Source organism: Phodopus roborovskii, unplaced genomic scaffold (genome assembly GCF_943737965.1).
Source record: "Phodopus roborovskii unplaced genomic scaffold, PHOROB, whole genome shotgun sequence".
Lineage (NCBI taxonomy): Eukaryota > Metazoa > Chordata > Mammalia > Rodentia > Cricetidae > Phodopus > Phodopus roborovskii.
Genome location: NW_026126517.1, coordinates 33,549,666 through 33,619,525, shown reverse-complemented (window position 1 = coordinate 33,619,525; position 69,860 = coordinate 33,549,666). Strand labels below are relative to the sequence as shown.

Genomic DNA, 69,860 nt, shown 5'->3' with positions numbered 1-69,860 from the left:
CTGTTGAACCAGGCTGGCCTTGAACTCAGAAATCCGCCTGCCTCTGCCTCCCAAGTGCTGGGATTAAAGGTAGATGCCACCACTGCCCAGTCCGACATAATATTTTTATTATTTGGGAATTTACATAATGCACCCCATCATACTCACTTCCCAGTCCTCCTAGCTCTGTCCTCCCCAACTTTGTGACCTCCCCTGCCCCTGCCAAAAAGACAAAAACAAAAACAAGAAGTCCTATTAGTGTTACCTATATACTCAATGGAGCATGGTCAAATTCCCAGTGGCCAGCCCCTTAAAGAAAACTGAGTCCTTTCCCACCCCCACCAGAAGCCAAAAACTGGAGATCTACACTTCAGCATCCTTATCACAAGTTTTTGGTTTTGTTTTTTTTTTTTTGTTTTTGTTTTTGTTTTGTTTTTTTTTTTTTTTTTTTTCAAGACAGGATTTCTCTGTGGTTTTGGAGGCTGCCTGCAACTAGCTCTTGTAGATCAGGCTGTTCTTGAACTCATAGAGATCTGCCTGCCTCTGCCTCTCGAGTACTGGGATTAAAAGGCATGTGCATCCACCACCACCTGGCCCTTATCACAAGTTTTAAGAGTTCTCTTTGATGGCTTTCTGTCTATGCTGTTACTTTTTGAGGATGGGGTGGGAGTAGGGGTTGTCACAGAAGCCTTCTATGTCCCTCTTTCTCAAATGTGAGTCTGCAGTCATGGATACCACTGCAAACGTAGCTTCCTTGCCCTTTACAGTCGGTGGTAGCATGTATAGTTTCTTCTTCCTCCCTCCCTCCCTCCCTCCCTCCCTCCCTCCCTCCCTCCCTCCCTCCCTCCCTCCCTCTCTCCCTCCCTCCCTTCTCTGTGTAACAGCTTTGTCTGTGCTGGAACTCACTGAGATCTGCCTGCCCCTGTCTACCCAGTGCTGAGATTACAGGAGTACACCACCAGTGTCTGACTTCTACATGGTTTCTAGTAACTATGGACATCCACATGTTCTCCCGTTCTCAGCATATGCCACAGACCTCAGTATGGTCTCTGGTGTCAGTAAAGATTATGGCCATCTACATACCCTCTACTATAGCATGGGCCAAGAACATCAACATGACCTTCAATGGCAACACAACTCACAGGCATCAATTCATTTACATTTTATTTATTCTTTTTCTTCTCCTTTTTCTTTACTTCCTTTCTTCATTTTTTTATTTCTTTTCTTTTCTTTCTTTCTTTTTTTTATTTTTGTGAGACCCTGTCTAATGTAGCCCAGGTTGTCCTGGGACTAGCTACAACTATGTAGACTAGGCTATGCTTGAACTCAGAGATCTGCCTGTCTCTGCCTCTTGAATGCTGGGATTAAGGACATGAGCCACTACACTAGGCTTTAATTTTATTTTTTGAGTCAAGGTCTTTCTCTGCAGCCCAAGCTGGTAGGGAGTTCACTATGTAGCACAGGCTAGACTCCAACACATGATAATCATGCTTCAGTGCCTCAAGTGCTAGGATTATAGACTAGCACCATCATACCCAACTTTGTTTTATTAAATTCTAATTTTTTTTTACCAGAAATGGAAAACTAGTTATATATTCAGTGTGCTGTCAGAGGGCAGCTGGTTGGAGAGTAACTACAGTATTACCTGTGGCTAGTGTTGTGTAGCACAGGCTGTTTTGGGTCTCCCGTTTCCCTTGCTTTGGCTTTCTAAATATGGGGGCATTAGCCCTGCACTGGTGGCGCATGCCTGTAATTCCAGTGTTCGGGAGGCAGAGGCAGGCGATCTCTGTGATTTCAAGGATAGCCTGGTCTACAAAGAAAGTTCCAGGACAGCCTCCAAAGCTACAGAGAAACCCTGTCTCAAAAAAACAAAACAAAACAAAACAAAACAAAAAAAAAACCACCAAAAACACAAACAAACAAACAAAAAAAAAAACCTTGTCTCAAAACAAACAAAAAAGAAACCCTGTCTCCAAAAAACAAAACAAAAAAGGTATGAATTAAAGATATGAATCATAAGGCCCAACTTGTAAGGTTATTTTCTCTGATTATCTTTATTTTATTGATACAAGGTCACATATAGCTCAGGCAAGCCTCACACTAACTATGCAGCCAAAAATGACTAAATTTTTTTGCTTTTACTTCCCAAAGTGTTAGATTACTGGTGAAAAGCTATTTGCCTAGGTATGAAGCGGCGTTCATGGCAGCTGGGTTTGTCAGCTCATTCACTGCTGTACCTCGTGTCTAACACAGTGCCTTGCTCAGAGCAAATGACTCTGGACATCTGCAGGGAAATCAGCTGTCCTGTTCTTAATACAGTGCATGTGTAGGCTGTGGTTTTCATGTTCCTTGCAGTACCGGTGACTCTGCACATGCATGTTCACTGAAGCGTGTGGCGATCCTGTGAGTGTGTGTTCATGGGCTTGTGTGTGCTGCCATCATCGCAGCTGGTGGCTGAGAACATGCCTCCTTCCTGACATCATCTCCCATACCTCCAAGCCTCAGTGACTCACATGGGTGTATTTCCCTCTTTCTTAGTCAAGCATGAGGAGGGAGGGAGGTATGTGTGCCCAGAGAGCTCTTTCCTGTCCTGTCCTATCATTCTTTGGTTATCTGCTAGCCTAACCCTGAAGAACTGAAGCTTTCTCTTCTCCAGCCTTGAAGCCCAGTGTAGCTGGGCCAGCCAGCATCTGCTGAGTGGGATTTAGGGTATTTGTAGGAAGGATGGCCATGTCCCATCCTGCTGGCTCTTAACATGGATGGGACAACAGCATTGACTTGAAGGTGGGGGGAATTGAGAGCAGAGCTCTGCCCTGGGGACTCAGCCTCACCCAGCCACACCAATTCTGTACATTCCCCCCCCCCCCAAGAACAGTGATTACTCGTTACATAGTGGAACTTTCTCTGTAGACCAGACTGGCCTCGAAGTCAGAGATCCTCCTGCCTCTGCCTCCCAAGTGCTGGGGCTAGAGGCATGTGCCACCATGCCCAGCTTCGGTTTTGCATCTTAAAGGTTGTTTTTTTTTGTTTTTTTTGTTTTTGTTTTTGTTTTTACCCCCTGAGAGTTTGACAGCAGCCAAGATCCAATCCATCACAGATGTCTTCCAGAGTCTACACCCTGTCAGACCAGGGAGTACTCACAGATTTTTCAGTTTGGTCCCCAAAGTGCCTATTAAGATTCAGCCTCGGGTCCAGAGAAGAGGAGAACTTACACAGCAACTTGTTGGCAGAGCTGGGCAGAGCTTAAATGCTTGAAACCTTTCCATCTGCCAACCGTATGTCTCTCAGCATGGGCTTCCCAGCACATGGAAAAGCAGCAGCAAAATACAAAGGGCCAGAGGTCTGACATGTGGGTCAGGGCACGCACTTCTGGGATCAAGGATAACTCCAGAGGTGGTGGGAGCCAGCAGGAACCCTCTGTCATGGATACTGATAGAGACAGGAAATATGACTGAAGTGAACACATGGGACTCTAGGCAGAAAGCTGGCACCAAGGTACCCTAGGCCTGGCTCCATGATCTCTGGGCCCAGTTATCACATCCTGAGTTAGAACAGGTGAGTGGGCTTGTACAAATTCTTCAAGTAGAAGTCACTGTCTCCTCCCTCCCTCTTTATATTTATGGATTTATTTCCCCTAACACAGAGGTAATCTTAGAAAAAAAAATAATATGGCTTTTATTCATGTGTGTGTGGTCACAGAACAACTTGTAGGAGTCCATTCTCTCCTTCCACTATGTGGGTCCCAGGGATCAAACTGAGAGGTGTTGGTGTGTGGGTGGGTGGGTGGCTCTGTGTGTGTGTGTGTGTGTGTGTGTGTGTGTGTGTGTGTGTGTTAGAGAGAGAGTGTGTGTGTGTGTATGTTTGTGTGTGACCACCTCAGGTTGTCTGGCTTGGTGGCAAGCACTTTTACCAGTGGAGCCATCTTGCTCTCTGGGTAATCTTGAACAAAGGAACAGAAGCTCCCTGAGGGTGTCAGAACTTCTTGGGGTATCTTAGCTTTGCCATGCCCACAGGCAGAGCCAAGAGCAGTCCTTCCAGTCTGAGTCTTGCCTTCTAAGAGTACCCCACTTTCTCTGACAGGTATCATAAGGGTTCTGGGGATTCTTTTACCGTGCTTGGGTTCTTGAAGGTGTCTGTCTGGAGTGTCCCTTGTCAGTCAAATTTGTCCAGGTGTCTCTTTATCAGGAAGCCAACTGCTAAGAAATGTGATCCTGACAGTGTTTACAGACTCAAAGAAACCCAGATCTGCCAGTGACTCACTGTTTGGGTGTGGGCAGGATGAATGCAAGGCCCTCTGGGTAGGAGAGGTAAGGGCACCTTGCATCTGCTCTTCATCTGAGGTTGGTTTGGGTGGACCCTTCAGAATGGTCAGCCTTGCTGGAACAGGGGTTCATGGAACCTTGGGGTTCTGCAGGAGTGCTGTCAGAACAGGGGAGGAGTTTGAGGGGGGTCCTGGCTCACATTTGCTGCCTGCAGCTCTTGACCTTTGTCTCAATATGGTGAGCTCCCATGAAAGATGTATATACATGCTTTTCCCATAGAGTCCAGACAAGATAGACAGTGGGTAGGAAGGAGCCATGGTGAGTACAGGGGTGGGAATGAGGCGCAAATTCTTTCGAGAAATTCAGACTGGTGTTCTCCCTTCCTAGGTGCTGGCAGAACTCTGGTAGCAAAGCTGTAGTTGGAGCCCTATCAATACCCCTGTGGCTGGGGGACTCAAAAGAACCAAAGTCACACTCAAAATGGGAGCTCCGGGCATCTTGGAGCCAAAGGTCTCTTGGCTTGAGGGTATCTCAGTGGAAAGGCAAGTGCTTATCCTAGCAATAGCTATTTACTGCAAACCATTAGGTACCTAGAACTGAGTATACCAGTGACTGAGCTAGGCTGGACTCTACCTTGATGGGATGGACAAAACTAAACAATATTTACTATAAGCTGAGAGGAGTTGGGCCTCTGCCCAGGCCAGACACTTAGCAATCTGGAGGAGAGAGGAATGGGGAGGGCCAAGTCTCCGACTGTACCAGGGTGTGCTTGCACCCGGACAGCACACAGGGTGGGATTCACACAGCCTGGCATTCCCGCCCTCTCAGGGCAGAAAGGACAGTGAAACAGCCTCAGTTCCACTGTTGGGCTTTTGTTGTTGTTCGTGTTGGAGATGGTATCTCACTGGGTAGCCAGGCTGGCCTGGAATTTGAGGCCCTCCTTCCTTGGTCATCTAAGTGCCGGAATTACAGCATGCACTGTGTATGGATGGAGAACTCTGGATGGCCTATCCCCTCCTCCCTGATAAGTTTTATCCTCCACCTCTGATGGCAACTGCTGTTCTTCCAGGAAGAGGCCTTTTCACGTGAGTACAGACTGGTGACTTTGGCCAGACATCTCTGTCCTTTTCATTGACAGGTGGGACTAACCTGGCTATAGAAGGAAGTGTGTTGGTGGCTGCTGCACTAATCGGGTCTGGCCTTTGGGAGACAAGGGTAGGAGTGGACTGTTTCCTGCAGGCTCTCCATCAGATCAGACCTGGCTGCCAGCCAGCAATCTCTACTCAACTTCCTTCTCTTGATCTTGGTTAGAGTGCCCTGTAGTTAGCACACCTTTCTGAACCCTACCATAAGGTAGGGCATGTAGGAGAATTTATAAATGTGCAAGGAAGGATAGATGGCAACATGAAGTGAAAGTCAAAAGAACTCTTGGACAGGTTTGCATGGTCTGACCGGCTCCAGCCCAGTTACTAGCCGTGTGACTGTGACTTGCCTTGTTCTGCCCCTCAGTGTAACTAATTAGCTTCAGGTTCAGAAGAGACCCTCAATGCACCATAAACCCTACTGTGCTGTGTGAACTCCAATTGCTGCTAGCCTTGTTAAAACAGAATCTCACTCAGCCATCTGGGGCAAGGCTTGGGAATCCTTGTTTCCTTTTTGCAGCATTAGATATTGAACCTAGAACTTTATACACCTGCTTAGGTTAGTGTGATCTTATTGAATTGCGGCCCAGTTGAGATACTGTCTCTATATAGCCCAGGCTGGCCTCAGACTGCAACTTGGTATGTAGCAGAGTCTGTTTGGCCTTAATCTTCTGATCCTCCTGACTCTACCTTCCAAGTGCTGAGATGACAGGCATGTGGCCACCATGCCTTGCTTACCTGTCCTTTATTTCTAGCAAGTTCACAAGTAATGCTGCTAGCCTATAGAGCACTTTGAGCAGCAAACACAGCTTGTTTCATTTGAGCCACAGGACCCAGAGCCTGCATCACATGAGCCCTTTTCTGACAACATCAGAAAGGTATCTTGGGGTGAGCTTCAGTATTTGGCTGACAGTGCTCAGGTTTAGGGACAGAAGAACTCCAGCCCCATCCACACTTCTGTTTACGTAGAAAAGCCCTTTCTGGATTACTGCTCGATTTAGCCAAGGGTTGCTTCACATCTGAAATGGAAAGGAACATAGTTCAACCCACTCATTATCTTGGTGGCCACAGGAGGCCCTCTGAGGAGGTGACGCCCTTTATGAGGACAAGAGCAGCCATCAGTTAAAGACTGTGATTCATGACACTGAAGATGGAAACATGCTCAGTTCCTGTGGCTGCCTGCTATTTCTTCAGTGGAAATGCCCAGAAGTCTGTCAGGAGAGAAGGGAGCCCACTAGCCCTCCTATTCCGGACTTCTCCAAGTGGCCAGCTCCACTGGCTTGAGGCACACATAGTTTGTTAGTTACTTATTGGAATGTCTGGGTTGCTTCAGGAAGGGCTAAGTGGATTCATATTTGCATCTACCACAGCAATTTTAGCTCATTGTGCCAAGACCTGAGTAATCTTAGGGGTAACTGCAAAGTGCATAGGATAGAGCATGTACTGTGAGGGGACCCAGGGCAAGACAGACATAAGGTCAGTCTGACCTACTTGCCAGGACTCCTCCTGTGTTGTAGACAGGAAAGCGACCCAACCAGAGAATCAGGAGGTCTGCCCTGGGACCATCCCTCCTTTAAGATTTGGAGCCTCTGGGAAGTGAAGAAGATGCCAGCTGCTCTAGCAGTTTCTATTGGTCAGAGGAGGTTAAGTGGAAGTTAGACAAAGAACTTATCTGGCTTCTTATTGGAAGGTGAGTGTTCCAACTCAGTGAGCTGTACAACTGTCAGAGCAAGCACACTTAAAGGGCCAGCTTTAGAGGGCTCCATTCTTCACACTCTAAGAGGCTATAGAGCAGGGTTTCCAAGCTGGGGACCTAGAGATCTGGGCCCCTGTGGCAAACTCTTTCTACATCCATGAGCTCTTTTCAATGATGTTGGCATAGGTCCTTTAATGGCAGGATGTCCTGGCCCCCTTTGCTCCTAGGCATTTGAGGGGACCACAGGCAAAGGGTACATGCTTCCAAAACTTGTGTGCATCCTTCATGGGTTGTGCATTATGTAAATGTGTACTAATCTCTGTGTTGTGATTCCAAATGAGCAAATCCATATTCAAATATATAACCACATGTGTTTGCTTACAAAAAGAGGGTTCAGTTTTCAACGTCTTAAAACATGGTTTGCAGGTCAGTTCCTATCTATCTCCAAAGCCTTTGAGGAACAAACTCCTTAAGGAATGGAAATGATGGTGTAGCTGTTTTTTGTTTTGTTTTTCCTCTCCCTTAGTTTTAGTAAAGATTGAACTTGGGGCCTTATGCTAGACAAGATTTGGTTTGTTTGTAAGATTAAAAAGAAAAATTTGAAGTGTATGGGTGTTTTGCCTGCATGTGTGTTTGTGTGTCATGTTGTATGCCTGGTGTCCAAGAAGCCAGGAATGTGTGCCGGGTCCCCCAGAACTGGAGTTAATTAGTTGTGAGCCACCATGTTGGTGCTGAGAATCAAAACCTGGCCCCTTAGAAGAGCATCTAGTGCTCTTCTTAGCTGAGAAAGCTCTCCAGCCTTGCATTCTTCCACTGAGCTATATCCCAGCCTTGCTGAGTTATTTAGTAGAGGGATGGGACCCGCCACACACTTTAAGTTTTAGGAGTATATTAAAAAAGGTCAAATGTGTTGTGTCATTCCCCATCCACCCCACCCCACCCCCCACCCCCGCCTTCCAGTTGTGTTAGGTCCTCAGCCCAGTTGCACTGTGAAAGAATCTCTCAGGTCCTAGCAGGGCTGCAGGCACAATGCCTGGGCATCAGCTCACCCCTAGTGCAGGCTGGGAGCAGCAGAGCTGTGTCAGCCTGCGCCAGTGCCTGGGGGGCAGGGCGGGGCAGGGCAGGGCAGGCTGTGTGAATAGAGGGTGTTGTAAGTCCTGTAGGGGAAATCGGAGATGAGGGCAGATCCTGCCTGGCAGGTCTGTCACCTACATCTCTGCTTACACTGGTTACTCTGGGTGGAGACTGGACCCAGATATCAAGGCCCTGAGGATCCAGCTTTAACTTCCTGGGAGTGGCAAGGCAGACTTTTGTTGTATGGGGACACCCTTGGTTTGTTCTTCCTAACCTGGGGTTCAGAGACATGAAGTTCATAAAAGGAAATAGTGTTGGGAGCGTAAGATGTAGAGTCTTTCTGGGAGCCAGAGTTAACAGCAAGGCTGCAGGTCCTGGCCCTCTTCCAGGGGCCAGTGTTTTCTGGAGGAGGTGCTTCTCTGTGAGGCCTCTCTTATCTACCAATACTATGCTGTGTAATTCTCTCATACCACCCCCCACCATCATTCTGTTCCTTGTCCCTCCTGTTCCTTTGGAGCCCCTTATGTCAGTGATACACTTGGATCCCAAGTTTCCTGCCTGAAGCCTGTGAGGGTAGAGGCTCTTGGGGGGTGGGGCAGAGGTTAAAATAGGCATCATGCCATGAAACAAGGTAGTCTCGGGGCAGGATGGTAAAGGAGAAGATGCTACTTTCCTGTCCTTGTTCCTGGCTCAAATGTGATAGATGTTGGGACACATCCAGAGATCATCCTGGCCCCAAAGGCTGGTTACAGCTCTTTACCTCTAACCTGCCTGCTCTTGGGCCCCCCACGAAATCCTAATTTTCCCTGGACCTCTTGCTCTCTCTGTCAGATCGGCCTCAGATTTTTTTTTGTGGCCAAGAGTGGCTTTGAACTCATTCTCCTACTTCCACCTCCCAAATGCTGGGTTGACCGGCATGTGACGTGACACCAATTCAGCTTTGGGTTTCTTTTCTAATGACTTCAATCCATTCCCAGAAACATATAATCTGCTGGGCCAGAATTTGTTTTCATTGCCCCTTATCGCCCTGCATCATCCTCTTTTAGAAAGGACTGGAGTATTCTGCCCACCTTGTAATCACATTATGACCTTTCTTTTGGAGACTTGGAATTTTCAGACTCATTGCTAGCTGAATAGTATGCTCTAGGGCCAAGCACTGCCCACACAGCTCTCTTGTGACTGCATTGCTTCTTCTTGGTCCTTCTGGCGAAGGAGGGAGATAGTGAAAGGTTCCACATGGAAGTTGGCACGTGTCAGGCAGTGGTGGCACAAGCCTTTAGTCCCAGCACTTGGCAGCCAGAGGCAGATGGATCTCTGTGAGTTCGAGGCCAGCCTGATCTACAGAGTGAGTTCCAGGACAGCCAGGGCTACACAGAGAAACTCTGTCAAAGGAAAAAATAGAAAGTCTGCATGCCAAATCCTCCCTTTATGCTCCGTGTCCCAAGCTTTGGCATTCCCAGCCCCCCCCCCCCATTTCCCTCACTTTTGCTGTTACAACAAGGGGAGAGGAGGGGAAGGACAGGGCTGTGGAGGCCAAGACCAAGGCTAAGAAGTCTAGGGCTGGGAGAATTTATTTTTATTTTTTCCCTGAAGTTCCCTTAGAGTGAGGGCTTTGGTCCCATCTGCACAAACAGCCCACCTGCCTGTCTGTACAGGTAAGAATAGAGGACTTTGGGAAGGCCCCAGGAGCAGGCATCCAAGAGCTTGCCCAAATCTGGCCATCCCCACCCCCATGAAGCCAGGTCACATGGCCTTCCCCAGGGGAGTGAGGCTGCTATGGATAAGAGCCCAGTGCACAGTCAAACACAAACAATGCGCAGCTGTCTGGAGCCTCGGAAGCACCATTTATCTAGGCTCCATGGAGTTGAGTGCCCCAGCTTGCCTGCTTCCTTGTCTTGAGGGTAGCATGGCCACCAGTGTGGCCCTCCACATCCTCAGTCTAAGCATCACTTCAGTGTTTTACCACAGGGCTCTGTGTGTAAAATGGCTCCAGACCTTCTCCATCCCATGTACTCCAAGGCTCCATCAGGCCTGGCTAGTCCAGCACCATGTGAAATAGCCTCCTTGCTTTAAATTAACCAGCCCCAGAGCAACCCACCCACTTTGTACCTTGAATATATTAATCTATTGACTAACATTCCTCCCCATTCAGCTTCAGGAAAACACCAGAGAAGGAGAATTTGTTCTTCAGAGACAACAAATGGCCAGAGCTGGGGTGGAAAACCCAGGTGCTCTCTTCTCCTGATCATCTAGGCAGCCTGGGTCAGGTATGACTTCTGTAAGGTCACAGACCAAGGACCCAGAGTTGTGACCTATCTAGGGTGTTACCCTGTTTTCCACAGTGAGCCGACTTTTAGCTGCCTCTCAACTTGCCCCCTGCAGTTCTCCAGGTCTAAGTGAGCTGAGTAACGTTCCAGCTTTTGACTCTACTCACTCCACTCCAGAGTCTCCAGACTGTCTCCCAGCTCCCTCCACCCCTGGCCCTGGAGATTCTCAGGCCAGACCGGGGTGCTGAAGCAATGGGCCTGGAGAGTGGGCAGCATCTGGGCACAGGCCAGGTCTCACACCCAGTACTGACCATTCCTGAGGGCAGGATTGGGTGTCCGGCAAAACTGCAGTAGCTCTGGGTCGGGTTGGCCTCCTGGTGGGGACCCCTGGCCAGGCACAGTTGTGAGTGGAATGGCTTGGCCTGGCTCTACCTTTCGAAAGGTCTCTGTGTCACCTGCTAGGCCATTGCGGGGTTTGGCGGTCAACACCTGGACGTCATGCTTGCCTGTCTTGTTGCGTTTGCGGAGGTAGAAGAGCAGAGGCAAGATGAGAGCCAGGAGCAGGAGGACCAGGCACACGGGAATGATGACGCTGAACATGTTGGCCTCTAGGAAGCCCAGGAAACCGCTCCTAGCCACAGTGGGCATGGGGCTGGATGCTGCTGGGCCTGGCTGGCCAGTGGGGGTGTTTCTTCCTGGTTTCTCTGTTTCTGTCCGAGCAGCCTCGGGAACACTGAGCAGAGCCACACTGTAGGACTTGGTGGCATGGTAAGGTTCGGTGGCAAAGTCCAACAAGGCCACTGCAGGTGGGACACCCCTTGCCCACAGCTCCAAAGTAAGACTGTCACCCGCTGGGCCAGTGGACCTACCCTCTGGCCTGCCCACCTCTAGGCCTAGCCTTCCCTCTTCCAGGTCCTGCTGAGTGAAATGTTCCACAAGCCGGTTGCTCCTAGGTTCTGTGCGGGCTTGGGGCACACGGACCACACGGCCATATCGGGGCCCTGCCAGGAGCCGGAAGTGGGGCATACTGCCTGTGCGGTTGGCCAGCTCACTGGCATCTAGCACAGTGGGGTCTAGGCGCAGGGTGGTACCCTGAGGCCATGGCCCACCTGCCCACACATGCAACAGAGCCTGCACTGTGACATTCACAGTAGCTGATGCATTCACACCCCTGGCCAGAGCCAGGACTTTGAAGTGATCCTGAGAGGAGGAGAAGTTGGTGAAGGCAAAAACCACTTCCCCCTGATCTACCTGCATCTGGCTGAAGGCAGAGGCAGGCTGCCCAGCCACTAGTAGCTGCCCATACAGGGGCCCCTGAGTGAGGCGGTAGGCTACATCAGGCTCCTCACGATCTGAAATTACCTGGAGCTGCTGCCGGCTCAGTGAGGATCGTCCTAAAGCTTGGGGCACCTCCAGGGGTGCTCGCAGCTGCACCTCAATGGTGGATGGCAAGACATCCACAGCCAGGGACATGGGTATTGGGGGGCTGGCCCCATCAGACATGCTCAACTGGAAGATGCCGGCCACACTGCTTCCGTTAGCTACGAAGGCCAGCCGCCCTGCATCCACATCAGCCTGTGTGAAGTGGGTCACAGGCCCAGTGTTGTCCCCAGCCAGGCTCAGGAAGCCATTGTGGGGTGCCCGCTGTACTTCATACTCAATCTCTCCTGGAGCCGAGTCAGGGTCTACTACACTCAGCTGGGCTCGAGAGACAGAGGCTCGTGAGCCCCTGGTGACACGGAGTGGAATGGAGGCCTGTGGCTGAGGAGGCCGCTCATTCACATCCCGCACAGTGACGGCAAAGGCCTCAGAGGTCTGGGGTCCTGCCACAGAAGCCCCTGTTGGCCCCTGGAGGTGGGCACGGAAGCGGAAGCTATCCTGCTGCGTGCCCCCACCACCATGGGCATACACAAGCTGTCCTGCAGCTAGCTCAGATTGCAGGAAGTGGGGCCTTCTGGCATGGAGTGGCTCCTCGGACACCAGCAGCTGGCCCCGGGTGGGAAACTGTGTGATCTGGAAGAGCACATCGTGCTGAGTGCGCTGCGACGCTGGAACACTGGCTAGGAGATTGGAGGCATCAAGGGAAGCCACGGTGATCTTGGCCCGCTGGCCCTCAGGGACCCAGAGACCTGGGGGGGGGGAGACATAGGCTATGAAGGTCCAGTCCACTGGAGAAAGAGCCATGAACCCTCAGAAAGGAGACCCTGGGGTAAGTCTGTGCCCCTCTTTTAGACCAGCAACACTAGGATTGGGCTCATGGCCCTGGGACAAGGACTGTGCCTTCCTCTGATGTCAAATGTTTCCCACACACCATCCCCATAACTTCCTAGGTCCTGGGACTAAGATAGAAGGCTGCTAGGCAGGCCTCTAGCCCTCCATTTGAAGCATTTCTCTGCATCCTCATCCTACCATCCCATCATGCCATTCACCTTTGTTTCTCCAGAGGCGGCTAGGGCGCTGGGGACAGGCAGCATCAAAAGACACAACCACAGCAAGGGTGGCAGCCACATCTCTGGCAGGTGGCGAGGACAGTAGGAGACCGATGGTGTCATGGGCTTCCCAGAAGGGCTCAGGAGGCATCCCATGCTCATACAGAATATTCCCAGCATTCACCTGGGGGAGAAATTATGGTTGGGTGTACCTGGAAACTTCCATCAGGCTGGCAGGACACTGGCACTCCAATCTCCCCAATATCCCAGTGTCCAGTCTTACTCTGAGCGCTCCTGGTTGAACCTGGGTCTCTCTGTGTAGCCTGCTCTCTACCTCACTGGTTCCAGGGGACACCATTAAGCAACTATGTGGCAGGGAATTGCTGGGCTCTGGAGCCAGAAGCCTAAGTTTCAGCCCTAGTTCTACTGGGGAAATCGATCACTTGTCCATCTTCCTTGCTTCCCACAAACACTACTTCTAGTCTCTCCTTATTTCAGCTTTCCCCAAACAGATCTTTTCTTTTTCTATGTAACCAAGTTACTTTTTTTCTTTCATCTTAAAGAAAACTACACTTGACTTTACTTTTTTGCCCCTCGAGAGAGGGTTTCATGTATTCTAGTCTGCCCTGGAACTTGTTAAGGTGCCAGTTTTACGTGGTGGCTGATGAGCTGATGACTGAACCCGGGGCTACATGCATTCTAGGCGTGCACTCTTCCATCTGAGCCACATCCCACCTCAGCTGACATTTTCTACTGGCATTTGCTGCCTCCCCCTTTCATTACTTTTTTTGTTTGTTTGTTTGTTTTTGTTTTTTTTCGAGACAAGGTTTCTCTGTTTAGCCCTGGTTGTCCTGGAATTCTCTCTGTAGGTTGGCCTTGAAGTCACAGAAATTCACCTGCTTCTGCCTCCTGAGTGCTAGGATCAAAGGCATGCATCACCACTGCCCAGCTTCACTAATTTTCCTTGCAGCAAAATTCCCCAAGAATAATCTCCACTGTCACCTCTTGTCCTCAGCCTGCTCCACTCAGGATTTTGTTTCCATGATGTCACCAAACCCACCCTCATCAAGAGTACGAATGGGTCCTATACATTAGACCAGAGGTTGGGTCTCAGGACATAGTGACTGCTGAGCATCGCTTGACATAGTGAACGGGATATGAGGTTCTGCTTTGGGTCTTCTCATATCTCGTAGACTCCGCTGGTCCTGCTCCCCACTGCCTTGTGGCATGGTCTCTGTCCTACATACTCATGCAGTCTCCGAGCCTCAAGTAGCGCCCTCACTCTCACAGGCCCCGAGTCTCAGATTCGCACCTGGGTCTTTTGTTCACAGAGATACCTAGTAGCTGTTTTCAAGCTTCCTAGGCCCAGTTGTGCTCATGTGGCCTCACCTCCTGAGACTCCGTCTCCATGACAGCGACTCTGCTGGTGAGCCACTCAGGAAACTCCAGAGACTTTCTGGGCTCCTCTTTTCTTGCCATGCAGGTCCTGCCTGGGTTACTGCAAGTTTCCTCTCTGTGTTCTACCCCAGGCCTCTGCCTACTGCCTCTGCAGAGTCCTAACACAGAGTGAGCCTTTGAAAATATACGATTAGTTCGCTCTGTTTTTCTTTTGAACCAGGGTCTCACTATGTTGCGCAGGCTGGCCTTGACCTCCCAAGCTCAAGTGATTCTCCTGCCTCAACCTCCTAAGTAGCTGGTACGTGCCACTGTGCCGGGCTCAGCATTATGCTCACTCTTGCTCAAATGCTGCTGTCGCTGGGTATCTGACCACAAAGACTCCATCATGACCCTGTTATCTGTGAGACCTCAACTCCCTGTCACATCCACAGCAGCAACTAGCAGCACCTATTCCTTAGGGCCACATGTATGCGGAACACCAAGCAATAGTCTTTGTTTCTGTAGACTCTGTTTCCTCTACCTTCTAGTCAAGACCCATCCTCATGCCTTATCTTTGCTTTTCCCCTTTTAGGAGACACAGAAAGTTTTCCCTTTCAGCAAAACAGGGCTTGTGCAATGGTAAAAGGGAGACGGAGTGGAATTCCTGCAAGTAAGCAGTCTTAGAATCCCAGAGTGTTGCAGTCAGGCAGTGCTCTCTACACTGTCGGCAGACCCACGACGGGCGACCCGAGACCCGTGCTAAGAGAGGGACTCTCCCTCCCCCAGTGGTTTGTGACATGAAGGATCACAGGCCTTGGAAGAATGGAGGCATCAGGTTTGCGTGAAATTTCCTAAGGCTTCAATGCTGACAGCTAATGTTAAAATATTAAATGTAAGCTGGGCGGTGGTGGCGCACGCCTTTAATCCAGCACTTGGGAGGCAGAGGCAGGTGGGTCTCTTCTCTGTGTGCCAGCTTGGTCTACAGAGTGAGTTCCAGGACACGCCCCAAAGCTACAGAGAAACCCATCTCAAAAACAAAAAAACTAAAAACAACAGCAAAAAATTTAGATGTAATGTGTTCTCAAATAAAATACATCTGTGGGCCTGATGTGTCCTCAAGGACTGAAGACTGCCTGCCACTTGTAACCTCTGGCCCAGGCTGATGGTGGGTATGGTGGGAAATGCAGACCCACCCCCAGCAGTGGTGGTGGAGGTCAGTGTGATGCTTGGCTATCAGTGCCTGGGTGGGAAAAAGGCAGAACTCAGGCCAGGTGTGCTGGGGTCTCCCAAGCTATGGGAAACAGGGGACTTGGATGAGCAGTCAGAAGGCTTAGTCTTGGTTTTGCTTCTTACTAGCTATGTGCCCTGCAGAGTCACCTGACTTCCAAACTAATGTCCTTGCCTGAGTCCTGCCCTATCCAGCCCAGAGTCTTGAAGGGCAGAGGGACTGTCAAGCCACTGCTGCCTGCTGCCTGCCCTCTTCCAGTGTAGAAGAGGCTGTGCCAAGCCACGTAGCTTCTTTCCAGCCTGCTTGGGTGGCACTGCCAGTCTGGCCCCCTGGTGGCCATTCACTCTGGTCCTTCATGTTGCTGCAGTGTGTGTGGGAGTGGGGGGGGTGTTGGTAGGGGAGGGGCACTCGTGGCCTTGTCCTATTCTCTCCTCCTTCCTGGTCTCTGATGACAAGGCTCCCAGTGACTCGTCATACAGCTGCCCTAGCCACTGGCCGATTTCACTGTGAGGAGGAGGCGAAAGGGCCTAAGGTAGATGCCAGGGCCCAGGAGAAGAGAGGAGGCAAGCCTAGCAAATGATGTGGCAGACATGTTACTCACTAAACCATCTTCCTCCTCTGAGCTACCTGCTGGATGGGAGTTGCTCTCCCCCTGCTAGCTCCTTCACCCAGTTACTTCACAGGGTAAGCACACACCCTGAAGGGGTGGAAAGGAACTTGTAGGGCCCAGGAGGCCTCCCAGGTGAAAGAGTGCTGGGAAGAGACCTGGGGGTGGGTCCTGCCATTTTCAAGGGCTAGGGTAAACCCTCTGGAGAGTTCTTGGAGCAGTACCACAATGCTGCAGATGGAGTGGCAGGGCCAGCTACATCCTTTGGCTCCAGCTCATATAGAAATAGCTGGGACCATGCCCCACTTTCATATGCCCACAAGGCCTATAGGTGAGAGCACCAAGTGTGTTGTTCGCCCAGAGGAGCCTGTCCTCCACCACGGCCTGGAGGAGCTGCTCCCAGTGCCTTAGACCCTGGTAAGTGATTGCCGGCCCCTCAGTTGGCCTCTCCTTGAGGCTGGGAATTATAATTTTGATTGGTGGCCCTGGTTTGCCCTAGGAACCCTGCTCCAAAGTGTGGATAACAGCGTCCCTTAGCTTGGCCCACTCTGCCTGTGACTCATCTGCCCCCAGCTTGCTCTGTTTCTCTCTGGCACCTGCCTTGAGCCTCAAGCACAACTTTATTTCAAACTCTGTCCCATTGAAGCAAACTCAGCCTCGAACTATGCTGGGGTGCCCCTGCTTCTCCTTACTGTGGCTTTTTTTTTTTTTTTTTTTAGCATCTAGGGTTCAGGTATAGCTTCCTTCTAGAGGTCTATCCTTGAACTAGGGCAGCATCCAGAAAAGCTCAGCTGCCAGTGAGGTATACTCACTGGCCGGCAGCCTCCTGAGGTTAAGTTTGGGGTCTGTGTCTTGGCCCTTACCTCAGCCTGGGTGAAATTCACCAAAGCCTCCTCTGCACTGCCTTGCTGGGCATGGAAGAGTCGACCAAGCTGGGGGCCTCTTACCACCTGGTACAGCAGGTGGCGGGGGTCAGTGCCTGTGCTGGAACTGGCTGTCAGGCTCTGGCTGCTCAGTGGCTGCACAGACTCTGAAAAGCACAAAGGAGCCCGTCAGCTTTTGATAGGAGTCAAGGTCAGGGTCCTGCTGTGCCACCCTCAATTCTGCCCTAGCTACTCAGCATGCAGACCTACCTGGACAGACAGTCAACCTGCGACTGCCCTCCAAGGAGAGAAGCACTCGCTTCTGGGCCACCACTCGGAAGAAATGTCCAGAAGAAGTGTGTGCACCATCGGAGAGGTCAAAGTGGAAGCCTCCTTCCAGGGCTCCTGAGCACAAGGGGTAGATTTGGATGCTGCTGGCTCGATGCAGCTCCTTACCCTCAAGGCACCTCCCAGGGAGTGGGGGTGGGGCTGCAGAACCTGCTCAGCACCCACCTCTGTGCGAGAACAGCACAAGTCCATTGTCCAGCTGGGCCTGTGTGAAGTGGTGGACCTCTGTGTCTGGAGCCACCCTTAGTGCTATCCGTCCGTTGCTGGGTTGCTGGATGGTGTAGACTAGGTCTTCTGGTCCTGAGTCATTGTCTGTGCCCCTGAGGGCCTCAGGAGGGATGGGCACAGTGGCCCCCTCCCAGATCTGGGGACACAGGCATGTGAAAGTCTGCCCACGTTTTGCCCACCCACCCCCTTCTTCCTGACCCTGGGACTATCACCAGAGCTCTCCCCTGCTCTGCTCAGCTGTCACAGGTGCTACCACATAAGGGGCCTTCCATCCCATTCTCCTGGGTCACCTCAGCCCCCAACCTCCTGCCTAGAAATGCTCCTGTTTGACCCTTACAGAACTTTTACTTCCCAGAGATTCCTATCCCTGGTCAAAGGTGATGCTTCATCTGTATTTCCTCCCTTTCCTCCTGCTGTGGCATACACCACCTGGCAGGGGTGGGCATAGGGTAGAGGTAGTGTGGTTGTTGAGCTCAGGAGACATAGAAGTAGGCTTTCCTGCCAGCTGAATGCGGGAAGGGAGGTGGAGAGCAGAGAGGAGAACTGAACCAACCCATGCAGAATGCAGGGGAGGAGGCCCCCTAGGCTACCCTCCCAAGCAGGGTAAGATCCTCTTCCTGGGCCCTGGTCCACGTGGCACAGGCTGGTTACTGCGGCCATTCTGGGTAAGGGTCCTCATAATCAGAAAACATCCTTCTAGAACCTATGAGCTTCTCCCTCATTGAGTCCCAAGAGAAAGCTCATCGTCGAGCTCCAGGGAGCTAACATGGGTGTATATTGCCATCTGGTGGCCAATTTGCCACACAGCCGTTCCACTCTGTGGTCCTAGGCAACCCTTAGTTATGCAGACCAAATCCCTGCTCATCCCTTAGCCACTTCCCACAGGCAGCATTACACACAGCCTCTCCACCGATAACCACAAAAGACTCAGATCCTAGGTCAGGAACAGCCAAAGATACCCCTTTTCTACAGCTTTCCAAGGCTACTCCTGGTGGTGGTCTATGCCCTAGGACAGTGGTTCTCAACCTTCCTAATGTTGTGGTGACCCCAACCATAAAATTATTTTCATTGCTACTTCATAATGGCAATTTTTCCTACTGTTAGGAATCATAAAGTAAGTATCTGTGTTTTCTGATGGTCTTAGGCGACCCTTGTGAAAGGGTCATCCGATCCCAAGGGGTCATGACCCACAGGTTGAGAACCATTGCTCTAGATGCTGTCATCCAAAGCGCTATTACTTTGCATTGCAGTCCAACCTCTATTGTTCTAGGTTGAGCTGTCAAGCTATAGCCTTTCTGTTCCATGTGATCATGGAACACTGTCCTTGTCGGGACCTCAGCTTCCATTTCTGCAGGACAGGGCTGCTACTGCTCCCAGCCTATAAAGGATAAAAGTTTGGGAACCTAGCTGTGGTCTTTATTTGCTGTGGCACTTGAGCTCCCCACCTGCAGCTCACCATACCGTTTATAAGAAATTTTATCAGCTGTTTTGGGCCTGAGGCATGAGGGAAAGCCTTCTGCTATAGGCGAGTTCGGGAAACAGCAAGGCCAAGCATGGCCTTTAGAAAACAAGACTGCCCACTGTGTTTATAAGTGCCCAGCAACAAAACCTCACAACTGCGTTGTTTGCAATGCCTTATCTCATCTCTCCATTTTACAGAGGATGAAACTGAGCCTGACGGAAGGGAAGAAGCAACAGGGGCCCTGGTCTCTTTCCAGAAGCAGAGATGGGGTGATCCTAAGGGTGAACTCACCTGCAGACCTGTGTTTGTGGTGAGGACAGGCGGTTGGTCATTAACAGGCAGGATGGTGATGGTGAAGGCCACGGGTTGGCTCTGGCGATCCATTTCTGAGGCGTTAGCCACCAGGACAAAGCTGTCTGTAGGTGTCTCACTTCCATCGTGCACATAGCGGACCAGCTGCTCTTCCACCTACAAGCAGACTCAGGGCTGATTGCCAGGCTTTAGCTAGCCTAAGACTTACTAGGGATCTTGGGACCAACATCCTTAATGTTCTGATGATGGGCACAAGAGAACACAGATCCCTCTAGACCCCATGAAAACTCAGGGGCAATGGTCTCCCACTCCCAGGGGAAACATGAAATAAAGCATAAAGCAGTGCTAGCAATTAGGCTGGGGCTGCAGGCCTGGGGTCTCTGGAAGAGCCGTACCTCTCTCCAGGAGAAGGTGCTGAGGCTCCCATCTTGAGGTTGGTCCTCCTTCTGCAGGACCCCGTGCTGGGGTGGCTCTAGCACCTGTAGGAGGAGGCCTGGCAGTGTGGGGAAGTAAGGCCCAATGATTTGGAGCAGTGGAGGGGCCAGGGTACGGGTGCCACCTTCAGGAACACTGAAGTTTTGCACCTCCAGGGGGATGACTGTGGGCAGCACCTCCAGCTGCACAAAGATGCCCTCAAGAGGATCACCCAGGCCCGAGGCCACATCCAGGGAGAAGGAATCACTCCAGGCTCCAGGGCGAGAGTGTAGGTAGAGAACCCTGCCTGAATTCACTGCCTCCTGGGAGAAGCTCTGCACAGGGTCCAGGCTGGGTGGCTCATCTGCCGAAGCACCGTGGGACACCATCACCAGGTAGCCGGCGCTTGGGGGACTCCTCAACGAGAACATGATGTCGGAAGGCTGCACTGTTTCCTGGGCTACCTGGTCAACAGAGACCGTAGGAAAATACAGGGTCACAGGCTGTGGTGGACCTCAGATGGCAGAGCAGGCTTGGTCTTCACATGTTGGTCATCCTGCCAGGATTGTGCTGCTCACATGCATTTGGGTTCACACACAAAACATCCAGACTCATGGCTGGTCAGAGGGGACACAGCCTGATTCAGTATCAAAGGCATAATGTTATCTCATAGTGACAAAGTTACACACACACACTCTTTCTCTCTCTCCCCCCCCCCCCCCTTCTCTCTCTCTCCTCTGTTGGAGCTCTGCTCAGCCTATTTCTGTTCAGGCCTATCTTAGGTGGATCTGCCTAGGAACTTCAGCCCCATCTTGTTATTGTTGCCACTACATACCACTAGAGGGCACCACTGCCATTCCTAGAAGCGCAGGCAGGTTCTCAGACTCAGGTTTAAGCAGTTTACTGAGCTAGGTCCAGCCAGGAAGCTGCCTGATTACTCTCTCAATGCTTGATTTAGCCACAAAAAATGTCTAAGTGCCACCCTCAGATTCTGGTTCTGTGTCTCTGCAGAGGGCATTCCTCTTGCTGGGAATGCCACCCCTAGTTTTTGTGGTACATATGCTGTAACCATCCCCACCCCCTTCTTTTGAGCCTTGGTTGGCCTGGAACTTACTAAATAGATCAGGTTGGCCAAGAACTCACAGAAATCTGCCTGCCTTTTTCTCCCAAGTGCTGGGATTAAAAGTGCATGACAGCACAGCTTGGCTCATGTGTTACCTCCTCCAATGTGGGCACTTCCTGACATGTTGAGTCTTTTCCAAAGTTCAAACACTCAGAACCAGAAAGCGTCAAGATTTGAAAGGATCTGGTCTGAGTTTCACAGCAAGACAGTGAGCTTGCTGGTCAGTGTTGTATGGTGACCTCCCTGTGTGACTAAACACTTCGTAGACCCTCACAGTCCCGGTGTGGGATCTGGGAAAAGAGCTGAAGGCCTGGGGATCTCAGAGCTCTCTGCCCCATGGAAACCTCCTAGGGAACTTAACAGAATACATATGCTTGGGTTCTACTTCAGACATTTCGTGGGTCTGACTGGAGCCCAGATTTTACATGGTTAGCCATAGCAAGAACATATGTATGTGACACCTGGAGGTATAAGCAACTTACAGGCAGATGTATAACAGATTCCCTAGACGCACAAGTAGGTGAATACTGAAGCTATATAATAACTCTAAGCCCTGAGTTGCCTCAGTAACATCCCCTTCATGGAAGTGCCCCTCTGCTTAGCCTGTGGCCATGCTCACCCCCTTGTTTCTTACCTCTAGTTGGTCCCTTCTGATCTCAGCTGCTTCCCCCTGGAAGACGTAGATCTTTTTATGCTGGACCAGCTGTAGTGGGACCAGGGGACCCTCTAGGGCAATGGTCACTTGTAGGATGGTGTTGGTGTGCACGGGCCCTGCTGCCACAGAAAGCGCCAGAGTGTCATGGGGACTGAGGCTACCATTATGGCTATAGAGAATGGCTCCATCCAGCAAGTCCCGATGGGTGAAGGAGGTGACTGACTGACCATCCCGGAGCAGCTGTCCCCAGTGAGGGCCAGCTGTTACCTGATAGTGGACCTCATTTCCACTTCGGATATCCAGGTTGGTATCTAGGTGGAGCACAGCTGTGTCAATGGTGCCCTGGCCTCCTTGAGGAACCACAAGACTAGAATTATTGGCTACATGAAGATAAGGCTCTGAGGCCTGCACCTCCAGCATGGCAGTGGCCTGGTGTTGCCCATCAGACACCTGCAGCTGGAGCCAGCCATGGTCGGCCCCTGAATGCACGAACAGGACTTGCTTCTTCCTGAGATCCTCCTGGGTGAAGCGGTAGATGGGCCGTGTGGGTTCCTCCATAGCCACGATGCTGCCAAAGAGGAGGTCCTTGCGGGTCAGCACTAGCTGAGCATCAGTGAAGCCTGAGTCAGCATCACTGAAGGCCACATCATCTGTGGTCAGCAGCCGCTGTCCACCCCGGGCCACATGAAAGACACGGCTGATGGTCTGCACAGGGGCATGGTCATTCACAGGCTGGATGGCCACTCGGAAGACACCACGCACCTCCTCCCAGGCCATGTCACCACTGCCCTCGCCCTGGCGTGTGGCCACAAATGGGATATCATCCTCTATGGTCTCAGAGTCATCGTGCTGGTAGATCAGTCGGCCATGCAGTAGGTCCTCATTAGTAAAGGATGTCACTGGGGTGGCCTTACCCTTTGGTTCCTTCCAAGCCAGCCTGCCATGGTGGGGCTGCTCCATAACCTCATAGAGATAGCTGGCACTGTTGAGACTCTTGACAAAGAGGTGGTCAGCAGACAGGACTCCTTCCCCTCCCTCAGGGACCATGAGAAGGACATTAGTGAGGACAGGAGCATTTGGGTCCCCGCCAATGTGAATGGGGAAAGTATAGAGTGGGGAGAAATGTGGTGGAGATGTGACACGGAAACGGAAGGAGTCATCAGCTGCCTCAGAGGTCCGCATTGTGGCCCTGTAGGTCACACGACCAGCCTGCAGGTCACGCTGGCTAAAGCTCTGACCATCTGACAGCCTTGTACCCTGGAGCTGCAGGTTGCCTTTTCGGGGGGCCTGAACCAACTCATAGAGGAAGGTGTGAGGGTTTGAGCCTGCCTCCCCATCCAGGGAAGCCTCGAGGTGGGCTGGGGTGAGGGTCTCCTGATGGGGGTTCTGAGTATGAAGAGGCTCAAGTCGCAGCATCCATACTGAGGCCCTCTGGATGGTCACTGGGAAAGACAGATTACTCAGTGTCTCCTGGCCCACCTGCACCTCCAAGGTCAGGTCCTCCACTGTGTCTTGGGTGTGGTGCTGTGGGTCAGTGCTCAGGTACCTCACTCGGCCTTGCTCCACGTCACGCTGGTGGAATGCCAGTGTGTCCCACCACTCGGTACCCTCCACCCCACCTGCCCCCTGCTTCTGCAGCTCCCCAAACTGCAGGGTGCCAGTGACTCGGAATAGCACGCTCACATCCTGCCCTACTGCATTAGTTTCTACTGACAGGTTGGCAGGCAAGATGGGTGCGGCAGAGCCCTGGGCCAGGTGTAGCCCCGTGTTGTGGAGGATCTGTATGGCTGGTCGGACAGCCACCACCTTCAGTGTAGCTGGAGCACTGGCCTGCATCCCATCACTGACCCGGAATGTCAGGTCCTGTGCAGGCCCACCACGGTGGACATAGACTATGTTGCCTGCCTCCAGTTCCCGACAGGAGAACTCAGTTGCTGCCTCTCCAGGCTGGTCTCGGTGTTCCACAGGAACACCAGTGAAAGCACCAAGGATCTGGATGGTGAGACCCTCACAGGCAGAGTCCGGGTCATAGACTTGGAAAATCTCAGGTCCCAGAGGTTTCTGTGTGTGTTCCAGGATAACCATGAGGCTGCCATGCGGGAAGACGATGCGGGGTGGGTCATTGACAGGGTTCACCTGGATGGGCAAAATGTAAATTTGGCCCCTTCGAAGGCAGGAGGGGACAGGTGCCCGAGCAGTCACTGACACCTCCAGCATCAGCTGGTCAGAGGTGTCCTCAGAGCCATCGTGAACAAAGCGGGCCTTACGGTTCACCACATCCAATAGGGTGAACATTTTCCGGGTCTGGGCTCCTGGGATGTCTAGCTCCAGCTCACCATGGCGTGCACTCTGGCTCACGCTGAACAGCACCTGGGACTTGCGAAGATCTGCCTCTGTCAGGTCCAGTGTGGGCTGTACGTGTCTCCACTCAAGCCAGGCTGTGCCACCCTCAGCCACCACCAGTGGGCTAATGGTAAGCAGTTGGGTGAAATTTGCAAAGACAGGAGGCAGTCCTGGCTCAGGAATACACGGCTCTGGCAGTTCCATAGCTGGCCAGGCTTCTGGTGCCAGGGTGGAGAAAGTTTCATACGGGCCATAGGCCTCCTCTTCATATTCATCTTCCTCAGGCCTGCAGCCTGCTGCCATGTCACGGGTCAGCCAGGCATCCCTGAGGCCCTGCCTCCTGCCATTAATACTGAAGTCTTCTATGCAGCCTACCAGGGAGATATTGACAGTCCCTGGTGCCAGGCCTAGACGATGTTCTTGGAGGTGGCGGGAGGCCTCTGCATCCAGTCCCCCAAGGAGGAGACTGCCACGCGGTTTCAGGTAGCTGAGGACGCCTCGGTCGAAAGTACGAGTAGGGTACTGGTCCACAGAGATCTCCAGTCGGTGAGCATCTATGTGTACACTGACCTCATGGGGCTGTCCATCAGCCACAGGCACACTGTTGCGAAGCAGCATGGTACCTTGTCCCTTTTCAACCACAGCCCTCAAGTGGCCCTCAAATATGCCCACATAGATAAAGTTGCCATGTTGGTCCCCTGCTTGGAAGGCCAGGGGCGCCTGCTGACTCCGTGTGGTTAGTGTAAACTCCAGGGTGCCTTCCTCCTGCGTGCTCCAGGCAGGGAAGGCAGCCAGTGAGTGAGGTCCAGAGAAGCCCAGGCCCACGTCATCACCAGCAGAGAGTTCTTCAGCACAACCTTCATGAACATCAGGCGTCAGTGGGCGGAGAAGGTTGCGGCCATTGAGACTGGCTGAGTGGAGGCAGCCCCTCAGGGGTCGGCTGATTCCGTTCAGGTAAGGCAGGGCAAGGCTTCCAGAGCCCCCCACAAAGAGCCCATAGGTGACCTCCAGGTGGGCTTTTGGGATTGGGGTCGAGGTGTTTAGAATCCCATCAACAGATAGCACAGCCCAGCTGTTGGAGACCGTAAGCACTACGGTATGGGGGGCAGAATCACTCAACACTATGTCTGTTGGGGTCTGTAGCTTCATCTCCTTTTGGCCTAGGACAAGTCTGACCTGAAAAGAGACAGGGAGATGTTTCTAACTACCCTACAAAAGCACAGTAGGTCTCCCACACCAAGTCCTCTGCAAAGTGGACTAGGACAAAGGCTTTCATGGCATTACTCCTATGCTCCTTAAATACTGGCCAACGTGAACAGGATAGAGTCAAGGTACCCGTGTGACCCTAGGGATTTACACAAAGCAAGGCATTCTTCTGAAGCAGCACTTCCCACAATCTCATTCTTCCTCTCTTTCCTTGGGTGAGCTGTGCCACAAAACCTAGTTTGGATTCTAGGAAACTTACTTCTGGAGGAAGTAACGGGAGCTCTGGAATTACGTGATGAACCTCCCTAGTATGGAACAGTAGCTTGGCTGTTGTGCGAGATAAGAACATAAAGGGATGGTTTGTGCTTTCTTTTTAAGTGTGTGTGTGTGTGAGTGTGTGTGTGTGTGTGTGTGTGTGTGTATGTGTGTGTATAGGCACATGTGGAAGCCACTTTGTGGGTTCTGGGGACTGAACTTAGGTCATCAGGCCTGCACAGAAGTGCATCTATCTACTGAGCCAACAGTAGCCCAAAGGCTCTGTTTTGAGTATCCAGTAGAGAAGGTTCCCTCCATGACATGGACACCAGCACCACAGTGGGTGGAGGGAGAGTACGAGACTTTAGGGATCCAAGCATGGAATGTCTCTGTAGGATTCTGGGTACCACTAGTCTACTACACCCGACCCCAAGCACAAAGTGACACCTTGTGACAATGAGAAGCCATGGCAGTTATAGGATGATATGGCTGTAGTCCCAAAACATTGGGCATGAAATCAGATGGGTCAAGCCTAAGATCCTAAATTGTTCATGATTAACGGAAAGATTCAAGAGAGAGCCAAATGACCCCTTGCTAATAAAACTGGTCTTAAAGCACGAAATAAGAAGCAGGTGGTAATGATACTGCTATTATCCCCATACCACAGGGAAGCCTAGGGGGCAGAAAGAGCCCCAGTCGGGGGACTGGAGCCAGGTGAGTAGCACAGGACACTCCCTGAGAAAAGGAACACTCCTCACACAGAGATGTCAGGGACAGAGACTGGTCAGGCACAGGGAAGAGGAAGGCAGGCAAGAGAAAAGCAGGGACAATAGTGAGGAAGCCTGTGAGTCAGATACTGTGAAAAGGTGGACAAAGGAAGCGGTCAGTGCTCTCAGAGTCCAGATGGCCAGCCAGGGGCTACGAAGAGAAGACAGACCGGAGCCAGCCAGCAGGCAGAAGCACTGTACCAGGAGCTCATGCTTTCTGGGACGTTGTTGTCCATGCACAGTGGACAGACCAAGACCCCAGGGCAGAGGTGACCTGCAGGTTGCACAGCCAGAAGCAAGGGATTCTAAAATAGAGAAGGAACCCCTAGCCCTGTTCCCAGGTGTGCCACTCACCTGTAGGCGTCCAGAGTAGAGTTGGAGCAGGAGATGGTCAGCTTGGCCTGCTGCCAAGAGAAGCAGGGCATCGGGCTGAGATGTAGAGAACTGGAACAGCAAGTCTACCCTGGTCAGGGCGGCGGGCATGGGCACCTCCAGGTGGTTCTCCCCGAAGAAGGAGGCTGGCGAGAGAGGGAGCTGTGGTCAAGGCCAGGCTCCTGGCAGAAGGAGGCAAGGTACCACAGAGATGGACAGCTGGGCTGTAGGAGGGGCTTCCATGCTGACATGTCTCATAGACCTATGTGGCACTGTCGAGGGGCCTTGTTAGGACGCCTGCTGTTCAGGTTCCCCTGGGTTCCTGAAACCACAGGTTTCCACCGCCTCTGGGTCCCAGAGAATGTGCATTCCGGGTCTGGTCTCTCCCTGTCTCATCTTGATCATCTTTCTTGGTGGGCACAGTCCCCAGGAATAGAGTTCCAGGGGACTCTCACAATGAAGGGGATCCCTGGTCACATTCCTTCTCCTAGGGTGGGCTCTTCATATCCCTTGCCATGGCCACATTTCACCTCTGTGGCTGGCCAGAACTGGTGCCTGATGGGAGAATGCAGATAGGTATTTTTTTTTTTCTCTCATGATATTTTCCTAGTGCCTGTGGGGATGGGGTGGGGTGGGACAGCTTATTGCTCAGAGTCTGCCAAGGAGCAGGGGCTCTCAGGCCAGATGGAGAGAGCACATGCAGTGTCAGACTCAAAATGGTCCAAAACTTCCTCCATCACTCTGAGATTGCTTCCTACTACAGCACTATCACCAGTCTCTGGTGTATAGTCACATCCAGCTTCTCTGTTTCCAAACTTGCTCAAGAAGCCAGGGAAGACAACAGCGGAGTTCCCCTTCCCTAGGCCAAGCCAGGGCTGATTGTGAGCACAAGGGTAGGATGGACCCCGGGTTTGCCAGGTGGACCGAAGAGCACTTCCTCGGCAGCAGGACAGACATGGTCTACCCTGGGTTAGTGACCACCATCCAGGCCCCCTTTAGACCACACGGAGAAGCCTCTCCTTTGACACAGCTTCAGTCTTCCTCCAGGTAGTTCCCTAAAATTAGCTTTCCTCTGTCTCCTGCCTGCCACCACAGTTTCTGGTCCATCCCTTTGTGACAATTAGAACCCTGACTGCCTGCAGAAAGCTAGCTTTGGGCAAAGACAGCAGGAGGAAGAAAGGAGATTCATCCCAGTCAGGCCTCTCTGAAACTTCAGGGCCCCGTCAGGCTGATGGCCCTGATAGAGATGATCTGGCATCAGCTACACAACTGCTGGGCCCTGGCCAGCCTGAACCAGCTGACATCTGCCGGAGAGAGCAGCATCAGCCACTGCAGAGGCTTGTGCCTTCTTTGCCCCAGGAGGGATGATCAAGAAAGATAATGCTGTTCTCAGGGCTGAGCTAAAATCTCTCTGGTGGCTCCTGGTACCTCAAATTAAAAAGATAGAGCGAGCACAAAGCTGCCTGCCCAGGTGTGGCTGGCATGCTCTGCAGACCCAGCGTCTCTTATGCCAGGGAACCTCTGACCAAGAAACTGACAGGCAGTAGGTGCTTGAAGGGGGCGCTGTATCTGCTTGAGCAAAACGCAGCAGGCAAAACCAAGAACAGAATAGAACAGGGGGCGGGGCACACAGCCCCCACAGGATGGAGTTACCACCCTGGTGGGCTGGAGTGGCTCAGAGCAGCTGGGAGAGCTGATCAGTAAACCTTCAGGGGGTTTGTGAGCCAGGTGATGCTGCCCACTCTGAGAATATTTATATCTTGCAAAGAGGTAAACATCTCAAACTAGGGCTGGGCTGTTCACCACCCACGAGGAAGAGGGTACTCTCCCTTTGTTGAGAGAATCCCACCCAAACTCCCTTGCACAGAAAGAAGGTAGATGTTAGCTTCCTAGGTCCTAGATGAAGCCAGGGTTCTGGGTCAGACACCAAAGTGCATGACTGGCCCTAACCACTGGACCACCACCTGCCTCTGCTCCCTTCCCACAGGAGAGAGCAACAGCCTGTTTGGCTAAGTGGGAGGGTGGCAGGAAGCAGAGGTACTTTCCAGAGAGCTGGGGTCTGAATAAGCCCATTGAGGGATGGGGCCCTGCTGTTTCCTGTGTGGACAGGCACTTACACTGGCTGCCTTGTGTTGCTGGAGTGTGCAGGCCGGGCAGCCCCCTTGTCCGAACAGAGGCCTCTGAAACCAAGCTGGCTCAGGCTTTGGAAACTCTGACAGGACTACCCCTCACCTCCAGGCTCATGTTCCTCTTACCCCTCTGATCGGCTGCATTCAAAATTGCAGTCATTGCTGTCATTAGGTAGGGGGCAGCTGGAGAGGGGCTTCAAATACAAAGAGGGTGCAGCATGAAGAAATAACAAGCCAGAAGTCAATCCCAGAGGACATCTTGGAGGAGGCGAGGGTGGCAACACAGAGGAAGGGGGAATAAATGATCGGGGGAGGGGGGGAGGAGACAAAGATCTCTGAAAGGCAAGTAGGGCTGCACAGATCTTTCTGGGCAGGACAGCAGAGGCTTCTGCTCCCATGCCCCCTGCTGGCTCTAGATAACTTACAGGCAGAGACAGAGGTGTGGGCTGAGGAAGGGGGGTTGTGATAGTCATGCGGATAGGCCAAGCCCTCTGTGTGGGAGGGGCAAATGCCCCGGGCTCTGGGAGATGAGCTCGAGAGGCAGGAAGGCTGCTTGCTGCCTGTGTGGGCTTTATTTATTTATTTTTAAGTTTAGGTGGAGGAAGGTCACAGGTGAGTGTCCAGGGCTGCACAGATGTGCATGAGTATGTGGGTGGCTGCCGGGGCGCCTGTGGGGTTTGCATAAGGCTATGTGTCTGTGTATATGCACAAGGGCCCAGAACTGTTAGGACAGAGGAGCCATTGTGCCCAGCCCGTCCTGCCTCCCTTGCCTGCCTGCCATTACTTGGACAAGCCTGGCTCCCTCAAAGAGGCCATGTGTTCCTGGAGGGCTCCTGCCCCTCCCATCCCAGAGCTCTGCTGAAGGTGGAGAAGTCCTCGTGGCTTCCCACCCTTCCTCCTGTGAACAGGGAGCTGCTGTCTGGGCCCCAGGGCGGGGTGGCTCCATGCTTTTCCTGAGACCCAGGGTTAGGAGACAGAAAGAGCTTGTGTCCTGCCATGCTGGTCCCTCTCACAGATGGTCACGGGAGGCTTTGGTCAGTCTTCTCCTAGCCATCCTTCGGCAGGCCCCAGATTGTGTGGGTGCCTCCTGGATGCCTGGGGTGATACCCCTGGGGTGTGTGTCAGTGGGGTCTGGTCCCTGCCCCAGGGAACACTTAGCATTCAGTTTTGTTTAGGTGGGGTCACTGTGTAGTTAAAGTCACCCCTGAACCCTGCACCACCTTGGCAGGGTTACAGTTGTGCTCTGCCATGCTGCATCTGGAGTTGCTTCTCAGGATGCTCAACCTCCTGCTTGTCAGCAGGCTCTGGGGACAAGGGGTCCCCGTGTAGGCAGTACCTATGTGCCTTAGCCACTCTCTGCCCAGCTGGGAGCAAGGTTTCTAGGTTAGATGCTTTCCCTAGTCCTGGGAGACTGCTGTAGACCCAGCTCCTCACAGTCCTCTGAACTCTGTGCAAGCCAACTGCCTTTCTTTCTTTCTATCTGTCCTCTCAGTGTCTCTGCCTATGACCCCTCAGCCTTGCCACAGCCCCTTCAGGCCTCTAACACTGCCCCCCCCACCTTTGTCTTTGACTTCCCTTGCCTTGCAGGCCCATCTTCCTGTAGATGGGAATACAACTCCCTGCTCTAGGAGGTACAAGGGAGTCAGGCCTCTGGGCCCCCCACCCCTGGAGAACAAGCTCCACAATATCCACGTTCTCTGTAGCACAGGCCATAGAGGGGATATGGGGGTGGATCTCAGAAAGATAAGTTTCAGGTCTCAGCTCAGCCACTGTCGAAACCCCACCCCGGCACCCTTTCCCCTGGCAGTGAATCCCTGTGAGCGCCGTGCTACCCCTGGTAGCCTAGGGCAGTAAGGAGGGCCCCCACAGCTGGCTTGCGTCATGGGCAGTGGCAGCATTCCTGGTTGTCTGCCGTCGCCTGACTTTATAAGGGAGAAAATGGGAGCCCAGAGCTGTTGAGCAGGATGGGCAGGAGGAGTGCATGCTGTCCAGCTGGGTACAGGGTGGGGGTAGCACCCAGTGCTGCTGCAAGAGAGGTGGGTGAGAGAGACAGGGGACCGATCTTCATCAATCATTCATTTATATGTGCTTGCACACATGCACACACGCATGCATGCACACATGCACGCACACACGCATGCACACATGCACGCACACACGCGCGCACGCGCACACACTGAGAGTGTAATGCAGCAATTGGGATGGAAAAGAAGATCCAGCCTGGAAGAAATAGAAATCCCGAGAAAAGTCCTGAAAAATGAGACACGGTGACCCTTTCTCACAAAGACTGAACTCAAGGGACACAGACTAGAACTAGGGAAGGAGATGGGGAAGCCAAGGGAGACAGTTGAGGCAGGAGCCTACTGCTGTGGGTTGGAATGAGGGACGTCCAGGGAGTGGGGAGAAAGAGGATCCCGCCTTGGGGGAGGCCGGATTTCTTTATTGCAGCCTGTGGGGTTTGCCATCAGGGGTAATACATCCTGGTTCCAGGTCCCAGAAGGCAGGGTGAGGCTGGAGTTTTCAAGGGAGTCTAATGGTTGTGGGGTAGACTCTTGGGAGGCCTGATGCAGGGATGAAGGGCTCTCTGTCTACTGCCATGGGCGTGGGGCGCCCCACCTGGGGCTGAATACTGCCTTTGTAAGAGCAATAGGCCAAATGCCCTGCTCGAACCCCTGTGCTCTCTCTGAGGTCACCCAGCCTTCAGGCCAGCTTGTCTTCCTTCCTCCTGTACCTCCAAGGACTCACACTCTTTTCTCCACCAGAGTCTGCCTCCAAGCCAGGGAAAGTTGAAAGAGGCCAGGGGTGGCAGAGTCCAGAGGCTGGCACCTTGGCTGCTGACTCTCTGGGCTGGGGGAGCAAAGTGATAGGCAGACAAAAGGAGCCCATGGAGTCCCCTCAGATCAGGGTGTAAGTGTGAGTCAGCATACCTGGATAGTACATGTAGGTGGGTGTGGGGTCTGTGAGGAGGCTGGACACTGGGTCCAAGGGCTATTAAAACTGTGCTCTGGATCCTGGTTGGCCAGGACTGAAGGATGATCTACAATACCTGCCCCCTCCTGGGACCCCTTGGCAAGAGCAAATCTGCTCGTGGGCCTAGCTTGGGGGCATATCTGCTACCACATCTGCTCCCCACATATCCTCCACTAGCACCCCCCACCCCCCACAAGGCCAAGCTACAATCCTGATCCCGACCACCATGTTTCCTCACCTCTGCTACTCCAAGGGTATGGAGGAGAAGGTGAAATGGAACAGGTTCAGATCAGACCAAAGGCACAATAGCCTCCATAGGCATGGCACTGGGGTTGCCAGCCATGTGGACACCTCCCACTGCTAAGAGCTGCCCACATCCCTGCAGAGGGCACACTGTCTGCTCTTTGGTCATCCTCGCCCGATTCCTGGCTTCCCAGCCATGTGAACAGCAGAAGACTAGTTCAAAATCACATGGGATTGGGATTTGGGACAGAAGTCATCCTCCCTCTCAGGGAGGGGGAAGTCACCCTCATCCCAGGGCAGTGCTGGACCACCAAGCTCTGTGAGGGTCACAGGCAAATGACCTCTACGAATGAACACCAAAAGACTTCTGCTGGGGTCAGCATGGTCTGCTTCCCCTCACCCCAAGCACTGTGAGGGCCACAAGAACCACACTTGGGCCTTCACTCTCGCGCTGACTTTTTGGTTCCTTGAAAGTCCAAAGAGGCGAGAACAGAACAGTCTCCTTGGTTATTGTCTGAACTCTGGCTCTGGCACTGGCCTCAGCTGCTGGTCCTCTAGACAGCTACCATCAGTCAGCCATGCTGAGGGGCCTGGACTAGGGATGATTTCCGAGGCAGAAGCGCTCCTGGAGAGAGCACAAACGGGCTGGGAGATGCCCTGTGAGCTTTCTAGGGGCAGGGCTAGTGTCCTGGGCGTCTGGCCACATATCCCATCCCTGGGGCCATGTGGGGCACAGGAGGAAGTAGGAGGGAAAATGAGGGGTTTTGATGGAACCAATGGCTCAGAGTCCACCCAGGCTGGAGGCTGGGACAGGGAGGAAGCTAGCCTCAATGGAGTCTTTGTGGAACCCCACCGCTCCCCTACCCCAGGCAAAGAGGGCCGGGCCAGGCTTCCAAGAGGCTTTTCTCTGCCTTATAATTTTCCTCCTTGTCAGATGGGTGGATTTCTAGGCCCTTTTCCACATTCCCCAATCCTGGCTGGCCAAGCCCTTGGGGTGTGAGATTCCCATCTTAGTGGGCTCAGGCTGGGGTAAGATAAAAGATAAAAGACTCCCCGGACACCTAGCAGGATCTCTCTGAGACACCCCCCCCCCCCACCTTACAAGCTGGGAACTGAGGCTTCCAGAGGACAATTCCATGTTCAAGGGGTTCACAGAGACACAGGTCAGACTAGGACTGAAGCCCCTGTGGGTGTGGCTCCAGAGCTGGGTGCTGTGGGTGCTAGCAAGGAGGTGACTGTGCGCAGAAGTGGTTGCTGCAGCACGTGAGTCGGAAATGGAGCATCTGCACCGGCTGTGGTAGGAGGAGGGTGTGAGGGTTGGCATTTTGCCTGGGAAAGACACACTTTTTCCCTTCTTGTCCCCCTGAGGCTCCCTCTGTCAGGGTCGGGTGGAAGTGGGAGGAAGTGGAGAGCCGAGGGAACGCATCTGCTTTGGCTGGCAGGGTGAGACGGCCTGGGTTTGCCTGAAGCAGCTGCTGGCCGGTGGCCTCTGGGGGCTGCTGGGAGCGGGAGGGACTGGCAAGAGGTGGCCCAGTCTTCTCAGAAGCTAGTGATTAAATGCCAGTCCTGCCCACTGGGATCTTGGAGGTCAGGAAGGGTGGAGAACAGGGGGTCTAGGAGCGAGGCAAGGCGGGGACGGGGAGCTACTCTGAGAGTGTCTGTCAGGCCAAGCCCTCTCACATGGAGAGCTCATATACACACAGACCACAGTGCTACAGACCAGTCATGAGAGGGGAGCTGTTGTTACAGGGCTGTTGGAAGGTGTCTCAGGGCTCCCTCGCCTGGCAAGCTGGATTTGGAGATGGGATGGGTGAGCTGGGATGGGAAACAATCCTATAAGGCAGGCAGGCAGGCAGGCAGGCAGGCAGTGTGTGTGTGTATGTGTGTGTGTGTGTGTGTGTGTGCTGGAGAGTGTGTGTGTTAGAGCAAACCGGAGCCTTGCTCATACTAAGCATGTGCTTTACTCCTGAGCAACAACCCTATGAGCCAGAAGTTCTTCAGGGTAGGACCCAGGCTTGTGTCACTTGCATATCCACATGGTTCATGGACACGAATATGGAGAAATAAAAAGGAGGTGACATTTGGCCCCATTAGAGAATTTTCTTTTTCTTTTTAACAACATTTATTTATTTATTTATTTATTTTTGTGTATGGTGTTTGCCTTTGCATATGTCTGGGCATGTAGTCCCTGTGGAGGTCAGAAGAGGGTGTCAGAGCCCCTGGAACTGGAGTTATGGCCAGTTGGGAGCTGCCATGTAGGTGCAGGAAATCAAGCTCATGCCCTCTGGAAGAGCAGCCAGTGCCCCTAAACTCTGAGCCGTCTCCCCAGACCTGAGAATTTTCTACGAAGCAGATCTGTTTCAGACAGGCAGAGCAGAGGAACACACCATACTGGCTAGTGCCCAGCCACAGGAGTTCGTGGCTGAAAGGTTGGGCCCAGAAGCCACCAGGTCCAGGCCTGATCAGGCCATCCACAGAGCCCTGACCAAGACCTCACACCTCATGTGGGGCTGCCTCCTCGTGGAGTTGGTTCTAATTAGGTTTCCTGCCACCTGTCGCCACCAGGAACTAAACCCTACTCTTGCCATAGTACACATCTTCTTTTTTCTTCCAGCCTCTGCCAGCCACTGCTGGGCCAGCCACTGCCGGTGGCTCTGGACATCTGGGACAGGAATCCCCGTGTCTAACACCACTCATAGCAAACAAGGTCATGTTGGCCCAACTTGCTCACTGGCCAAGGAAAGCTCCCACTATCCAGCTGCTATAGACAGAAGTCTGAATTCTCCTGGATCCACTCCTTCCTCCCTCTTCACAGTTAATGGATCTCTATTTTCCAACCATCCTGCCTCTAAATTCTCCCTCAAATTAATCTCCCTTCCCACTGTGCCATTCTTCAAGGCAGACGGCCACCATCCTGTGCCCGCCTTAGTTAACTTCCTGCCTTCCACTGAAGGTAGTAGCCACAGTTAAACTGATTTACCCAACATCCTCCCTTGCCCGGGAACTTTGGATGGTTCTCCCCCTCACGATCAGTCCCCAGACCCCAAGCATGATGTGGAAGGCCCTGAGTGGCCTGTCTACTGCATTCCTCCTCATCTGCCTTGAACTTGTCATGTGTCAGCCATGCTGGACCTCAGGCTTCTCTGCCTAAACCCAACAGATCCCCATGCCCTGTTTTGGGTGCAGCCCCTTTCCTCTGAGGACATGCCTCATGCCTCCCTCCCTTGTCTCATAGCCAACGTACCCTCCTTTCATTTGGGGTTCAAAGACGCTCAACTGTGGCTTGGGGAGTTACGTTGCTGCCACTTCTCTTTGGTGACACTGAGTCTCAGGCCCAAGGCTGACTGTGTGCAATGGAGGAAGATGGTGGGGATGGGTGTATGAAAGGTAGCCACATGCCCTCAGGTGGCCCATGTGCTTCAAATAGCACCTCGAAGACTGCCTCTGATATTCTCCATGGATATTCTTCACAGTGTCAGCCCTAGCCTCCTTTCTAGCCCTGCTAACTAAAGGGGCCTAGACACAGTGGCTGAGAAAGGGTGGGAGACTGCTCTAGCCAGGGAGTGCTTTTCTGGCCATGGTGACCCAGTCTGATGCTTGTTTTTAAAGAAAATAGACTGTGAGCCCCTATTTATAGCTGGAGGCATAGCCACAGACAGAGGATAGGGGTTGAAGCTGTGCAGGCCCCTGCTCCAGCAGAGCTCAAGGAGGGGCCATTCCCAGGCCCCCTCCCCATCCCCCAGGCTCTAAAGAAGTGCCTGTGGGATCCTGACATTCCCTGGGACAGGATGTAGCCTATGCTTTGGGCTTGGGGATGAGGCCCGGGTGAGGGGGATGGAAAATTTCTCTTGGGATTATCGGTCTCAGGGGCCCAGACTCCCATGTGGGAATGGGTGGATGTGGGTTTATTTTGTCTACTGAGGAGACAGAGGAGGGCGAGGGGTGCCAGCTGTGGAGGGGGCACTTCAGACTGTTACCCAAACTGGGTAAAGATGAAAAAAAAAAAAAAAAGAGCAGGACCAGAGCAGGGAGAGCAAAGATGCAAAGCTAGTGATAGGGAAGGAGGAGATGGATGGGAGAAATGGACACAGCCAGCCAGGGACCACAAATGTCAAGATGGAGAGACAGAGATGGGACATGAGACAAGGAGGGAGACAGCAGCCCAATGGTAGGCAGGAGCAACAGGGGAAGCCACAAGTGGGCATTTCTGCCTATAGGGAGCCTTCAAGGTACTATAGGCACAGTGTGGGGCCTGACCAGATAGGGCAATAGTAGGCATCTCTGTGGCCTTCACCCTAGAAGCCAGGCTTTCCACTCATCTCTAGACCCTGCATCTCTTGCTGGTGTACAAGCTGAGGTCTGGTGGAGATGCAGTGAAGTGCTACAGGTCAGGCAGGGCCTGTGGGGTCAGTTCCAACTTTGGCTTACTAGGGAGAGAGCTTCCCAGTCCTGAGAGGTTACAAACCAAAGCAGCAGGGACATCCACCTGCTGCCAGCACTATGCAGATGCTGGCGCTGTTGTGCTTATTAGGGACTATGGGCTGACTTCAGCTTGGGCATGTGTCATGCAGCCATAGCCACAACCGGTGACTCAGACAGTTAAAAAAAGGAGCAGTCCCAAGCAGTGACTCAACTGGCTCTGGAGGGGCTGGGTGGGTCTGGCTGAGACAAAATGGGGTGGTCTGAGTTTATTTTTGGAAGGGTGGGGCTAAGCTAGGGGATGGAAGATGGGAACCGGGGGTGGAGGGAAGCTCTCATCCTGGGAGAGCCCAAGGGTCTGGGGCTAACTTTGGGAAGTGATTTCCCAATGCCAGGGAACACTGGCTCACCAGGGCTCTTACTGTGCGCCCAGAACAAGCAGCTAGTTAGAAGTGAGCTCCTGTCCCATTCTTAAGAGCTTTTGGACTCAGAGTTTTAGAGCTGACTTGGGAGATGAAAGTTTCCATGCAGAGGCACAGAGAGGTATAGAAGTCTGTTGAAGGCCACACAGCAGGGTCAGATATCTCAACCTGTCACATAGTAAGCATAGGCTCCAGTTCCCTACCCCTTAGTTGTTACTGATTGGTGGACAAAGCTTCTAACTCAGTCTCTTTCTAGAAGGGTTCAGCTGGGCTACAGATGGGTGACCAGAAGCACACGGGTCCCAGATGCCTGGAGACAGAAACAGCCAGGAGCAGGCACCTGGTTTCTATTAGCACATCCGGGGAGCTAGCTGGGCCCTTCCCAGAAGGCTATGGGTTGAAGGCAGAGGTACCCAGATAGTAAGATCTCAACCTGGGGCTTAGGCTTTGGATAGTCCTTCACCCAAGGGTTCTTCCAGAGCCACAATGCTAGACTTCTCACCCTGTAGTCCTCTCTGGAAATTCTTTTCTCGAATGTCCTCTCTGGACTCACACATGAACATCGCCAGCATCCCAGAGACTCTTTTCAACCTCTCAGCCTGAGTTTCTGTTCCCTATTATGCAGCCACTATTGCTGATTACAAGTGGTGTTAGTAGTCCTATGGTCCCCTGATATCAAATCACTTTATGCCAAAGTCACTGGGCTCTGGTCAGAGTTGGAAAGTGTACCAAGAGAAGGCCTGTGGGGTTGGCAGAGGCCAGGCTTCCCCTGCCCGTAAACAGTACAGGGGTCCGTTTTTTTTTTTTTTTTTTTTTTTTTTTTTCCTCCTCACTTACTTTCTCTGTGCATAGGGTTTGAGTATCTTTTGGTTACTCTCTTGGCATCCTCTAGCTGAGTTTCAGCTGCATGCCAGCTCAGTGTGTCTTGTTCAGGGCTGTCAGCTATTGGGATGTAGGTTCTGGGTACCCAGGAGGGACCGTTTGCTTCTGTCAGTGAGGCAGGTGGGACCTCAGCCCTCAAGCAGCACAGATGTGGAACCCTGTCTCCACTTTGTGATGGATGGGTCCTGGGCTGGAGGTGTGGTGGTTGGGCAGCATCTGGCTGACAACCTTCGCGGAGTCCTTGCCTTGGAACCCTTCCTGAAGAGGAGAACCCCACTGCTGAGCCACCTACCCCAGAGAGGCAGTGGGGACAGAGTAACAGCAACCTCGGGTAGCAGTGCTCACAGAGCTTTTATTCCAGGCCACTATCTGGCTTTGTTGGCTTTCAAATATGTAAGAGGTAGGGATTAGTCTTTCCTGTTTTGTAAAGGACTAACTGGAGGCTCAGAGGGGGCCATGTCAAGGTCACACAAGGATCGGTAGAGCTGGAATCTAATCCCAGATGGACTCTCTAACACCATGTTTGTAACCACTGTGCCTAGCCTCCTGCCTCCCCATAGAAGGTCTCAGAGGAACAGGGGTTGAGAGCAGGAAAGGTGGGGGTTGGGTCAAAATGAGAATAGGAAGGAGCTCATCCACAGCCCAGAGACTCCCCAAAATGGTGATTTGTTCTTCCTCTGCCAAGAAGGGGGGGGGGAGCCTCCCTTGCCCAGCTGCAGCAGGGCTTCTTGGCCCCAGTGCCTGTGCACTAGTGAAGGGGGCTGGGAGGAGCTCTTGTCGTGGGAATCAGCATCCTGGGCCCATTGATATTTATAGCTGCCCCTCCTGAAATGTGGGCGGGGAAGGGTTTGCTCTTAGGTGGGAACGGAAGTTGGCCTCCTCTCCCCAGTCTTCTCTGCTCCCCAGAGAGCAGATTGGCCTAGACTTAGTCAGAAGTCCTTCCCGGGCCAGGGTGTGTGTCCTGAATTGGGGGGCTTCCCTCAGGGTTACTGGATTGGGGGCTGGACGTCGTTCTTGCCAGGGCTCACACAACAGTGCACTGTTGTGTGTATGTATGCGTGGGCACACACATACTCACACATGCACACCTGCTGAGTGTCTAGCCATGGGTCAGCAGACAGGGAAGGTGAAAGTAGGTTGTTTTGTACAGGGTCCCAAGAGAAAAGCTGACTAGGCTATATGTCTCAGAGCCCTTAGTGGTAAAAAGACTCCAAGGGGCTGTGGTGCTGAAGCAAGCGTGAAGGATTGGGAGAGGGAAGTCCAGTTGTGGAGCCCACCTGGGGCAGATGTGGAAGGGTGCTGGCAATAGCAGATGTTAACTGATGGCCGTGCTCAACCAGACACTAGGACACGATTCACGTTGCCCATGGAGGCTGGTGCGCGGTAGGGAGGGAAGGGCACGGAATAGCATTGGCGTGGTGGGGTCTGCCGGCAATGAGACAGTGAGGCTTTTGCCAACCTGACTGTTTAGGAATCCTATTTGATTTTAGGAGTAGCAGAGTGGGAGTCTTGGGACAGGAGAAACCTCAGAGTCTGGGTGTGAGGAGGCTGTGTTCAGGGGCTGCTCTCCGACTTCAGGCTTCCTGCTGGACTGCCTGGAGAAGAATGCTTTATGGGAGAAACCTCAGAGTCTGGGTGTGAGGAGGCTGTGTTCAGGGGCTGCTCTCCGACTTCAGGCTTCCTGCTGGACTGCCTGGAGAAGAATGCTTTATGGGAAACCCTGCAATCAGTCTTGAGTAGGATTCTTTGAAGTAATCTCTCTCCCCCGCCTTCCCTTCCCCCCACCACAGAATCCTCTATTAATACAGTATATTTTTGTTTTGTTTTTTGACACAGGAACTCACTATCGAGTCTAGAATGTCTAAAGGCCTTAGACTCACTATTTAGCCAAGAATAACCTTGAACCCCAGATCCTCCTGCTTCTACCTCCAAGTCCTGGGATAACAGGTGCATGCTGTCACACTGCATGCATGTGGTGCTGCTGGGGACTGAACTCAGGGCTTCATGCACGCTAGACAAGCACTCTACCAAATGAGCAACATTCCCAAGCCCAACATTTATCATCATTGTCATCATCATCATCATTATTTTGAGATAGGGTCTTGCTATGTAGCCTAGGCTAGCCATGAACTTTCAATCTCGCTTCTTCCTCATGAGTACAGGATTATAGTAGTGTGCCATCACTCCTGGCAAAGAAAGGACATAAAACTCAATCTATAAACATTTTTTTCCCCAGGAAGCTGCTACACGTGCCCTGGATGAGACAGGTGTCCCATATTCCCAGAATCATATACCTCCAGGTGGGCTACAGTGTGGCCCTCTGGCAGCACTTTGAGGTCCATTCTGAAATCCCTGGTCAGTGACCTCTACAACCCCCAGTGGACCAGTCCTGGACTCAGCTATGTGGTGGAGAGCCAGGAGAGAGGAGATGAGACATCTGTTCCCATGGGGCTGCTACTCCGTGGGTGAGGCCACCACCCATGCCAGGGAATAAGGACAAAGGGCAGGGAGGCCTCCCCCCAATCCACTAAGGAAGCACCGTGTGGCTCCAGGGCAAGCAACCTTTTGAACCCTGTTGTGACCCACCTGGGGCTGCTCTGGGGTCAGGATTTCTGCTGTTAGGTCTGTGGAGGCAGAGGGGATGGGGACATACTGAAACATTTAAGAAAGCATGAGCCATGGCTGGCAGCCTGGGTAATGCACATCAGAGTTGGCAGAGCTGGCCCCTCCACAGGCTTGGAGCTGGCGGGCGTGGGTAGGTCCTGGGCGAAAAGGACTGGTCAATAAGACAGGCGCTGCTCTTGGCCAGACCTACCCACATTACTTTCAGAACATGGGTGACCCAGACCACCAAGCCACTTTGACATCAGCCCCAGGCTATAACCTATATCAGAGACAAATGTGTGGCTTTCTTTGATGCCCTAGCTAGAAGTAGGCAGAGGCTTTTAATGGGGGATTTGCTATGAGCTAGGAGGGCTTGGCAAGGTGGGAACAATTGCTGGAGGGGCGGGGACAGGGACCTGGGCTTCTCTAGGAGATATCTCTCTTCTTGGAGGGTAGGGGACTGAGGTCACTGGTAGGTGCCCCTACTCTGCTGGCCTGACCTGGGATGGCCCACTCTGTTGGGATGAATGAGCATGTCTAGGGTGATTGGGGAAGTCAGTCCTTACTGCTTTCTGAGCCCAGTTTCCTCCTCTATAAAATGGGACTGTTTCCTGCCTTGTACTCTAGCACCCACCATGGCTGGCTCTGATAGAAAATGATCAGACTGAGTGATGGACTGGCTTGACCCTCTCTCCCTGTTAGGAGATTTGATCTTTCCTGGAGACCAGAGAGCTAGGGAACCTTGCCCTAGAAAGAGCTAAACACTTAACTATTGGTGTTGATCCAGTTAATTCCAAGATTCAGCAAAGAAGGTGATATGGTGCAGCTGTACCCACTTCATCTGCACTTAGAACAAGAGTTTTATCTCTAGAAGCCTTTGCAGAATTGACACAGGCTGGGGCAGAGGGCATGCTGCAGGGGCTCTGGACATGGCCAGCAGTTGTGGGGGAGTTGGAGAAACAGAACCAAAGAGAAAGCAGGCCTAAACCCCAGGCCACAGGCCCCTAGTTTAATCTGCCCCTGGTCCTGACCAGGAGGTGTAGCTCTGCCCCCATACTTCATGTCCCCCAAGGCACCACCCAAAACCCAGGTCTGTTGGGTAGAGGGCTGTAGATGAGGCAGCAGCTAGCTACTCGGGCCCTGACTGCCTGTCAGGGTCTGTGAGAGCACAGACCACGGCCTGTGCCTGTGGGTCTTCATGTGAGTGCCCCATCTGTGTGCACCAGTGAACAAGCAAGCATGGATGTCAGGGATATCCAAGTCCCCCTCCCCTACCCCATCCTGGGCAGCACGCCCAGTTCCCAGGCAGCCTATACACTTCCTGCGTGAGCTCCACACATGCCATTTCCCTTCCCCGTGGCCCTCTCCCCTCCATGTCCCAGCAACCAGCAGCCTGGCCCACCTGGCATGGCTCACCCTCCCCCACAGCCCCCCCTCAGGCAGGCAGTGCTAAAAGGCTCTTCTTGTCCTGCCTGGGCATGTGGACACTGGGAGAGGGAGCTCAGTTATGTTTGGTTCTGGGGCAGCTTTTCTAGAGTCTGGGTGGGCTGGGCTAAGGCCCTGGCCTCTGCCCTGCCTCAGAGATCCGGGGCAGCAGGCACAGTGCACACACATGGTTCATCTGTCTCCATACTACTGACGCCCAACAGGATCTACTCTGATTCTCTCTCCAGTATCTGGGGCCCTGGAGCCCTCTGTCTTAAATACCCCACCTCTTCTGACCCTCATCCATCCAGATAACCCTGAGAGCTTCTCTGGGAGGCATGCATTGTAGGTTCCACCTCAGTCCCTTATATCCCAAGTGAGGCCAGGCCAGGACAAGGTCTGGGAGTCAATGTTCCCAGTGCTCTACTCTGAGATTAGAGTCAAACTTTCTGGTACTGAATGCCACCTTCTTTGTCCCTAGCCTGTCCCTCAGGCATCACTGTCACCTTGCCTCTCTGAGCTCTGTTCTTCTGCCCAGGGCCTCCCACAGAGCTCAGAAGGAAGGAGTGGACTCCCTTTCTCCCCCTGGGCTTTTCTTGGGCATGGGGGTTCTGCAAAGGCCTTACTTAGACTTTTGCTTCCTCTCTGGGGGTTCATTTCTTCTGTCTGTACAGTTGAGATGTTGCCCCAGAAGGTTGCCAAGAAAGCTTGCCCCCCAGGCCCCATGACCTGGATACTCTGGAATGCTGATAGGTGCAGGAGAGCCACCCGAGTGTGCCTCAGATGGGACAAGAGGACCCAAGTGCCTCCAGAAGAGATGGAGTGATGGTTTCCTCAGGCAGAGCTCAGGACGGGTTTGGATCATGAAAGCCAGACCATATGGGGTCGCTGGAGACCCCAGCAACAGAAATCAGCCTAGAGAAGAAGTCCAGCCACCCCTCCCCCGGACTCCAGATGCTGGGCTGTGAGTTCAGCCCTCACATAACCCCCTAGACTGTGTTGGGGTAACAGGAGTTGGGTGTGCTAGCCGAAGCTCTGGTATAGGGGAGAACATCAGCTGTCCCTTCCCTTCTCCATGCTCAAGCCCTTCCTGAAATCCAGGGTGGGTTTACTGCTGCAACACGGCCCCCCACTGCCCCCTGCCTGTACCTGCACCTGCTTCTTGTCACCAATGGTGCCTAGGCTGTGGGTTGCATTTTGCCATTTAAGGTTTCTGTGTCCCAGCCCAATGGCTCTTCCTGTCCTGTGCTCAAAATATGCCTTCCAGTCAGGCTGCTGCTCTTTCTATTTCAACACGCTGTTACACCCACCTCCCGCTCTTGCCCAGGCTGAGGACCGCAGGCAGAAGTGCAGACTCCCTTCCCACCCTTCAGACCTTGACTCAAGGGCAGAGGGCCCTCGGTCCCACCTATCTTGCTTCTGACTTCCTCCACACTTTCTCCCCATGGATCTTTCTATACACAATTAGAAACTGCTCTTTGCATTTTACTTCACTTTTCTATCTCCTGAAATTAACAGAGTTCTCTCTGTTTCCTCCCTCAGTCTTCACCCTCTTTCTCTTTCACCTCTCCTCTCCTTTCTCTGCTTTTTTTCTTTCTTGTTTGTTTTTGAGGCACAGTCTCACTCTAGCTGGTATTGATATAGAATTCGTTCTGCAGCCCAGGCTGGCCTTGAACCCACAGCCTCCTAATGCCGGCATTACAGGCACACATTGCCACACCCTGACTCAGCCTGCCCATCTCTGCACAGCCCTGGTGCTGTGTCTCCTGTTGTAAGTGCTAAGACAGTATCTGAGAATTGTTCTCAGTTGAAGCCCGAGTAGGTAGGGGCTTCTGGGAGCCACCTCTTGGCTGGAAGGGGGGCTGGATGAACTGAACTGCCAGCTACCTCAGGTGCTCTTTTCACGTTTCTCAGGCCCGTTCACCACCGGGGCTCTGAGATCTTAGGAAAGGAAGTCTTCGAAGCAGGGATGGAGAGCCTGGGTCCACACGTGAGTCACCGAAGTGCAGGGGGTCCTTTCCTGACTCATTTCCCTTCTGGGTGCCTTGTGATCCCCTTCTTTAGATCTGGTTTCCCCCATCTGATGCTGATGAGAAGGGTGTGGTCTGGGCCCCTGGAAGGGAGACTCAAGTTCCTTCTCTCTTCTTAGTTGCTCTTGGAAATGGTCCTGAAAGATGTAGGCTGAAGGCCTGATTCATACATGGGTAGTAATGACTGATGGGCCCTGGGGCTACAGATCTTATGGCATAACCAGCCCTTGTCTCCAGGAAAGGAAGAACACTGTAATGCTTAGATTCCTGGCACTGTGACAGAAGCGATGGGCACCTTTCAGAAGGTACGCTCCTTCAGCCTCTGCTGGTCAGGCACCACAGCTAGGGACAGGGGGTGTGGCACAGGTTGCCCCAGGGCTGAGATATCTGAGGGGTAGCAGCCTTGCCTCTGGAACCTGAAGAGTGGGTGGTCCTATCTGTCATCAACCAGGTCCTCTCAGCGAGAGCAGTGATGAAAAAAAAAAAAAAAAAAAAAAAAAAAAAAAAGGCATAGGGTGGGTGGAGGAGATAGAGGCAGAAGCCAGCTAGCCCCTTTGAAGGAAAAGAAAGAAGCGTGCAGAGCTGTGAGAGGGTACAGAGGCCAGAAGGCAGTTAGAGGAGACCATGGCAGAGGTGTGCTGGGTACACAGGGTGGGGCATTGTGCTTCCCACTGCTTCCCACCTCACAGTACTCAGTATCTGTGTCCAAGATGCCCACTTATTACTGCCACTGGGTGTCCTTTAAGTATGGCTGTCGTCACCCCAATCTGTCTGAAAGAGACTGGATAGCACTGAGGTGGCCTGAGTAGCACAGTCTGGGTGGGCAGAGCCACGCCCTTGGCAATCTGACTCCAGGGGCCCCTTTCTGGGGGGTCTGACTGGGGTCAAGAAAGCTAGACAACCTGGGATTGCCTTGTCCACATAAACAGAGACCAGAGCTTTCCTCCAGGACCCTCAACTTGGGCAAGAAGTACAGGCCCTTGGGCTCTTGATCCTGGCCTGTGAGTGCAGTCCCCACATAGATCCCCTAGGCTGGGTCAGGGTCTCAGCCCCTCACTCACCAGGAGATGCAGATGTAATCAACAGGGTCAAGGTAAGAGCCAGGGCCAGGGCTAGAGCTGACAGCGGGTGTCTCGGGCCGAGAAGCATCGTGGCCGGCTGGGCGTCTGGACTTGTAAGGCGAGGGAACAGAGCGTGCCGAGTCTGGACAGCAGAAGTCTCAAGTCCTACGTCGAGGGAGCAGGGCTCCTGCACGGGTTAGGACGCAAGGGCTGTCCGGTACTTAACTCCGGGGGCGGGGCAGGCGCCGACCCGCGCTTGGATTTCGGGCGGGGGCTCCCTCTGTCTGCTCCCACCCCCAACTTTCTTAAAGGGGCCGTTCTGGGCTCCTGCTCCTGGTCAGGGCTGAAGGATCTTTACTACCAAGAGGGACCCATGCCCCATTTTAAGGATTTGGGACAAAGTCTCTGAGACTTTAGATCTTCAGAATACCGTGGTTTAGGATTCCTTGAGAATGGGAAAGGGAAGTGTGAGCTGCCAGCCCTCTTCTGCCCTTGTGAGGGGTTTAGGTGTCCCCATGGTCGCAGGTCTCTGAGGACTCCATTGGAGCAGACCGTTAGACAGGGCTCTGGGCTTGACCTCCTCTTTTCACAGACTGTATTTTCTATGCCAGTAAAGACTAGAGGTCTCGACCTCACATTGCCGCTCTGTCCTGTGATAACATGCTTCAAAACAACTCTCAAGGTGAGGACTGAACAGCCTTCCCCTCATTGTGTGTAGGAGGAGCCCAGCTCAGAGTCCAGGGTCAAAAGTAGGTGCCTGGCCATCCCCCCCCCCCTCCCAAGGAACCCAGGCCTTGAGAATCTTGGTGTTCTCCCTTGCCCCACTGCCTCCTGGAAATCTGGCCCTGGATTTAGCTCCTACCTAACAGCTTCAGGCTGGGGCCTTCTCCTCCTGGCTCCTTCCCAGGCAAACGCCTGCCTAGTCGCCTGCCTAGTCCTAACCAGGAGCTGGAAAAAACAGAGTTACTGTTGCCTTTCCCAGTGCCTGTGTTCAGCCAACTCTAGCTGCAATGGGACCTGGCCTGGGTCCCTCCAGTGGATGGATGGAGCACCCCTGTACCTGTCCTCTCCCACACATATCCCTCCACTTGGCTCCCTGCTGCAGCCCGTGCTCCACTATGTACTCTCTTCCCAATCCTTGCCCCCAAGCAACAGTCACATCATCAGTGTATTTCATAACTTTTGACAGAACTGAGCCCCATTTGGATGGAGAATCTGAGGCTGAGAGAGATTAAAGGACTCGAGTAAGGTGATCCAGACAAGGGGGAGCCAAATCTTTGAGCCTAAGCTTGGTGGTCTTCCTGTCATGCCTGGTCTGATGGTGTTCTTGATCCCAGTCCTCTTACTTGACTGTATGACCTTTAACTAGGTTCTTCTCCTGGGTTTCAGTTCCTCATGGACAAGCTTGAATTTATAAGGGCTAAGTGTTTTAATATGTTTCAAATGCTTATCCCAGGGGCTGGCATACGGTAAGTGTTCAGCGTATATTTGTCGTTTATCCTCTTTTCATTCTATACATTCCAGCACTTCACAGTTTGTATACAACTTACTCATACCCCCTCTCTTGATGGAGTGTCATCTGTGATCTTCAACACAGTTGAAGTTAGTTCAGAGGCAGTTAGTTGCATAATAGGTGTTCAATAAATACCCATTAAAGTTGACGGAGACACCGTTTGTTGCTATTCTATAGGGACTTTGACAAACTTAAAAACTATCCTGGCAAACCTAAGAACTATCCAGGCAGCCTAGGTAACTGAAACATTGAGTTCATGGCTTGTTTTCCTTCTTCTGATTCAGCAAGACACTTGGTCCTCATTAAGGGCCAATTACTATCCAAATAAGGATCCAGGGTTGGGGAGGGGAGGCTTCTGGGAATGTTGGGATAAAAGAGTTTTCTTTTTAAGAATGAAAGGGAGAGGAAGTGTTTGTCTTTTTATGAATTAGAAGCTAGAGTGGAGATACACACCAGTCCCATGCCACCCATCTTATCCCACCTTGTTTGGCCTCTACCCACAGATTTACTTGCCCACCACCACAAGTCATTTGTCTGTCTGGGGAACTTCCAGACAAGTAGCTGCTGCCCTTCCCACAGCTGAGATTTAAGACGGGATGAGCTCAGAGCCTTCCCCAGCTTTGTTGCTGGTGGGGCCAAGAAGAAGAATGCAAGCGGCATTACATTCATGACCCAGCTTGTGCACCTCTGCTGGGGGTTCTGAGTTTGTAAGAGGTTCACCAGGGGAATAACTAGGCGGTAGAATGCTTGCTTAGTATACACAAGGCCCTGGATCCAATCTTTAGTGTTGGGATGGTGGGGAGGGGAATATAGCTCAGCTGGTAGAGTTCCTGCCCAGATATAAAAGCCCTGACTTTGCTCTGCAATACTGCACAAAAACTGGGCATGGGCTGAAGAGATGGCTCAGCAATGAAGAGTGCTTATTACTCTTGCAGAGGACCTGAGTTTGGTTCCCAGTGCTCACATTGAATGGCTCACAATTAACTATAGGTCCAGCTCCAGGGGCCCTGATACCTTCTTCTAGCCTCTGTGCATACATGTTATATGTTCACATAAACATATACAAAAGCCTTTAATCCTAACACTCAGGAGGTAGAGGCAGGAGAATCAGAAACTCAATCAAGGTCATTTGCAAAGTTAGTTCCTGGGGGGGGGGAAGAGATTAAGAATAAGAATCATTCACTGAAATCTTGTCACCTTTGGAAACGATTTTCCTCAGCTGAAAGAGAAAACTGAGGCTCTTGACTTCGCTGAAGGGTCAGTGGGGCTCTGGGCACACTGGCTTGGCCTCTGTTTGTCTGTAGTGTGAGACTTGAGCCCTGGACTGAAGCTGAGCAATGGCATGAGAATTGAAGTTCCATGTAGCTTTAGAAGGACTGATCATCTCCCATTGACTCAGATCAGGGCTACTGGATGGGGTAGAGCCAGCTCCTCCATGCCTATCCAGAGCAGAGCTGACTTAAACCTCCCTGGCACGCTCAGGGTTGACTCTTGCCTCGGTTCTGCTTGCTAACCTTTGCCATGACTTTTCTGGAGTTGGGCTGAGGAGAAAATCACAGGCAGTTCCTTTTGCTCCTACCACCGTGGCCACTTCTTGCCCACCTCAGGAAGCCCAGACTGCCCTCTTCCCCTGACATTGACCTTTCTGTGTAGACTCCATGGACTCTTCTCTCTAGCTAGACCAGACCAGGGGGTTTTAACTCAGTGCTTTTCCCACCCCCTAGACTGACACCTCTCCACAGGACAGGACACCTGGGAGACAAGGAAAGAAGAGACCCAGAATGTTCCCACCTATGATATAAGTCAGAGGGTTACAAATTCTCTGACGTTTCAATAGCCTGTAGTATACTGTCTCCCTTTCCCCAAGAACTCTGGGGGAATGAGCCAACAGACACCCAACGACTTCTACTTCCCTGCCAGAGTTTAGCCCTGTCAGCTGGCCAGACTCTTCTGGTCACCTTCATTGTCCCCTTATCCACAGTGCATCTAGGACTGAGCATGCTGGCACTGGCAGTGGCTGCAGCCCCACCCTGCCCTCAGCCTGGGTGTTTTGCACCCTGACCAACTGGCTCCACCCTTGCAAGGAGCCTGTGGCCAAAGCCAGCCTGCTGGTAAATGGCATGTGCTTGAGCCCTCAAAGGGGTGGTGTCTGAGCAGCACTGTGCTTCCACTGCTCGGGCCCTGCCCTTAGGGAACTGGCCTTCTGCCATGGAGGACACAGAATGCCGACTACCCTGTGCAAGGGGACATGGGCTTTAGGCATTGGTTGCTTGGCTCTATAGTTTCGTCATCAGGAACTCCTCTGCAGGGCCTGAGGCTAAACCTCTGTTAGGAGTGGTCTTGCTCTGGCTTCTGGCCCAGGAGCCAGTGGGGCTCCTCCAACTGAAAGCAGCCAGACTCCAGTGGGCAGGAGCAGCTAGTCCCAACAATTACACAATTCAGAAGCTGAAAAGTTGTCTTTGCTGTTTTGGGAGCAAGGCTGTGGATGGGAGGCCTGTGGGGAGCTTTGCCTGTCCAACCCCGGGTGGGCTCTGGGCCACGCCTGTGCCATACTGGGGCCATAGGGTGGGGTAGGGGTGGCCTACCCTTTCAGGGCCTCTCAGGTTCCTCAGAGCAGGCTCTCCCCTGCCATACCATGTCCACAAAGGCTTGTGGCTTCAGTGGCTGTGACCAGCTGGCCACAGCTGACTCCCTCTGGGATGTGCTATTTCTAAATATTAGTTCATGCTGTTAACCCTTGCTGTGCCTCTGGGATGGGGGGCTGAATGGGCCCCCAGCTAGGTGAAAAATCTGTGAGTGTACTCAGGGCCATCTTTGAGGGGTTCTGCTAGGTTTCTTGGAAGGAGGAGAAATACCTGCTTGGGCCTGGGACCAAGGCTTGCAATGGGCTTCAGATGTGGGTCTGAGCTGTCAGCCCAGGGAAGGGCAATGGAAAGAATGTGGGGTGAGGAGCCAGGAGTTGGGTCTTGCCAAACCTCTTCTGTACGCCTCGGATGAGTCATGTCACCTATCTGTGCTTTTCCCTCATCTGTATAGAGCCACAGAGTCACCACGATACTGGACTGAGGGTTTCTAACCGAGACCCCCAGGCTTTGTAAACTGAAGGGCAGTGCCTGGAGGTTTTGCCAGGGTGTCACTATTTGTTCATGCCTCTCAGGATTCCTTTCGGAGAGGGAGCTGGAGCAACCTGGTGAGGCTCCTATCAGCCTGTCAGCAGTGTGAGGAGTATGCACTCTACACAGGCCTGCACAGCTTGGGCTGTGGCCATTCCTGGTCCATTGACTATCTGTCCCGGTGAAAAACCTAATGGTGGGCCTGGGGAGGTGGCTGAGTGCAAGTATGAAGACCTGAGTGTATATCCCCAGCACTAATGTAAAAAGCTAAGCTTGACCTAATCTGTAGTTCCAGATTGGGGAAGTAGATATAGGTAGTTTTTGGGAGTTTGTTGGCTAGACAGTTTGTCTTAAAACTATGAGCTCTGAACAAAAAACCCAAACAAAACAAAACAAAACAAAACAACCCCCCCAAAAAACAACAACAACAACAACAAAAACTGTGAGCTCTGGATTCAGTGAAAGACACTGTCTCAAAAAATAAATGAGGTGGAGAGAGGGCTGGAGAGATGGCTCAGTGGGTAAGAATGTGCTTTACTCTTCCAGAGGATCTGAGTTCAATTCCCAGTACCCACATCAGACAACTTACAACAGCCTGAACCCCCAGCTCCAGGGATCTGATGCCTCTGGCGTCTAGGGCACTCCCTTGCACATAGCACACATCCACAAAGACAAACATGTGTACAGGGTTAAGAATTAAATAAATCTCTAAAAAGAATAAATTTGAAAGTGATAGAGAAAGACATCTCACATTAACTTCTGGCCTCCACATGCAGAGGCAAACACACTTGCACATATATGTATGCAACACACACATACACAACTTCACAATATCTAAGATGGTCTCAGGAGTCCCCATCTGCCCCCATCTGCTGGCATTTACATTCTGGTGCAGTCCTGGCGCTGGATGACTAGAGCTGGCCTGTGCACATAAGAAGAAAGAGCAGAAAGGATGGTGTGCAACCTCCAAGGCAAGGCCACAGTGGCATCGTGGTTTCTGCTTTGCTCCTTTTGGTCACTCCCTGTGAGTGGCCATTCCATGAATAAGGACAGTAAGTGTCCTGTGGAAGGCCCATGTGGGCTGGAGCTGAAACCTTTCACTAATAGCCAGCACCAACTCACCTGCTGCGAGAACAAACCATCTTTGGGTATGGATCTGCCAACTCTCCAAATATACTTTCTGATGACTGCAGGCACTATTGCTAGCTTGACTGTCCCCTCCCAAGAGCTCTAGAACCAGAATCTCCAGCCAGATCTCTCCCAAATTCCTAAACCCAGGCCCTGTGTGAGACAGATTTCTGTGGTAAGCTCTTTGCATTTTGTGACACTAGAGAATGGGTGTAATACTGCACAGAAGCCTGTCAAAGGTAGGCCAGTGAGTGAGATGGACCTGCATCTGCACTCAGTAAGGGTGCTCTACTCCTGTTGGCTGGCAGAGTAGCTTTCTTCTGATCAACCAGTGGGCCAAAGAATTCACTTACTCAGCTTCCCTCTATCCCCTAGTCCATCTCCCCCTCCATCCCCTTTCTCCATTCCCTCCTCCATCCCCTCTGCTGAGGATCGAACTCAGGCCTCACACAGCTGGGCATATGTCCTACCTGAACTGCACCTTCAGCCCCTCAAGATATTTATTTTTCTTTCAGTGTCTATATATGTGGTGTGTATTCATGTGTCCATGTGAGTGCATATGTGAGTGTGTGTGTGTGTGTGTGTGTGTGTGTGTACATCTGTGCACATGCATGTTGAGGCCAGAGATCAACATCAGTGGTCTTCTTTAATTGTTGTACATCTTCATGGCAAGTGCTTTACCCACTAAGGCATCTCCCCAGTCTGATAATCTTTTCTTTAGATTTTTTTTATTACACTTAGTTTTAGACAACATTATTACAAATAGTTCTCACATACTCTTTACACTTTAATTTGTTTAGATTTCCTAAGTGTTAATACTTTACAACATTTTTGTTTGTTTTATTTTTGAGACAGTGTCTCTATGCAGCCATGATTATGTTGGAACTCTACAGCAGTCTACATTGGTCTATTTTCCACACAAGTGCACACCAATCTGGTCAAATTCATGGAGATCTGCCTGCCTCTGCCTCCTGAATGGTGGACTAAAGGCAGATGCCACGACACTTAGTACTTTTCCTTTAAACAAGTCAGTATGTGTTTTCTAGGAACAAAGACCTTCCCTTTTAGGAGTGCAATGATCCAACAGAAAATAAACATGGTTACACTTTGAAATAAGCCGTAGTGTTATTTCTGCTTTGGCTAATTTTCATAACCACATCTCTTGCCCCACTCTTCATGTTGTATTAGCTGTCTAGCTTCCTCCCTCCCTCCCTCCCTCCCTCCCTTCCTTCCTCCCTTCCTTCCTTCCTCCCTCCCTTCCTTCCTTCCTCCCTTCCTTCCTTCCTTCCTCCCTCCCTCCCTTCCTCCCTCCCTTCCTTCCTCCCTCCCTTCCTCCCTCCCTTCCTCCCTCCCTCCCTTCCTTCCTTCCTCCCTCCTTTCCTTCCTCCCTTCCTTCCTCCCTCCCTTCCTTCCTCCCTCCCTTCCTTCCTCCCTCCCTTCTTTCCTCCCTCCCTTCCTCCCTCCCTCCCTTCCTTCCTTCCTTCCTCCCTCCCTCCCTTCCTTCCTTCCTTTTATAAATCTGGCACAGTTCAGGATTTCTTTATTTTCTGTGATACTGGCTTTTTTATTTTATGTATGTATGTATGTATGTATGTATGTATGTATGTATGTATTGTGACTCCAGGCTAGTTATCTTGTGGCTGAATCCTGACTTCTCTGGTATTCTTGTGTTTGACTCAGATTTTGCATCTTTGTGAAACATGATAGATTGATGCTGTGGCGTCTTTGTGTCACCCTACCAGGAGGCACCAGCATCTCCACTGGTGGGGTTTTCTTTTATTTTTGTTTTATTTTGTTTTGGTTTTGATTTTTTAAAAAATTGGGAAATGAGGTCTGGTGGTGCATGGCTTTTGACCTAGTGCTGGGGAGGCAGAGGCAGGTATTCTCTTTGAGTTTGAAGACAGCCTGGTCTACATAACAAGTTCCAGGACAGCCTAGGGTACATGGTGAGACCTATAAATCACCCCCCCCCAATTGTGTGTAAAAGAGCTCACTAACTTAATGACCTGAGTTCAATCTCTGGATTGGAGAGAACTGGCTCCCAAAAATCGTCCTCATCTCTATTCATGAACTGTGGCATGCACATAGCCATACAATGCACAATATAAATAATAATAATTAATAGTAATAAATAAACAGCTTTTGTGAGTGAGGGATATGTATGTACACCAAGCCAGAGGTCAACCACCATTGGGTGTCTTTCTGGATTGCTCCCTAGCTCCTTTTTTTGAGGCAGAGTTTCTCACTGCACCTGAACTCACTGGTCAGGTAAGCTGAATGGCCAGACACCCCCCCCCCCATGCCCCCATGCTGAGTTATAAGTGTATACCTCCCCTTGCAGCTTTTTATGTGGATCCTTTGAGGGTGAACTCAGATCTTGACGGTGGCACAGGAAGCATGCTGCCCACTGAGCTAGCTTCACATGTACGACCCGAATGAGGGAGAGCCTTCAAGACTGCTCCCAAATAAACTTATTTTCCATTTTGTGACTAATAAACATTTGCCAATACTGAAAGGTCAGTGTGAGGAAGAAGAGCCAGAAGAAAGCCCGTAAAGGGCCAGCCAAAACCAGAGAGGAAAACCAGGAGAACTCCCTGGAGTAGTCAGTCTAGTTGGCTAGTGCCACCAAGAGGCCAAACCAGAAGATGATGTTAAGAGCCCACTACATGCAGTGGCTGTGTGCAGGTCTGCGGGCATCTAGTCCAGCCTAGCTTGGGTGGAGCAGTAGGCCTAAAGCCAGCTTCCAGTGAGTCAAGAAGGAAAGAGAGGTAAGACTGGCCACCACAAGAGAAAACACCCTTTGAGTAAATGTGTCTGGGAATTGGCGGTGAGGGACAGGTGGGTACACAGACATATATGGGTTCAAGGGCAGGGTTGTTTTTTATTTTTCAAAATACTTCTTTGGCCTGGCATCGGTGGCCCACGCCTTTAATCCCAGCACTCAGGAGGCAGAGGCAGGCTCATCTTTGTGAGTTCGAGGCCAGCCTGGTCTACAGAGCTAGTTCCAGGATAGCCTCCAAAGCTACACAGAGAAACCTGTCTTGAAAACACACACACACACACACACACACACACACACAAACAAACAAAACTTCTTTATTTTATGTGTACCACATGCATATAGGGCCCTAGAGGGCAGAAGTATAGAATCCTCTAGAACTGCAGTTACAGGTGATTGATATGGGTTCTGGGAACCGAACCCCAGTCCTCTGGGAGAACTGCAAGTGCTTTTGACCACCGTCCTTCTGTCCTGCCCCCAGAAGCGCAGGAAGGACCTTGGTTATCAGAGGTGCCATGTGGAAATCTGAGGAGAGCAGCCCTAGCTCCCAGTGGGAAGTGGAAGTAGATAGGCTTGGCAGACAGGGTTGAAGCTGCAGCCTGGCTTCATGACCTGTTTTTGTTTGGTGTAGGTAAGAAGGAACTGCATGGAGACCTAGTCATGTAGACAGGAGGAAGACATGCTGGGACAATGTCTAGGGACAGGGGAGCAAGCTGCCCAGAGGTGAGGCTTATTGAGGTTGCCAAATCCAAAGTTGAGAGCTCTGAAGGCAGGAAGGGCCTGAGGGTGAGGAGGAGGTACAGATTCAGCAGTCAGGTGTCTTATAAGAGACTGCTAGGGCGTGGGAAATGGAAGGCTGGTGTCCAGAGGGAGACGGCAGTAGATGAGGATGACCAGGCTTGGTTGGGGAGTGGGTCCTAGGTGGGCCAGAGTTACCAGGGTCATGGCAGGAGTTAGAAGGGCAGCAGCAGTCACGAACCAGGGCCGCCAGGCTGCAAGTGAGGGTCAGGTGGCACTGAGAAGTTGAGGAGAGTTACTTCTGAACACTGGAACCCATGTGACAAAGAGGGGACTCTAAGATTCAAGGAGGGGCCATGAGTGGAAGAACTAGCAGCTGGGAGGGCCAGACTCCATCAGAGGTGGGGAGCGAGTGAGTGCCTGGAGCAGAAGAGGGCAGCCCAGGCCAGCTGAAGGTAGGGGAATCCATTTCCTCAAGAAAGCTATGGGTCCAAGAACATGTGACAGGAGTAAAACAGACTCCTGGGAGGGAAGCACTTGGAGAATCCCACCAGGCAGGGGAAGGGGCTGCCTGGAGTGCTCACAGGGTGCAATGAGCAGGTAGCATTGGGATGTGGTCCCCCAGAGGATTGGCTTAATAAAGAGCTGAGTGAACATTAGCTAGGCAGGACTTCTGGGGACAGAAAGCTTTGGGAGGAAGAAAGGCATACTCACCAGCCAGAGGGAGAGGGAACATGGCATGCAGGAGGACTGATAAAAGCCATGAGTCATGTGGCAACACATAGATGAATAGAAATGGGTTAATTTAAGCTATCAGAGCCAGTGAGACAAGCCTAAGCTGTAAGCCAAGCTTTTTTTCTTTTTTCTTATTTTACATATCGATCCTAGTTCCCTCTCCCTCTCATCCTCCCACTTCCCCCAACCCCCCCTCCCATCCTATTCCCCACCCACTCCACAGGGAAAGTGAGGCCTTCCAGGAGGGATCATCAAAATCTGTCAAGTAAGCCAAGCTTTTATAATTAATAATACATCTCCGTGTTTTTTTTTTTTTTTTTTTTTTTTTTTTTTTTGTGAGATGGCCATCTAAAGAAAAACCCATCTACACTTGATCCCTGCTGTGATCTCAGTGTTCACACTGGGTTGGTGACAGACTCTATCTGAAGCACACTACCCTTCATCCTTTAGTTCCTATGATCAAGACCTTTCTTGACCTGGCTCAGATCGAATCCCAGCGGTGGATGGAGGCCCTGGTCCTCCTGAGCTCTTAGGGCTGAAGAGGTCTCTGGGGTTTGCTGGCCCTGGGGCTCATGCCTCCATCACATGGAGTCTGCATGCGGCTCCATCCTTCAGGGTTTCCCAGCACATTCCTTCAGAGGTGCTTCCCACTGTGGGCATGGGGAGCTGCTGCTGTGAACACAAGTGTGAGCCCCCTCTCTCTCTGCCCTTCACTCTGTGTCTGAAATGCCACCATTAGATAAGTATTCCTTTAGCTAGATGTGGATCTTTAAAGATCCACAAAGGAGCCTGGGAAGGTGAGACCGTCACACCTTAGTGGGAAATAAGTTAGTTTAAACAGGAAGACTGATAGAAGAAAGCTCTTGTCCAGAGTCTGGGTAAGATTGATGAAAGGGACAGAGGCTAGAAGGTACCAGAGGACTTTGGTGGTGAGCAAGAACCCTTCACCCAGGAACTACTTAGCCTTTCTATTCCTGTCCCCTATCATAAGATACCCACTGGTAGTGAATAGCTGGCTCAAGAGCTATGTCGCTCACTACTCCCTTCTCAGACTAGGGTTATTGAGGAACGCCCAGGGCATTCAGCCTGTTTGGATGTAAGAGTGGGCAATGGAGCTGAATTTTCCTATATCTGGGCTCTCAACATAGAGCTGCTATGCCACAGTTCAGGCACCATGGCAACGGGGAAATAAACACTCCGGGCCTCACAGTATGAGTTCTGCCGTGATGTGATGTCATCCTTCACTCCAGCCACTGGGCCCCCCATGCTGGCTGTACCTCTGTGGCTTCAGCTGCTGAGCCCAGGCGTCTTCTCCCTCAGTCCCCAGCTGTTTGGAGTCTCTTAAGTGGGGTGGGCAGTGAATGGAGGGGCCTGGGCAGGGGTACTGGCTCCTGGCCTCTCAGGCTCTGCTGGTAACTGCTCAAGTTTCTTCCCAGCCTTCACCATGAAACTACCCAAGGGAGCCAGGAACTGTGTGTTCTACGCACAGCACCCAGAGAAGAGGGAAGAGGTGCCCTCATGGCAGGAAATAAAGCAGACCCCTGTCATAATGGCCACAATCAAAGGTGAGAGCAGCCCTACTCTAGGGTCCACTCTGCTAGGCTGCTGCCAAGGGCACAGCCTACCAGTTCCGCCTTCCAATGGAGCCCCAGCAAGTACTCCTCAAGACCTTAAAGCAACCTGCACCTCCAAGCTAGGCCCACTCACTGGCTCTGTGAGATGGGGAAGAGAGTTGGAACATGGGGGTGTATACTGTGTTTTTGGGAAAGGATTAGAACATTTAGCTTGGTTTTTACTTTTCTAGTGGCTAGGAATTGAACCCAGAGACCCATACATTGTAGGCGAGAACTCTACCACTTAGCTACTTCACCAGTCCCACATTTAATGATTTCTCTGTCTTTTTGGTGAAGACCGGGCAAATGAATTCTCACTAGGTTGCTATTGACCTGTGATTACTTGGGAAGTGTTTTTAGAGCAGTGATTAAATGTTTGGGTTCTGTTGACTCTCACATCACCAGTTACAGTAGCTGGATAGATGATGATGATGATTATTATTATTATTATTATTATTATTATTATTATTTAGCCTCAGTATTGTTATCTGTGAGATGGAAAAGACAAGAGTGCCAGTCTTAATAAGGTTGTCTAGAGGCTCAACTGAAATAACACTATCAAGTGGTTAGCTTGAGTCAGTACAGACCAAGTTCTCAACTAACTGTAACTGTTGTCTTCCTGCAATGGGCTGCGGATCTACAGGAAATTGCATCTTTGCTCTACATACTACCTTCCTTGTAGGGAACCAGCCTGATGCTCAGCTCCATGGCAGTATGCCATCAGCCAGAGCAAAGCCCCTTGTGTTCTCAGGGCACATCACACTGGGGGCTGAGGCTAAAGGTTGTGTTGTCCGTCTTAACAGGTCCAGGGCCTGCCAAGTACCTCCGGCCATCCTGTACTGGCTACATAGCCCACGACACCTCTATGTTCCAGGAGCCGGCTTACAGCCTGCACACACGGCACACTGAGAAACGTGAGCACTCCCTACTGTCTGTCCCTGAAGGGTCAGGGCTACTGTCCAAGACTTCAGCCACAGACTGGGGACAAGGGTTGGTGAAGACGGAGACAGAAGGAAGTCAGTAAAATGTCCTAAGTGGACCCCCACATCCCAAGGTAGCTCTGTGCAGCCATGAGGGCCTAGAACTGTCACTAGCAGGGCAGGTCTCTCTTTTCCTGGGTCTCTTCAGCTTTGGTGTCATGTATTCTGCTGGGGATGCTTGCAGTAATCAAAGATGACCAGTGGCCGATAGCCATAGCCATTGAAGTGAGAGGTGGGGTGGGCATATATATGGTCGTTTGTTTGGGGACCTGAAGTTTAGGGTGCCTGCCTCCCTCCCCCAACTCATCTCCTTGGCAGAGGTTTCTTGGCTGGTACTGAGCCCTTTCTCCGTATTCACAGTAGCTACAGTGTTTGTCACTTACCCTTGGCACCAACCTGGACGTGTCTGTGGTAGAGAGACTGACCACACTGTGGTCTGCCTGCTCTTATCTGGCCCTGCCAGAAGTCTCTAGCAGTCATGCACAGAGGGTTCCATTTTATAGATGAGGAAATCAAAGCCCACAGACAGCTAAGATCCAGAGGAATCTGAAGGGAGCCCTTGGTGGGGTGGCAGCTGTGACAGGCAGGCCCCTCCTTGTCTCCTGCAGGGATCATAGATGTGTACAGCCCTGGACCTTGCTATTTCTTGGATCCCAAAGTAACTCGTTTTGGAGTGTCTACTTGCCCCCAGGTCCCCATGGAGGAGCACATCTGCAACCTACGTAAGATGGGCTAGGAAGTTGGGCCATTGGGAGGATGGTGTGTGGTTGGTATCCATCCTTAGAACCTGGGAAGTGGCAAAGCAGGAATATATCTGAGAATACTGACATCTGCTCATTATCTCATCATCTAAGTATGGTAGCCCATGGTAGTAATCTCAGCACTTGGAAATCAGAGAACAGCCTGGCCTACACAGCTTGTTCGAGGCCAGGGAAATACATACATATATACATACATATATATGACACAAATAGCAATGCTGACATCACCATATATGTGTTACTGTTTTTATGCATAGAAGCCAATGCTATGATATACACTGTATTATGATGTCATAGGGCTCATGTCAAAGGAGCAATATTGTCATGCTAATGAGCTCACAGTCCTAGTGACCTAAAGAAAATTTCCTGGTACTGTCATGGGTCATTGGGCAACTCCATCATGTTGACTGCCAAGGAATCATTGCTACAATGACAATGATAGCTTTTGTTTTATGACAACAGTGTCACCGTCATGGTGACTATCTTGGTGCCCTTTCCTTGCCCACAGCTCCATGTAGTCTAATGTCCCTGCCCTGCAGGCTGTAGTGTTTTTGTTTTGTTTTGTTTTTTAAGCTCCCAGGGCTGGGCAAGAACTCAGCTCCCTCCCTGACCCAGCAGCTGGTATCAGGGCTTGCAAGGTTCTACCTACTTTCCTCCCTTTCAGGGCTAAGCGCCACCCCAGCCCCATGCCACTACAACCCTGAGAAGACTCACCCCCCTGGGGAACGTACGGCTCCCCAGTACACATTTGGATACCGGTGTCCATACAGAGTGATGGATCCCAACCCAGCCCCCAACCAGTACCAACTGCCACTCTCGATGGGGCCCAATACCCCAGTCTTCCGAGATGCCCCCTGCTATAGTCTGGGTTCCTCAAGTAAGAATTGGTTCTACAAAGAGAATATAGCAGGAGGTCCTGGACCTGCTATGCATGCCCGACCTGAGCCATCCGTCTACCAGAACCGCAGCCCCGTGTTCAGCATGGCCAAGCGCTTTGCCTATCCACTGGACCACACACTTCGCCCTGGCCCTGGATCCCACAACGTCCAGCCGGTCACTATGCATAAGCCCCGAATACCTGCCTTCACCATGGGCATCAAACACTCGCCCCACCTGTGCCCACTAATTGTGGACATTCTTGACTGAGGCCACTGCTGGTACGTGTCTGTCCGTGTCCGTCCCCATCCATCTCCATTGAGCAACCTAATCATGGATTCCTGTAGTAGAGCTGGTGCCTGGTTCCTGGTGCCTGCTGAGTGACCAGCACACAGAGGCATTAGATAAATATTTTTGTTTATTCATTCCTTTGTTTTGTAAACATTCTCTGCTGCTTCCTCTGGGCCTGCTCTGGGTGAGGGCCTGGGGCTCCTTGGTACACATATTGACAATACATACATGCTGTTCGGTGCTGGTCACTAGGGGAAACAGCTATGTGAGCTCCATGGAGCCTGGGCAGGCCCACCTTAAAGTGGCCACTGACAAGCTGTGTGGCTTTTCCCTGCACGTTTTTGGGTCTCACAGTCCCTTTCTAGTAAGCCAGGATAGCCCTGAATGAAGTTTACATCCCTCCCCACCCCCCAGCTCCCAGTTCTAGGGCTGTATCTCTAGTTCCTGCCACCGGTCCTTCCTCAAGGGTGTGGGCAGAAATGGGAGGAGTCATCTTGGTTTGGGCTCAGGAAAGTCAGGCTCCTGGAGAAGGACCTACATGGACATATGGAGACTGTTGGGGACAGGTAGAAGTAGTGACAGCATGCCGGGTGACCAAAGGGTACAAGCTCAGAGGAAGAGCTAGCAAGGAGCTCCCGCTTTCGCTAGATAGGACACAGTGGTTTTGTAGTTTGTTTAGTAGCCCAAGCTGTCCTCAGCCTTCCAAGTGTGGGATTAGCACACAACACTGCACCCAGTGAAGACAGTACTTCCGGAAGACTTTGAGCAGTTAGAGAAAGCTGGCCAGCATGGGAAGTGCTGAAGGTTGTGGTCAGCCTGTGGGCTACTGGGAGGGGGTCTGAGTGTCACATGCTATCTTTGGAGAGTCATTTGCTGTATCCACAATCTCAGCAGCTCAGCTTGGCAAAGAACATCAGTGTGACCAGGGGAGGGCAGCACTGCCTCAGTCTCAGGGCCAGACTCAAGCTGCTTTTAGGTGGTCACTAGGTCCCTGGTGGCAATTGGGGGTGGGGGCTTCCAAGCAGGCATTTGCCATTCCTTGACTCTTGGTTCTTACCCTTCAAGGGCCCACTGGCTCAGCCAGATGGGGGCATTCAGAACCAGAGCCAGTGTCTGATGTCTTGTCCCCTCTTTATTTTATTTTATTAACAGTGTCTGGCTTTATTGGAACTCTCCATATAGACCTGGCTGGCCTTGAACTCATATATATCTGCCTTCCTCTGAGATTAAAGGTGCGTTCCACCACACCCAAGTCCTCCTTTATTTTAGAACAGATTGGTTTTAAACTTATAGCTCAAGCAGGCCTTGACTCAGGATCCTCCTACATCAGCTTTCAGAGTAACTGGGGTTCTAGGTCTGCACCACCAGACTTCCCAAATGATTCATCCTTGTAAGAGCAAGAAGTATGCAGGATTTTTTTAAAAAAACAAACAAAAAACAAAAACAAGCCAGTTTTTTGTGTGTTAGGTGTTCATGTGTCTACACACACAGGTGTGTATGGGTACACATATGTGTGCATCTGGAGGCCAGAGTCAACATTAAGAGTCTGCCTCAATTCCTCTGCACTTTTAATTTTTGAAACCAGGTCTATTTATTCATTCATTTATTTATTTATTTATTTATTTATTTATCTATCTATTTATTTATTTTACTGAACTGGAAACTCCTCAGTTTGGCTGGACTGGCTGTCCAGGGAATCCCCTGAAATCCTGTTTCTACCTCCTCAGGGCTGGGTTACAGGTGCTGTTGCCATGTCCAATCTATCCTTTCCTCCTTTCTTTCTTTCTTTCTTTCTTTCTTTCTTTCTTTCTTCCTTCCTTCCTTCCTTCCTTCCTTTTCCTCCTCCTCTTCTTTTTTTTGAGACAGGGTTTCTCTGTGTAGTTTTGGAGCCTGTCCTAGACTCGAGCTCTAGACCAGGCTGGCCTTGAACTCTGCCTTCCTCTGCCTCCCGAGTGCTGGGATTAAACGTGTGTGCTGGAGATCAAATTCGAGTCCTGGTGCTTGTGTGCCAGCAGCTTTCTGAGTGAGCCTTCTCCCAGCTCCAGGATCAGGTCTTCTTTTAAAAGACGGGGTCTTCCTGTGCAGCCTAGGCTGGCCTTTCTGAGTGCTGGGATTTCAGGTGAGTGCCACTTAAACCTGGGATAACATTGGGATTTTGGCTGAAATGAAATCTGAATTGAATAGACCTAAGTGTGGGTGGCAAAGAGCCAAGGTCACCGTAGGAATATTAACAGAGACCCAATAATGTTTAGGAAAGAGGCTTGTAGCAACCACCTGGCTCAGAGACCTAAAGTCTCTTCTTCCCAGACCCTGAGTCCATGTCTTTCCTCCCTATACCTCAGCAAGGGCTGGACAGGCTTGAGAGAGAGAGAGAGAGAGAGAGAGAGAGAGAGAGAGAGAGAGAGAGAGAGAGAGAGAGAGAGAGAGAGAGAGAGAGAGCGTGCTCAGGGACCCATCTGTCTTGCAGCAGATTAGAAAGATGTCATTTTGCCGACAATGCCATTTATCACAGCAGCTGCAAAAATTAGTAATGCTTGGGCTGAAAGTGTTGGATAGGGATGGGGGTGGCAGGTGGCAGCCGGTGAGCTCCCCTGTGTGAGCTCCCCTGTGTCATCAGGTCAGGTGAGCTTCCCAGCAATCTCTGAACAGGCCTTTTTGATGGAATGCCTAGCCTAGGCCAAGACCACTGTTGGGAAGATGAAATTAAGTCTCAGGGCATAGAAACAACCCTGACTACATAACTAATGAGCAGTGCCCAAATTGGTTTTTTATGTGTGACCAGGATTAAGGTTTAGTGTGGGATTAGAGGTTTTACTCATCCTGTGATTTAGTCTTACCTTTTCTTCACTAGACAGATCAGCCTGGCCCCTAGGCTCACCAGATATGAGTAGGGTTGGACATGAGAGCTAGGAGGGACTCTTGGGTTCTGAAGGATGGAGAGAATGAGAAAAGAGGGTCAGAATGAGTCACTAGTGAACATATATCCCTTGGTTACAGGTACACTGAGCCAAGATATCTCCCAGAGAAATGGAAAACCCACAGTTTACCTTCTATCTTATATCAGCTACCCATAAACACATACCTTGCACTGTCCTCCCAGGGAGAAAGCAAGAACCTCCCTTAGACTCCACAGCAGACACTACCCACCCTTGTAGCACTCCCAGGTACCCCAGGGACCTCCTCATCTCACACACTGTGGTCTGGCTCACAGTTGCACGCCAACTCTGCAGAAATAAAGGATATAGACTATAAGGGTCTCTCTCTCACACACACACACACACACTACATAGATGGGGGCTGGGGTGGGAGGACAGTGGTCTGTGCTCATGAAGGAGTTGGGGTGCTCTGGGTCAAGGGAGACACTTTCCACCAGGATAAGTTGAAGTGATCTTTGCTGGTCTCCAGGACTCAGAAGGAGCACCCGGGGAGGCAGCCATTCTGTCCTCATGCCACAAGGGATGGGGCGATAGCTGGTTGGAGAACGTCCCCTGGAGTCCTCAGGGTGGGAAGGTGCATGTCCCAGCTGCCCACGGTGGTAAGAGGACTTCCCGCTGGTCCCCTCCACTGTCTGTGTCTACAGCCTCCCATCTGGTCAAGCTCTTCTCCCCACTGGGCCTCCATTCCTCTGGTCCCCTCCACTGTTTCCTTCTTAATTCCTGTGTCCCTCTGCCCTGTTTATACTCTAGAATAAAGATCGACATCTTCAATTACCCCCGAAATAACACAGCTGCTCTTGGAGGCTCCAGCCAGAGGGGAAATGTGTGTGTGTGTGTGCGCGTGTGCACGTGTTCACACGTGTGCCTGTTTGTGTGCATGCAAGCATGCACATGAACAATTGTTTGTATTTGGGACTTGTGTGGGAGTGGGGTGTCACCATGGTCCCAGTGTCCTTTGTTTGTGTCCTCTCATCTAGAGCCTTCATTTCTTCCTGGGAGATTGGAAGCACGTTTCCCTTCAGGGGAGGAAGGGAGACAAAAGAGAAATAAAAAACTGTCATCGCTGTCTTGTAAACACAGTTGCAGTGCACAGCAAGCAGAGACTCGGCAGGAGAGGGGGACAAGGGAGAGGCAGGGCTGAGGAGAGGGGGTTGGGAAACAAGGGAGAGTCCAATAGTGGGGTGCCGGGGAGAAAGATCCCTTCGTTCTCCCTCAAAGCCTAAGTGGGTAGATGTGGGCAGAGGGAGGGCTTCCTAGGGAGGAGACAGATGAAAGGCTTGGTCCGGGATTGTGGAGGAGAAGCCGGGAGGAAAACCCTGATGTCGGGCCAGGTGAGAAATATAGACATGTCTCACTCTTGTGGAGTGTGACATCTACCAGCAGCAAAGCAGGGGCCCCTTGCACAGTCCTTGACATGTCTCAGGCACTGACATAAACAAAGGGTTAGTAGATGAATGGTGAGACGGAGGCTTCCAGCCAGCCAGGTTAGTCTGGCTGCTGACCTCCTTTCACATGGTTTCTCTCCTGGGGATGGTGGCTAAGAAAGAGGGATGAGGAATTGGCTCCAGCACATTTGGTTGTCTCTGTGCAAGTTCTCCCTTCTCTGGTCTAGCTCATCAGTTTCCCTGTCTGAAAAGTGGAGGCAATGTAGGCTGCTTCTTGGGGTTGTGGGGAATCATCAAACATCTGGATGTGAGCCTCTTCCAGTTCTGGTTCTCAAAGAACTGGCTGGAGGCAGAAGAGAGTTGGAGACCCCATCGGGCACTGGGAGAGGGACTGGCCAGCAGCCAGACTGCGGCCTCGGTGGCGGCTGGAAGGAGGTCGGACTCTAGGGCTCTAGTTCCACTCCCTGCTGGCTCCAAGTGGTAAGAATCAGGTACTGCAGGAGGCGAGTCTAGCTGCTTACAAAATGGTCTTCTCACTTTGTTTTGATGACCAGAAAGGGAAGGAGCTTACTCTCATGTCGTCCACAGCAGAAACTTAGCTGAGGCGAGATATAAGGTGGTAATCCTCATCTCCACTTTCACGGAAAGCTCTGGATCTTCCAGGAAGCCCTGTTGTTCTCCTCCAGCAGGAAGCTGCCTCATTCCTTGAACTCCACCTGCAAGTCAGGCAATGGATCCCTTGAAAACCTCAGGTGCTCTCTGTCCTGGGGTTTTATCTCACAGTGGTTGAGCTCATTTCCATACTCACTTACTTGGTAAAGAAGCAGGTATGAAGAGGCAGTGGCTGTTAAACGTACATTGGTAGAGCAGAGACTCAACCCCAAGTCAGTCTGTCCTCTGGGGAGTAGCCTTCATTTGGAGTAAAAAAAAAATTGCCCCTGTGGACACGTGACAATCCACTGTGACTAGGCTCTGGGCTCCAGGGCCAGCCTTACCATTGTACTGCTATGTAAATGGGCAAGGTCCATTCCCCTTTGGGCCTTTGTTCATGCATTTTGTGTGTGTGTGTGTGTGTGTGTGTGTGTGTGTGTGTGTGTGTGTGTGTGATCTGGACTTCTCAGAGGTTTTATCTGGTTCTAGATTCAACAGGTTCTGGATCCAAGGGTAAGAAAATGGGACACTTGGAGGGTGCATCACTCTAGTCCCTGTAGGCTTGCACACCAGTATGTGAGATTGGGGGTGTTTGGGGAAGCTGGTCTCTGAGTGTGGACATGTTAAGACCTGGGGCAGGTGCAAGGTAAAAGCCAGCCCTTGGTCCTGGGAGTGTTTTCCTCACTGCCTACCACAGAGGGGAGTTTTTCTTGGCAGGAAACAGCCTCATCAATCAGTGGCAATGGGGGGCTGACAGGCAGCCCCTCCTCACGGCTGGGGCTTCAGGCAGACTCATAAATCCCACTCTAGGCTGGCTGTAAATTCCTGTGATTCACACCGGCCTCTTGGAGGACAGAGACATTTGGGGCTGTGGGAGAAGCTGTTTTCTCCTGGGCAGAATAGGTGAGCATGTGGAGGTGCCTAGGTCATGACAGGGGCCTGTGAGAGCTTCCCAGGAGGAACAATGTCCCCTCCCCAGGGAAGACTTAGGTCCCTCCTGAGTCACCTCTGTCCAGAGATAGCTGAGTCCCTCAATGTTCTGACCTGAACCAAACTAAGGCCACACATGTGTACCTTGGGACCACGAGTGTGACATGTCTGAGATTTTGTGAGACCTGTGACCAGAGTATATGTCTACCCTACATGCCCCTCAGCAAATGGCCCAAGTCACACAGTATTCTGTCTTGGTGACTTTGAAGGCAAAGGGCACAGAGCCTTGTATGCATATATTTGAATTCCAGGGATTTGAAATCCAACACTCCTCAAGCAGAGAAGGGCCTCGGGGCCCTCAGACACATGGTGGCAACATTTGTAATCATCCAGTCAGGACTTCTGTTACACTCACGTGCCCTCTGAACCCTCATTTGCTTGTTGTCCTTTATGCTAGCTTTTTAAATGTGTGAGTTCACCTTGTCTCTAACACATGTGTTAATACAAACATATATGTCCACACATGTGTTACTCACCTCCGTACATATAAGAGTAATACAGTGTTCCCTTTTTTCTGATGACATCAGCATTCACAAATTTATCCAACTGAGGATTGGGAATATCTGGAAAAAGACATCTGTACTGAACATGCACAGAATTCTTCAGTTATGATTTCCTAAAATCATATTATATAAAAGCCCTGTACATAGCATTTGCATTGTGTTACCCATTTAAACAGTCTGATGAAGCTTAGAAGCAATGGGAAGGGAGTGCTTAGGTTATAGCAAATACAAAGAATTTTGTGCAAGGTGTGCTTTCTAAACTGTTAGGCATCGCCATGGATCGTACTCCACTCTGTGAAAACTGATTTCTAGTCTTCCCTCATTTTACAGATGAGGAACTCAATGCCCAGCAGAGTAGGGACCTGCTCAAGGTCACACAGCTGTAGGGTTAGCAGCCCCCAGCCCAGCTGACTGCTAGCGTAGTGTTCACTATTCAGGAATGTGCTCCTTGTCTGTGAAGGGACTATACCGGGTGTGCAGGGCCTCCTTCCTACTGAGAACACTGGGATTCCTGAAGGCTTTTTAGAGACTGTGCTCAAACAGAGAGGGATGCATGGGAAGTGATTTCTGGAAACAGGCTAATGGGTTGGCACACACCAGGAGTCTCTTGGTGGGAACAGGCACTGACCTCTGACTAGCCCCCTGCCTTCCCCCACTTTGCAGTGTCTGTGAATTTGGCTGCACCTCAGGGTTAGCAGGGAGTAGAGGAAGAGTACTCAGGGGAGGGACAGAGTGGGGCCCTTCGGCAGCCTTTCTCCAGGGAGCTGCTCATGGTGCAATAATTAGCAGTACCTGCTCCCAGGCTGGTAAGGACGGTGGCCTCATTAGTGAGTCCTCCACTGCATTGCATAACCCTCACCTGCAAGCCTAGCTTTGTGCTACCACTGCCACCACTGTCACCCAGAGACATGGCACAGTGGTTCTCTGGTAGGGGACAGGTGCCGGCTCCAGGGAACCAGGATGGTGACATGTGCTGATGGCTAGTGTGTGTAGACAGCATAAAACACAGAAATGCTTATGCATGTGGTGTGGACACAGCATAAAACACAGAAATGCTCATGCATGTGAACATACTGCTGGAAGTGTGTGTACAGGAGCAAGCATGTATTCCCCAGCCTCACCACACAGGCATGGCATTGCACACAGATGATGTGCTGCACACGCATTGAGATCCAGACAGGGGTTGTGAAAGTCTCATGCCAGCACTTGCATGTGCATTTACACACACACCCAGTTCTTCTTATAGCTCAGGTACACACAGGATATTCAGAGATGCATACAGATCAGACCTGTAGATTTGTGCAGAAGCCCAGGGTATGCCCAGGCACTTTTGTGCAGGGATACCTGTGTGTACACATACCTTCATGAAGACCATACATGTGTATTTTTCTTGAACTCAAGCAGGGTTCAAGGGTCTAGGGGGAAGTGCAGAGACAGAACACCATTAGTTCTTATTGTTCTGGCAGGGAGGAGAGGAAAAGTAGAGGAAGTGGACAGAGACGGAGGGGCAGCTGGAGGATGACACAAGGGATCGGGAGCAGTGGGGACTGAGAAGGTTGAGAGCCTTCAGGGCTTCAGAATGTTGATGCTTCTGCTGACCGGGCTCAGTGGCAGTCCTTATGTCCAAATCCTGAAACCAGAAGGCTGTTAAGGTCAAGGGTCTGGACTGGGGCACAAGCTTCCTTTCGGTGCTCTTGGCACACAAGTGGGATGAGACCCACAGGTGTCTCATCATTGGCTCCCACCTGGACGAAATCAGCCCTGGGACCTCCAGCCCCCATTCCACTTATACTCCAGGGAAGGGGGTTTCAGGGCTGGGACAGTCTTCACAGGAGATACAGCTGTCCCATGAGATTCCTCCCAGATGCCAAGATAGTTTTCTACACCACCGCTTGACCTCAGTCTGAAGACACAGTAGACAGAGGCATGGATTCTGAGAGACAGAAGGGATGAGAGCCAGGAGAAGGGAAGTGGGGCTGGATGGGAGGATGCCAGAGACACTGGGACCAGAGATGAGGGAGGAAGTGGCATTGAAGGATAGTCAGGTGTGAAGAGCCAGACTGAGGCCCAGAGACATCCAGAAGCCTCCAGAGACGTTCAGAAACAGACCCAGCAAGGCAGGGAAATGAGGTGTAAGGATCTGGAGATGGGGACAGTTAGCCAGACTTGGACACTTACCCTGTTCATACAGCCATTTCTCAGTCTCTGGCAATGTGGAAAGAACTCTGGTCTTGAGAGATGTCGCATGACCTAGTTCAGACCACCTAACATCTGCGCTCTGGCTGTCAGTCTCTGTATATAGTGGGATACTGCCTCTACCCCTGGGTGGGCTCTGAGGCTCCCAAAGGGAGGCTGGCTGACCTTTCTCATACTCTTCTCTGAGTTCTATAGAGCTGATGGTAGCAGTAGAAGATTTGGCAAGAGCTGGGAGGCTAGGCTGCCTTTGGAAGCCTCTAAGATAGTAAAGCAGGTGCAAGAGGGATGTCTATCTGTATGGGGCCAAGGTCTTGTGCTGGAGCCACATAGCACTGAGTGATGGAGCATTTGCTCTGAATATTGAAAATGCATAAATATCCGTTTTCAGCCACCAGGGCAGATATAAATATGAGCGGGGGTGTGCAGTCCTCAGCTGTAATTTACTGTCTCTGCTCCCCTGGTGGCACAGGCAAGTTACACTTGGTTGTCAGGAGCCTTTTCAGAATGCCTTTATGACTGTCAGATGCTACCTAAGTCCCTTCTGCTGGAGAAGTGGTACCCCAGGAATTGCTATAAGGCAAAGAGTGGCCATTCCCAGATTCTAGATTCCCAGGCCTGCTGTGCATCACCAGTCCTGTAATCAGGAGCTTCTAGTTTAGGAAAGAGGCACTACCCCAGGTCCTACCTTGGAAGTAAAGGGAAACAGATTCGGAGAGAATCGCATGGCCAGTGGCATCCTTTAAGTATCTGCTTGCAGAGTTTTCCCAGACCCAACCTTTGAGTTTAAGCATTGAGACTGAGGAGCCAAGCCTCAGCCTGGTCTTTCCCCAGTATCCAGACTCTTCCTTAAACACGAGGAATTGTCCACTCTGCTGGAGGGGGGGGGGATCTGCCTCTACGGAAGGAGGGCACCCTGATTCCCACCAGCTGCCTAAGGAATTGTCCACTCTGGCAGGTGGCTCTGTCTCCCTGGAAGGGGTACCCCGATTCCCACCAGCTGCTTTCACTGAGGCGGTTTTTTCCTTTAGGTTGAGCCATGGGCCAGAACTGTGTTCCGAATCTCCTTTCTTGGCCCAGAGCTCTGATGGGAGGCAGAACATTTTTCGTCTTTTGTTCTTTCTAAGGTCTTCAAGCCTCTTGTTCATAGGAGAGCTGCATTGGGCCCCCCACCTTGAGTGTGAGCCCACTACAGGAAAAGGGACATGGCAGGTACTTGCTGCCAGGGCTGTGTGGGTAAACCTGTTAATAGGGAGACATTGACTCAGAAATGTGCTAGACAGAGTATCACAAGGCCTGGGCACAGGGCAGGAGTTGGGGTGGGTATAGTTGGGATTGGGTTGAATCAAGGCTTGACAGTAAAGATTCCTTACATTCTTTGCAAGTTCTTCCTCCTCCCTTTTATATCTTCCAATGCCAGTGAGGACATGTCCTCAGGTACCATGCCCATGCCCTCTAGGCCTATCCTGCCAAAAACCAGGGCTCAGGACAGGCCAGTTTGATCAGTATGGACTTTGGCTGGCTATTGTGATTGGTACAGAGAATGAGAAATTCCATGAAGACCAGTCTCTGCCATGATCACATTTGTCTGCACACACTCTAGCTTTGAATGGAGTGGCAGAGGGATGGGGAAGTGGGGTGCCTACCAGAGTAAGTGCTGTGGTTTGCTTCTGAGGGTTTTTTCTGTTGGCTTGCAGCCCCAAATTTATCCCTTTTTATGCTGTTCTGGGCAACCAGGGTAGAGTCTTCAGGGTGCTGTTTCTAGATGTTCAGGTTGGCTGGCTCTGGGTACAGGCATCCAATTAGGAGACACTGGCAGGTCTCACATTCACAGGGTAGGTACCTGTTCTGGGTCGCTCCAGTCTTTACCACTGCACTGTGGTACCTATAGGGCATAAACCCTGGTAAAGAACTCCAAAAGCCTCCATCCCTCACTTCATCCTTGAGGAGTACCCTACCTTGGCTAATGATGACAGGACAAGTGTTGCCCCTTGCTAGGAGACAAGTATATTGGTTAGTTTTATGTTGTTTTGTGTTTTACTGTCAATGTGATTTAAGCTAGAGTCACCTGGGACCCTTAG

General features: G+C 51.6%; 2 protein-coding genes across 2 annotated transcripts; one reads left to right on the top strand and one right to left on the bottom strand.

The window, feature by feature from the left end:
* Positions 1 to 9,731: 9,731 nt before the first annotated feature.
* On the bottom strand, positions 9,732 to 44,830 carry Cspg4 (chondroitin sulfate proteoglycan 4). Its single transcript, XM_051197526.1, has 10 exons — positions 44,595 to 44,830; positions 26,392 to 26,555; positions 21,446 to 24,985; positions 19,670 to 20,152; positions 19,254 to 19,430; positions 17,438 to 17,636; positions 17,195 to 17,329; positions 16,925 to 17,091; positions 12,850 to 13,033; positions 9,732 to 12,549 (listed from the first exon to the last, which is right to left on the bottom strand). The coding sequence occupies exons 1-10, from the start codon at positions 44,680 to 44,682 to the stop codon at positions 10,715 to 10,717; spliced, it is 6,972 nt and encodes a 2,323-aa protein (XP_051053483.1). The 5' UTR covers positions 44,683 to 44,830; the 3' UTR covers positions 9,732 to 10,714.
* Positions 44,831 to 55,841: 11,011 nt separating this feature from the next.
* Odf3l1 (outer dense fiber of sperm tails 3 like 1) lies at positions 55,842 to 59,101 on the top strand. Its single transcript, XM_051196948.1, has 4 exons — positions 55,842 to 56,165; positions 57,017 to 57,127; positions 57,802 to 57,915; positions 58,619 to 59,101. The coding sequence occupies exons 1-4, from the start codon at positions 56,045 to 56,047 to the stop codon at positions 59,098 to 59,100; spliced, it is 828 nt and encodes a 275-aa protein (XP_051052905.1). The 5' UTR covers positions 55,842 to 56,044; the 3' UTR covers position 59,101.
* Positions 59,102 to 69,860: the final 10,759 nt, after the last annotated feature.

Coding starts and splice junctions, on each gene's coding strand:
- Cspg4 (XM_051197526.1), bottom strand. CDS start 44,682: ATGCTTCTCGGCCCGAGACACCCGCTGTCAGCTCTAGCCCTGGCCCTG. Junction 19,431..19,669: donor GCACCTTCTCCTGGAGAGAG/GTACGGCTCTTC, acceptor GTCTGCTTGTAG/GTGGAAGAGCAGCTGGTCCG. Junction 17,330..17,437: donor TGTGCTGTTCTCGCACAGAG/GTGGGTGCTGAG, acceptor CCTTGTGCTCAG/GAGCCCTGGAAGGAGGCTTC.
- Odf3l1 (XM_051196948.1), top strand. CDS start 56,045: ATGAAACTACCCAAGGGAGCCAGGAACTGTGTGTTCTACGCACAGCAC. Junction 57,128..57,801: donor CACACGGCACACTGAGAAAC/GTGAGCACTCCC, acceptor TGTCTCCTGCAG/GGATCATAGATGTGTACAGC. Junction 57,916..58,618: donor GGAGCACATCTGCAACCTAC/GTAAGATGGGCT, acceptor CCTCCCTTTCAG/GGCTAAGCGCCACCCCAGCC.